Source organism: Bactrocera latifrons, unplaced genomic scaffold (genome assembly GCF_001853355.1).
Source record: "Bactrocera latifrons isolate USDA-ARS-PBARC rearing strain unplaced genomic scaffold, ASM185335v1 scaffold_114, whole genome shotgun sequence".
NCBI lineage: Eukaryota > Metazoa > Arthropoda > Insecta > Diptera > Tephritidae > Bactrocera > Bactrocera latifrons.
Genome location: NW_017534564.1, coordinates 815,631 through 873,720, shown reverse-complemented (window position 1 = coordinate 873,720; position 58,090 = coordinate 815,631). Strand labels below are relative to the sequence as shown.

General features: G+C 35.6%; 9 protein-coding genes across 14 annotated transcripts; 4 read left to right on the top strand and 5 right to left on the bottom strand.

The window, feature by feature from the left end:
• Positions 1-14,553: 14,553 nt before the first annotated feature.
• LOC108975871 (ATP synthase subunit alpha, mitochondrial) lies at positions 14,554-17,656 on the top strand. Its single transcript, XM_018944665.1, has 4 exons — positions 14,554-14,773; positions 15,667-16,247; positions 16,346-17,147; positions 17,232-17,656. The coding sequence occupies exons 1-4, from the start codon at positions 14,708-14,710 to the stop codon at positions 17,439-17,441; spliced, it is 1,659 nt and encodes a 552-aa protein (XP_018800210.1). The 5' UTR covers positions 14,554-14,707; the 3' UTR covers positions 17,442-17,656.
• A 1,704-nt stretch (positions 17,657-19,360) lies between these two features.
• Positions 19,361-22,857, bottom strand: LOC108975918 (G2/mitotic-specific cyclin-B). Its single transcript, XM_018944756.1, has 5 exons — positions 22,563-22,857; positions 21,863-22,002; positions 21,559-21,797; positions 20,623-21,491; positions 19,361-20,565 (listed from the first exon to the last, which is right to left on the bottom strand). The coding sequence occupies exons 1-5, from the start codon at positions 22,593-22,595 to the stop codon at positions 20,275-20,277; spliced, it is 1,572 nt and encodes a 523-aa protein (XP_018800301.1). The 5' UTR covers positions 22,596-22,857; the 3' UTR covers positions 19,361-20,274.
• Positions 22,858-23,215: 358 nt separating this feature from the next.
• Positions 23,216-25,061, top strand: LOC108975421. 2 transcript variants are annotated; one of them, XM_018943909.1, is made up of 3 exons: positions 23,216-23,343; positions 23,815-24,547; positions 24,648-25,061. In XM_018943909.1, the coding sequence occupies exons 1-3, from the start codon at positions 23,318-23,320 to the stop codon at positions 24,810-24,812; spliced, it is 924 nt and encodes a 307-aa protein (XP_018799454.1). In that variant the 5' UTR covers positions 23,216-23,317; the 3' UTR covers positions 24,813-25,061. The 2 variants fall into 2 exon arrangements, with proteins under 2 accessions (XP_018799454.1, XP_018799445.1); XM_018943900.1 differs by lacking the exon at positions 23,216-23,343 and having other exon boundaries at positions 23,652-24,547.
• A 2,314-nt stretch (positions 25,062-27,375) lies between these two features.
• On the bottom strand, positions 27,376-35,735 carry LOC108975359. Its single transcript, XM_018943785.1, has 3 exons — positions 34,983-35,735; positions 32,344-32,721; positions 27,376-28,167 (listed from the first exon to the last, which is right to left on the bottom strand). Exons 1-3 carry the CDS (start codon positions 35,640-35,642, stop codon positions 27,457-27,459), a joined length of 1,749 nt encoding a protein of 582 aa, XP_018799330.1. The 5' UTR covers positions 35,643-35,735; the 3' UTR covers positions 27,376-27,456.
• A 3,439-nt stretch (positions 35,736-39,174) lies between these two features.
• On the top strand, positions 39,175-47,041 carry LOC108975855. 4 transcript variants are annotated; one of them, XM_018944630.1, is made up of 4 exons: positions 39,175-39,207; positions 39,273-39,751; positions 45,739-46,002; positions 46,085-47,041. In XM_018944630.1, exons 3-4 carry the CDS (start codon positions 45,948-45,950, stop codon positions 46,231-46,233), a joined length of 204 nt encoding a protein of 67 aa, XP_018800175.1. In that variant the 5' UTR covers positions 39,175-39,207; positions 39,273-39,751; positions 45,739-45,947; the 3' UTR covers positions 46,234-47,041. The 4 variants fall into 4 exon arrangements, 3 of the variants coding, with proteins under 3 accessions (XP_018800175.1, XP_018800194.1, XP_018800185.1); XR_001993900.1 differs by lacking the exons at positions 39,175-39,207; positions 46,085-47,041 and having other exon boundaries at positions 39,264-39,664; positions 39,721-39,751; positions 45,739-45,936; XM_018944649.1 differs by lacking the exons at positions 39,175-39,207; positions 39,273-39,751 and adding an exon at positions 44,678-44,743.
• On the bottom strand, positions 42,116-45,413 carry LOC108975838 (cytosolic endo-beta-N-acetylglucosaminidase). Of its 2 annotated transcripts, none has more exons than XM_018944592.1 (5): positions 45,211-45,413; positions 44,009-44,240; positions 43,807-43,955; positions 43,523-43,697; positions 42,116-43,465 (listed from the first exon to the last, which is right to left on the bottom strand). In XM_018944592.1, exons 1-5 carry the CDS (start codon positions 45,242-45,244, stop codon positions 42,241-42,243), a joined length of 1,815 nt encoding a protein of 604 aa, XP_018800137.1. In that variant the 5' UTR covers positions 45,245-45,413; the 3' UTR covers positions 42,116-42,240. The 2 variants fall into 2 exon arrangements, with proteins under 2 accessions (XP_018800137.1, XP_018800146.1); XM_018944601.1 differs by lacking the exon at positions 45,211-45,413 and adding an exon at positions 44,708-44,798.
• A 2,749-nt stretch (positions 47,042-49,790) lies between the features above and the next one.
• LOC108975849 (glutathione S-transferase 1-like) lies at positions 49,791-50,765 on the bottom strand. The gene has a single exon (XM_018944617.1). It carries the CDS (start codon positions 50,718-50,720, stop codon positions 50,046-50,048), a length of 675 nt encoding a protein of 224 aa, XP_018800162.1. The 5' UTR covers positions 50,721-50,765; the 3' UTR covers positions 49,791-50,045.
• A 1,945-nt stretch (positions 50,766-52,710) lies between these two features.
• On the bottom strand, positions 52,711-53,548 carry LOC108975912 (glutathione S-transferase 1-like). The gene is made up of 2 exons (XM_018944743.1): positions 53,457-53,548; positions 52,711-53,360 (listed from the first exon to the last, which is right to left on the bottom strand). Exons 1-2 carry the CDS (start codon positions 53,461-53,463, stop codon positions 52,798-52,800), a joined length of 570 nt encoding a protein of 189 aa, XP_018800288.1. The 5' UTR covers positions 53,464-53,548; the 3' UTR covers positions 52,711-52,797.
• Positions 53,549-55,754: 2,206 nt separating this feature from the next.
• Positions 55,755-57,340, top strand: LOC108975908 (glutathione S-transferase 1). Its single transcript, XM_018944727.1, has one exon. The coding sequence runs from the start codon at positions 56,162-56,164 to the stop codon at positions 56,888-56,890; it is 729 nt and encodes a 242-aa protein (XP_018800272.1). The 5' UTR covers positions 55,755-56,161; the 3' UTR covers positions 56,891-57,340.
• Positions 57,341-58,090: the final 750 nt, after the last annotated feature.

The following is a 58,090-nucleotide window of genomic DNA, read 5'->3' as shown; positions in this document are numbered from 1 at the left end:
TAATTTTATCGAGTCAAAAGGAGACTTTGTTGAGAATTAGGTGCAATTTTTCCAAAATTTAAATTTTTCTTTTTGAAGCGAAGACTGCCCTTCGCAACTTGTTCTATTAGAGATCCTAAAAGTACTTGATACTTATCTAATGCTACTTCAATATTCTCAAAGTTCTTTTGGGTTCCGAAAAAAACTGTTACAATTAACAATATAAATCTTGGTTAAAAGTCGCTGAGCTTTCTGCTTCATATCTTTAAGTGTAGACAGAACTTTGTCTAAAAAATGCGCTTTCAAGCTAAAGCTGCTGACTCTCGATCTATTTTAAATAATTGTCYAGYGCAAGARAACATGAACCCCTCCATGAAATGCWCACTTTTAGTGGCGTATATTTAATGTACTAGTTTGAAATTAAGTAGCACCACTTCAAAATGAATAAGCTATTTGTTGCACGCGCCTAAAGCAGAAAGGAATCCTGAGCCTCAGCCATGGTGGTTCAACTATGGTTCCGTACAATTTAGTAACGAGTTAGAGGAGTGCGACTGCCTTTGTGCTACTGTGTTTGTTGTGCTTGCCACTTGCTCCTTGCTGCTGCTACTGTTACAGTTTGTGCGMTTGTTGTTTCTGTAAYTGTTCATTTCAGCTCATGAATATGAATATGAAAATGAAAGCCAAGCGCTAAGTAAGTAAATGGCAGCGCTGGCTCCTCGCATTCGCAAGACAAGCCTACTACGTGCTGTTGCCGACACTTGGCTGCACGTTGTTGTTGTACCTTTGCGAAAATTTGCATTYGAAATTAAGTGACGCAATGCGCCAATAGCAGACGCAGCCACAGCGGCAACATTGGCAGCTCCACGTTGCGTTTTCACGCGGCGTGTTGATGCTTTCAAAAATATTTTTTTTTTTGTTTTGCTGTTTTTTGTGCATATTCCTCTTGTTTATACGCAGGCACATAAATTAGACTCGTGGGAAATTGGCGTTGAAAGTTCATAAAAATAATTATATTTTTTTGCTTATCGCCTTTGTTGGTTTTTCTMTTGCGCATTTGTTCTCCAAAGTTTTCACTCATATTTGTTTTTTGGTTATTAGTGTTGTTGTTGGCACTAAAGTTTCTGATTATTAATGCAGCCGTAGCAAAATATCGAGAGTGCGATTAATTTGGAATTAAAAAGCGGCTAAGCCAAAGAAGAGCAAACAGCCGCTTGGCCCCCGAACACACGCCGCMGTAAGCCATCACTAATGCCGACCAACGCCTGCATGCACATTTGCAGCAAGAAGTTCGTTGAAAGTTGTTGAAAACGAAATGTGCCTAATGATTTATTTATGCAAACTGTGTATTCAGTATTCCGAGGCAATTAAAAAATTTGAATTAAACATGATAACAGCTGTTAATAATGAACTGACATTTGTACACGGCCAAGCAGAGCACTCAAATGCGAAATATTATAAAACACACACATACAGACAGTAATACAGGCTTATTTTAATTTTAATACAACAAAGCCACAGCAAATGCTATGGACAACGGTACACACATACAAACACAAACAACACAGACATCTCTTTGTTATTGAATGACCATTGAGAGATACGAATTTGAATTATTTATCATAAAATTTGAAAGTGAAATAAAAACGACTACCACATTCGAACAATGGCATTTCTATGGAAATGCTTTTAATTAAATTTCAAAGTAAATAGCAATGAAATTTTATATTTCAAATTACATTTTTTATTTGCTTTTTTAATAATTTGAAAATAGGCTGCTTATTATGTACTCTCGTGTATATACATATGTTGTATATATGTATAAAATAAATGTAGAGGAGTTAAAAGCCCCTGTCGAATGACCAGGATTACCCAATTCGCCGAAATCTTTTGAAAACCACATACACCACATATAGAACAACTAGCAGAACCGGTGAACGCTCTAGTGTGGTTGAGATTATCCRATTTGAGCATTGTTGCGATTTTTCATTTTGACTTTTAATTTTATTTCGATTCGAATATTTTCTATATCTTTGGATAACTTTCTGTATCACTCTTTAGAGCGTTATATCCAAATAATGAGTTTAAAAAAAAAAAAWTTTTTCTGAGTATGTATCTCATTTTTTTTTAGAAAGTCGCCATTTTGTGACATTACTAGTCCCGCGATCATAATCTGTATTTATCTATAGTAATAATAAATATTTTTTTAAAATTATAATAGAACAGAGTCATTGATTAAAATCGACGCTAAACTAATATCTAAATCGTAATTGTAGTTCTCTTTTGTTGTATTAGTCAACCTAACGAARGAGTTTTAAGCTTATAAAGCCTCCTCAGTTGTCCATTTATGTATATATATAGGGGCTAAAGTTCACTTTTATTCCGTTAGCATAAAATAGATAATTTCGTTAAAAATGCATTTAACTCCTAAATGTAGGCACCAGTGATTTCTTAGCGCTATATGTTTAAAGGATCAGTAATCTTTTTTGAAAAAAAAAATTTTTTTTTTGCATTTTCTGTTCACTTATACCCTTAGAATTAATGTAGAAACCCATTTTACCATTGGAAGGTTTCGAAAAAGGCCCAAAAATAATAATCCCGCTCGACGTTCGGAGTGCCAGCCAAACTCAAACTTTAAACGCGTTTTTCTCAAAAGACATTTTTTTAAACTGGCGCACATAATTCCGGTCGAACTACTCAACCGATTTGCTTAATTTTTTTAAACRTTCACAAAACGCCTGGCTATCGTTCCTAGTGGATTCATATTTTTTTATAATTTATTGACAATGTTATAACAAAATTTACGTAAAAAAACATGGGGAAATTTAAAAAAAAAAACGCCAACAAAAATTCCGAAGAAAATTGCTTATACACTCCACGTTATAACTCACAACACAAAAATAACATTTCAAAAAAACAGTCCAGATTACCCTACTGATCCCTTAATATGGCAACCAGTGCAAAGTTTAAATATTTAATACCAAATTAGTGTTTTAGGGCTGGACATCCTGCTGTATCTAACGTGATTACACACTACAGCCCCGTCATTATAATTGAGTTGGATAATTGCTGAAAATCTGCTATTTCAAAAAAGGTGCATATGTATTTGTATATGGAAATAAATTCATTGCATAATAAAAACATTTACTGCAAAATATAATTATGAGAGATTACTGAGCTGTTAATTGATGTCAACTTTGTTTATTTTTGAAGAGTATTTTTAAAACTTCGAAATATTCTTCAACATTTTTTAAAGAATTTGAAACCTATTTTCTATTTTTTCTTTTTTCTTCACTATGGTTTTTGGACTATTTTCCAAGATAAAAATATTTTTATGAAGCAAACAATCGAAAAAAACGCCCAGAACTGATCAACAGAAAAGGCTTCGTCTTTCATCAAGCCAAGGCTAGGTCACACACATTTTTGTTGACTCGGCAAAAACTGGAGAGCTCAACTGGGTTATTTTTTAAGGTGGTTTTATATTTGGACCGCCATATAGTCGTGACCTTGCACCATCGGGCTACCATTTGTTTTGGTCAATCCAGAACTCCTTTAATGGAGTAAATATTGCTTCAAGAGAAGACTGTGAAAATCACTTGCCGCAGTTTTTCGCCGAGAAACCAGAAAAGTTTTACAATAATGAAATAATGTCTCTAGCGGAAAAATAGCAAAAAGTGGTCGACCAAATGGTAAATATTTGGTTCATTAAAGTTCATTATAAATATAAAAAAAAAAATATGTTAAAATTTCATTAGAAATACGAAAAGACTTTTTCGATTACGCTATATGTTTAAATTTACTTTTATTTTTTTATTCCGTATTTGGGTTAAAATTTATTTTTATTAAAACTTTTGAGATAACAAAACAAGAAGCAAACATTTAAATTTAATTCWAAAATTGTTTAATGCATTTTTGCAATCGTATTTGTACGTATAGCTATCATARCTTCTTATCATACGCTTCTCTTCGAACAGCAATTCGTAATAAGTTTTTCATGATTTTATTTACCACTTACGTTCATTAATTTTTTTATTTTTTTTTTTTATTTGTTTTTTCTACTTTTTCGACTTGTTGAGATTTTGTTTCAGCGCTCGTTCGGAAAAGTTTGCGCTTCCCTTTAGTTTTCGCTTTGGAAAATTCTCAACCAGCTTGCAATCCGATTGGCAACTCTAGCATAAGACAACGCATTGGCTTGTTTGCTTATTTATTTGTATTGTAAACAAAATGAGCACGCACGCACTTTTCAAGCTAACTGGCATGGGTAGCAAAACAAAACCAATAACAAAATCAAAAACACATGCCAACGAAAGCACAAAGACCGAACGAACAAACAAACAGATGCTTCGCTGACTGTTCGAACGGACAAACGGGGCGAGCCAACAAACGAGCACACCGCAATGCAAAGAAATTTGATTCATAAAATCCTTCTGCGGTATGAACGTGACTGAACTTTTTAACGTTCAATTGGCCAAATATGCCCAACAGACGGGCTGGAGGTGATAGCAGCACAGCAACGGTAATAGAAACAACAACAATGCTCAGCGATTGTGAGGCATTAAAACCCACCATGGTCATGGTAACGCCAACTGCGACGGGGGATGGCGGTCGAGTGGAAACAAACAGCTGGCGCAACGGCCAACAAATTGCTCAAATTCGCTGTGAACGCCGAGCGAAAAATTAAATTTTACATAATATTTTACCTTTATTGTTTCTAAAACATGAGCACAAACACAGGTGGGTGCGCATAATTGTGCAGCGCGTTAGATGGACACACACACACAGCCGCAACTGGAATTTGAAATTATATTTTCTTTGTTTGTTCGACTTCAAGTCGTAAATGAAATAAAATTAAATTGCCAGCAAGCATTCGCACACACTTACAAAATACTTTATGTGTATGTATGACATTTGTATGGAACGGTGTATAGGTGTGTGAGTGTGGGTTTGGTTAATGCCAATAACACATCACATCATTTCTGGTGAATCTTTTATGACTTTTCGTAAATATACTGCTATACACTTGGTTGTATTCACAGAAGTATTCACATGTATATGTTTTGGTGCTGGAATCTGCGGTTGGTCTGGCTTGTGTGTGTTCAGCTCCCCTCTGGTTTGGTAAATAAATAAATAAACTTACTTTTCGTGACTATGCTTATAAAGGATTGCAGGTGAATTAATTTATATATACATATACATATATGTATATAGATRCAGGAGTACAATAAATACTGTTTGCTTTTGATACATAGCAGCTTCACACGTACACACTAACACATTTCCGCTGCCACAGCTGGCTCACAATGCAGATGTGAATTAAATGAAAACCGAGAAATGCATAATTCATTTGCGGTTTGGTGGCACATTTCTATGTGTTAAAAGCTTTTGTTTAAAAAATATATATGTAAAGTATATATACATATGTAAATATGTAACAAAAAAAATTAAAAATCACCTGAGAATTGAAAGTGGAAGCAATTAAAAAAACGATTTATTTGCCTGAAAGTATCAAATTTTAATGAACATATGTGTATAGCTGCATTTTTCACAAACTCGAGATTTCGAGATAGTTCGTAAGTTATTTGTTTATTTTTTATTTTCAAGTTTTAAATTATTTAAATGCACTTTAAACTATTTGTAAAAATAAAAGTTGTAAAAAATATAAAAAAACATGGAAAACGTTAACTGCAGCTAAAGCTATAATATTCTTCAAAAATCAAAAGAATTTGGCTTTGATCAAACAGTTTTTATGGCAGCGCAATTCATTAGGTGATTGTACCGTTACCTTTGAAAATATTGCATGATAAGTTTCATGTTGATATATTGTCAACTAAAACACTTTTTCATACAAGTACCTAATTATGATGGGTCACTTTGTATGACGGCTATATGATATAGTGGTCCGATATCGGCGGTTCCGACCAGTGAGCAGCTTTTTGGGGAGAAAAGAACGTATGCAACATTTAAGAACCACAACTCCAAAACTAAAAAAAAACATTCAAAAATGTTAACTTCAGCTGCACCACACCTTCACAAATAACACCTCAAAACTGATGAACATGCAGACGTGTCACRATGCACATGGCAAAATTTGAAGATTTACACCCACCTTCGGCGTATCCATAAAAAAAATGGTAAAATGGATTCCGCTTTCCGCGCCGTTCATGTGCCCAAAAAATAAGGTGACATTGTATTTGTTTTGAAAATTCTTTATTTATTCTTCCAAATCRATTTCAWCCCCTTCAAAGTAATCCCCTSMCGATGCAATGMACYTATRCCRACGGATTTTCCAATCTTCGAAACACTGGTTGTAGYCACTTTCCGGGATGGCCTTCAATTCCGTCTTCGCTGCGGCTTGAATCTCYTCTATCGTATAAAARCGGTRTCCCCGGAGCGGTCTTTTGAGCTTGGTGAACAGCCAGAAGTCGCACGGCTCCAGATCAKGTGAATACGGTGGWTGCGGAACGATATGGGTTGAGTTTTTGGCGAAATGATCACGAATTACGAGGGCAGTATGGGATGGTGCATTATCGGGGGGTAAAAACCAAGRRTTGTCTTTCCACAATTCCGGCCTTTTTAGGCGGATAGCGTTACGGAAAATAATATTCCTTGTTGACTGTTTGACCGGTTGGAAGGAATTCATAATGCACAACACCACGATAATCGAAGAAAACAGTCAACATGACCTTCATTTTTGAGCGACTTTGGCGCGATTTTTTTTAGTCTCGGCTCTCTTTTGGCACGATATTCGCTCGATTGATATGTTGTTTCGGAGCATAGATCCAAGTCTCATTGCCAGATATAATGCGTTTCATGACACCTTGGTAGTTGGGAAGCATCGTTTCACACACTTCAACGCGACGCCTTTTTTCCAAAAAAATTCAATGTTTTCCGTACCAGTCGAGATTTGACGCGCTTGACGCCCAAAACMTCCTTCAAAATGATATTGGCTGAGCCTTTCGATATGCCAACTTCATCAGCAAGGTCTCTAATTGTTAATCGACGATTTTTCAGCAGCAAATCTTTGATTTGTTGAACGTGATCTTCCTCGGTTGAGGTTGATGGTCGCCCTGGACGCTCTTCGTCTTCGACACGTTCACGATCGGCTTGGAGCTCACTATACCACTTTTAAACATTTTTTTTAGACATAGCCTCAACACCAAAGGCTTTCTGCACCATCCTCWACGTATCCGCAGCAGAATATTGATTCCGTAAACAAAATTTAGTTTTCTTTGCTCAACAAATTTCGACATCGAGAAAACGAAAAACTCACTTCTAGCGGCTTACAAAAGGACATAAATGTGACTGACAGGACTACCAACCTAAAAAAAATAATTCTCCAAATCCTTCGACGCGCGCAGTTTAAATTCAAATGTCACCTTATTTTTTGGGCACAGTCATAAAACACCCTATTCAGGGTATAACAAATTAAAGAAGTTAAACACACATGGCCTTTCTGTTCAATAAATGTTTTAAAGTTAATTTTTTTAAATAATCTGAGCTCAGCAGATATAAGTTGCATATTGCAAGTAGTTGCACATACCTATCATTCACTGCGCTATATTTCACACTCTCCCTAATAGAGTTGTGCGGTCGCGCTGAAGCATTGTTGCAACCGCAACTTCATTATAGACGTGTCAAGTGGCACTCTCTTGTTCAACGTTATTTATAATGGCTTTTGTTAATCTCTTAAATTGTAGACAGCATACTGGGCTTTAAATTCTTGCGCGGCATAAAATAACAAAAAAAGCCCAAATGTCGAAACAGCGTCAGTACGTCTCTGGCCCCAAACGGTAAAAAGTTGAAAAACTTGAAAAATTAAAAAAAAATTCTAAGTACATAGATAGATACATAAATACATACCGAGTCATTATAATACATAGTAACATGAACCAAAAGTAAAAAATATTAAAAGTATAAATTTAGAATACTTCTTTGAGCACCGATTTAGCTGAATAGTTGTAAAAAAACGTATAAAAATAAGATCTAATCAAATAAGGTCTAAGTTGCTAACAATTTGATATTAATCTCAATTTTACGTATTGAATATCATAAACTAGRGCTTGGTCGAGTTGTGTCCTAGCAGATGTATGAGTAAAAAACACTCCTACAGTGGGGGACTCAGAGGGGGGAAATGGGGGGTATTTCACCTTCACCCTCTTCCCATGGGACTAAATGGCTTATTAATAATTTTACTGCTCTGAAAAAATATAAAGTAACAAGAAAAGCAACGATAATCTATATTCGGGATTTTTATTTTATCTCTAATTCATTCACTCAGCGTGATACTTTAGAAAGAGTTGATCGATTTGGCAAAGGCATCAAATTGATAAATACGCTGCTTGTAACGTCCCAAAATCTAAGGCAAAATTCAGACAGAAAAAAATGGCGGCAGAACTGAAAGTTGACGAAGATAAGCCAAAAATCTGCGGCGAACAAACAAAAGACGAAAATTTCTGCGTGAGAACATGAGAAGAATACTACAGGGTCTCAGTGTAGATTATTCTCTTGGATACAATCACCAAAGATTTGAAGACGCTCTTTTCAGAGAAGTATTGGATGGATTTCAACTGAGTTTGCTACTTCTAGAAAAAGTAGGTGCTTTGAAACCCAAAGAAATGGAAAATCTTATTGAGTACTTGATAAGTAATTTCAAAGGTCTTTTGGATAATGACAATGTCATACCACGATTGAAGCTTCAAATTAAACTTGTTCACTGGCAGTGCCATAGGGAGCAGAGGCAAAAGTCAAAAAAACAAAAAGTTACCGACACCTGCATTTCAAGCGTTGAAGAACTGCGTTGTAGACCTATACCCCATAATTCGTAGTTTTATTCGCATATTCTGCATACTTTCTGTGACGAATTCAAGCTCTAAACGCTCTGAAGGAGCTGAAGGCCCTCCCAAAAAGTGCTTGGTATATTACATCTGGTGGGGATTACTTTGAAGGCGACGAAGTAAATATTAATGAATAATTAAATATTTGGCGTTGTATATAAAGTTTTCGGGTACTTTTTTGGCCATAATTTTTTTTTTTATATAAAATTATTTAGGAAATAAAGGCTATTGTGTTCACCCCTTAATTTGACGTATGTTCATATGTATTCTATCTACAAATGCCACTACTGCAGCGAAGGGCCTGTCAGGCGGCGCCACTTACAATTCCTAACGTTTAACAAATTACATTAYAAAAGTTAGCGCCACCAACTTTTCAGCARCAACAACACTAACAAAGCTACTACTCCCGCTGCATAAATGTTTAACGGTTGATGCGACAGCGTTGCCATAGCGCCAAAGTGTAGAACTCYAATAACCACAGCCACAGTCACTCAGCCTCAACTAGTTTACACATAATTAAATTTTGTAATCTGCTGTTATGCACCAAGTGTTATTGTTGTAATTGTATATATTTTTTTTTTTGTTGCTTTTGTTCTTTGCTCGGCTATTAAATAGTTGCCTTTATCTATGCTTGTACATAAATATATGCATCTAGTTGGCAGAACAGAAAGTTTAAATGCAGTTACAAAAAATAACGGGTATTATATAATATTATATATGCAACGCGTCAAAATGTGTTTAAGTGTCCAACAGAATTTAATAGCACATAATTAGGCAATTGAGCAATTAACAACGAATTAGTGCCGTAAATCGCGCATAACAGTGTTTGTGTGTATATATGTAGAGTTGTATGTATAGAGATGCATGTAGTGGCCTTTTATATCTCGTTTTGAATGTATGTGAGCATGTGGTGAAACTGTTAACTATTTTCAACCATTTACCGACACATCGCAACCATTAAATATAACCATTATTTGTTAAATTCATCTGTGTGAGCACTTACCTCAATTTAGCATCCACARTTTGCTTAAAACTGCATTATGGTGCGGCCGTTTGCCTATTAGTTGTTTGCTCGTTTRTGCACTTTAAATATTTCTAACTTATATGCAATTTTTTTTATCTTATTGGAATTTATAAACAAGCATTTAGCACAAATGTATTTACATATATTTTACAACATTTTAATTATAACACATGCACAATAAACATACAATTAGATGCACTTTTGATATTTTAGCACCTCAATGGAGGTTTCACGATTTCCAAATTTTCACTAAATTTATTTTAAATGTGGTTTGATTTTGTATTTTTTCCTTTTCTGTTAATATTTTTCTTTTTTGTTAATTCTTTTCTTGTTTGTATTTAAATAACGGCAATTTGTTGCAATTGCGCCGATTTGTATACCAAACATTTGGTTAACACCAGTGTTGTTGCATTAAGCATGCAGCAACCAATATGTATGTATGTCGGTATGTGTGCCGGTGTGTGTGTGTATGCAGTAAACACACACGAGTGTACGCACAAAGAAAGCGCGTTGCCTTCTTTTTCGCTTTCACTTTGCCTGCCTTGGAGTTGGTGTGAATTTCGATTTTCGTTGACCTTGAGTTGAGTTGTGTCAATTTGTATTCGGCGTTTTCGATTTCCACCCGTCAGCTATTGTCTTTTTCTACGCTTTTCAAACATACCAAAGTGTTTTCGTACCATGTATTGGATAGTATTTTTTAGTTCACACGATTTTGTTTCGCACTTTTCTCGACWTTGAACTCACAAATACAATAACAGCAAACAATGAGGACTTTTCAATGCACTACATGCGTTTGTGTGTGTGTGCGGCGTGGTTGGCGGCAAATATTACCAGCGTCATACGCTCTCTTGCAGTGTATTCGCAGATGCATACAAGTACAACAAGCACATATACATATATAAGTATATTTAAAAATACTTTTAGTCTATTTTCAGGCGCACAGCTTTGCTGTTGGACCACTTCTAGGCACAGTGTTCCGCTGTCAAAAGCAATGAACTGTCACTTGACACATGCTGTTGCTGTGCTCATGTATGTGTATGTATGCATGCGCGCTTTCACTGACACACCAAATACATAGAAATAATTCTATGTTGTATATGTGTGTATGTACATACGCAACACATGTCGGTAGTTTCGGAACTTCGTTAGTGTAACTCGTGTGGCCGGCTGCTGTGCACGCATCTAATCGTCACTTCGGTTGATTTGCGTTATGAATGCGAAAGCGTTCAAAGCTTCAACTTATCTACTTGTGTTAATATGTGTATATATAATTATGTATGTATGTAGTTCTAATAGAAAATACGAGCATGGCACACAAACACCGTCTGCACTGTCGCGTGTCAACCGAATCGATGCCACCTAATGCCTAACACCGCCCTCACTCACTTAACACCACCACTACATCACCAAAGGCTCGCGTGCGCTACTCGTGTCGACTTATGCCCATCGTTCGCCGCACCAACGGAAAATCTGCACGTTCTGTTACTTCCCTTGCGTGCCTGAAAATTCACATGCAGCGCTCGACGGCGACTGGCTGCTGCAAATGCTGTTGCTGCTACTTTCAGCTTTTTGTTTTACTCTTTAATTTCTTCCACTTGTTCTTCTAGATTCATATTTCATTGCTTTTCACTTTGGGTTCGTTTTTACTTTTTCTTCCTGCTTTCTCTGGGCTATTTCTCTTCTTTATATTTGAAATTTTGGAGATTGGATGTTGTGCGGCCGCTGCTCTTGCGCTTCTGATTGCTTATGGTTGCTACGTCGGTCGGTCGGTCGGTCGGTGTTTTGATTTGAACTTTCCCAGTAATGCTTTCGATTCTCTCTTTGTGTTCCTTCTGTTCGCTTAGGCTTCTCGTACTATTTTTTATTTTTTTTACTTTATATCTGTTTTTTTTTTTGTTTGCTCCTTAGAATTATCTTCTTGTTGCACGCTGTGTAAGCGTTTTTGCAAAGCTGGACTCTTTGTCAACTAGTGACTTCAAATTTGCCAATTAAAACCTTATATTTTCAGTYTGTGCATTTTAAAAAGTTAGTTTTGTGTTGTCTATCAGTATTTTCCGAATATTTTCACAGCACCGCAAGTTTACGCCTCACGCTTCGGTTGTCACCGATGCTCATTTAGCCAATATGTACAACGTTTTAAACACATTTGTGCTTGCTATCGGCTTGTGCTACAAGTTCACATGCTTAAAATAATGGTTTTACTTTCGTTTTCATTAATGGCGAACAATTTGTTCGAGCTCTGGTTTTCCGGTATGCAAAACTCTTAAGTCAATACACGCGCAACGCTTTAAACCCTTTTTCAGTTAGTAAGGTTATTTGACCACATATTTCACACTCTGAATTATAGTAATACTTTTGAATAATTTACAAGCGTTGCTCGAGATTTGGTTTAGCCAATAAAGAAAAATAATTATGCTTCATATTTTAAGACTTCTACAACACGCAAACATATTTATATTTCACCAACTACGAAAATTGATTATTTAACACTATGCGCCGTTGTTGTTGTAGCGGCCAGAAATATTCCCAAAGTATTTTTAAGAAATTTAACACTCCGAGAAGTCTTTTCGTACGCTTGTGGTAAAAACACTTTAGTGCGGCATCTGCTTGTAATTAGGTTATGTTTCCATTTGATACTTATTCCTTCATTTAAATCATTCAAACCGCGCTTATTACTGTGGTTAATTTCTTCGATTTCCATGTACACATTCTTCAGCACACGCTTTTATGGCCACAAACCTATCAATAAAGGTTTAATTGTAATTTTTCCACTGACATTATGACTTTACGCCTTTTCGAACGACAAATGAGCATACAAATGTCGCCTGCCTGACAAAGCACCTAAGAGTATACTACATATATGTATGTACATGTCGACGTATGTGAGGTAATTGTTTAATTGATAACTTTATATTTACACCACTCATATACATACACTGATAGACAACGATCACGCATAAGCTTGGACTTTTTCCATTAATTACCACTTTACCACATTTGCACAGCTTCGTTTATTTTTTCACACTATTGGCCAATGGAAACACATGACTGCGCTAATCTCAGCTGAATATGAAATTACTTCTCACACTTGTTAACCTGCAATTTTACACTCATCCGCATAACACATTATTTAATTTTTTAAGTAATTTCTTTTCGGTTAGTATTATTAATTCTTCTTTTATATATTATAAGTGATAAAAGGAGGAAACAGCGCTTCACTCGTTAATTTCACGTTTTTTAGTTGCGTTCACTAGACCACACAAACTCTGACTACTGCATATGCACACATCTTAGCCAGCAAAATTGTCGTCGTCATCGCGCTGTTCTCTTTTACTTGGCTGCTTGGAGACTCTAAATCAGGCAAGAATTTCGGAAATAAACGAAGGAATGTATGCACATATGTGTGTGTACAGCAATTTCCCCCTTATGAAATGTCGTCCAATCATCAATCCAGCTCTATTTGTCCATTCATCCAAGTGATGGCTGACAGAAATTTGCTACGAGCCTACAGCCATTCAAACAACATAGCCAGCGCTATCAGCAGCACACGCACACACACATATGCATATGCACTTGGCGCAAGCAACTCACATTCCGTACAACACATCCGGCGCAAAGCGAAGCTCAACGCGAAATCATCTGTGTCCGCACGCACAATACGCTCGTGCTTGCCACAACTGAGACTGTGGCACACGTTCTTCGCGTAGCTCAGCATCTCCAACCGTGTTTGTRACTTGGGGAGAGGCAGAGCGTAATATGCGCGGAAATTTCGCTTCCAATAGGACTTCCAAGCACTTTTACATTTTATCCTTGCGCACATGCAAGCAAATGTAGGATAAATCAGTAAAATGAGAAATTATGTGATGACACTTCGTTGCGGTGAAATCTGTGTGGACCAATAGGTATATATGTATATGAGACTGCGTGCCAAGCAATATGAAAAAACGTTTCCTTGTTGCGAAAGTTTTGACCTGACTTTCATACAAATTAAATATTGTTGCTAAAAGAATATTTCAGACATTATTTTTAGTAATAATTTTATCAAAAAAAAAACAAAGGCGTTTACTATCGTTCTTTTGGTTGTAATACAAATAGTCCAGGAAACGGAACCGTTTGAATACGCCTACCTCCTCATTGATGAGGAGAAACGGAAATGTTTCACATTTGAACAATATACCATTAATCGTTTATGCATCAGCATTTTTTCTCAGCGTTTGCAAAATTTGAAATCCAGGCCAATTAAAAACTCTCTAATTGAACTTTTAAATGAATTTAATAAAAATCCCAATAACAAGCAGTAGACTGAATATATTTTTTACGCCAATTAACTGCTGGCAATGACAACGAAATTAGTGTTACCAGCTCTAGAGTTTTTACAAGTGTTCATTTCAGTATTTAACGAAACTTTGAAACCCATGAAACTGTCCTACCAAAAAGCTTTTGAGAGTCTTATAAAAAATGATTGTAATAATAAAGATTTATTTGTTTTAATTTCAATTCACTCTTCTTGGTCTGAAATATTCTGTTGACAGCGAATATTTTCTACCATAAGTAATATAAGCAAATAATGTCGAATTATGTTAGAAATATATAAAAAAATAAGCGTAAATATTAATGGCAATCTCACTTTTTGTCAACGAATAATCGTCCAGTTTATCCAAAATTCATTCGCATTCAGCAAAAATTCATCGCGCAATTTAACGAAACTTCTAAACGTCGAACGTCGGCAATTCGTAATAATTTGCGAATAGGGTGAACGTGAACTCAGCAGCCATCAACCAACCATCTTTTGAAAAATAAGTCGAGAGAATTGTAGTTGGGTGCAAGAGATTTTCTTATTCCGGTGAAGAAATTACAGAAGAATTAAATTAAGATGTCCATGATTTCTGCACGTTTGGCCTCGTCTGTGGCCCGCACATTGCCTAAGGCTGCTACACAGGTATGCACCGGTTAAATTAAATAAAAAACTTATAAAAGAAAGAAAAACGCCTGAAAATGTGTATGCACACATTCAAATTGAAATCTTGAACTTATTGGAATAATACTGCTAGTTTTCCAAACTATWTTTGTCAATTATGTTGTGTAAATTAACTAGTCTTTACAAGAAGAGTTTTGATAGAGATCGATGAAGAAAGTTACGCAACATGCTGGTATAATTATTCACGCGTATTTTATAAAGTGTGCAGGTTGGAACATAGTGTTACATAATAGTGATTTGTTTTTGATGTAAAATAATCTAATTGTAATAGGTGTGTGATATTCCAAATTTTTTTTCAAACAAAAACTTATAATGCATTGAATATTTTTCAATTACATAATGCATAGTCCAGCAGTTACCCAAATCACCGAGTAGCGCTCGTGTGAACAGTGAACGAGACAACGATTGCTACGAGTGATATCGATTTTTAGGTTATGTTAACGATGGTGAAAATTTTAAAATGTTATACAGAGTGTATTAAAGCATGAAATGTTTTTACTTTTTTCGGAAGTCCTCCAAAAGTTGTTTACTTGGTTACACCCATAACCGGTCAATTAGCATGCATGTCTATAGAGCAATCCGTCACACTATTGCTTACATAAGAAACTAAAAAATGAGAACTTGTTCTTAATGAATTCAATATGAAATCAAAAGCAAGTGCACTCTGGGTCAGACCTTTTTAAAGTTGGTTTGAAACAATTTTAAAATTCTTGCCAGAAAATTCAAAGAGGCAATTTTATATTCACTGATGTGCCAGTCCTTTGACAACATCTGTTGTAAGCAATTGCCACAGTAAAAAAGTATCATAAAATCTCAAACATTCATTGAACGTTTTGTTTATTTCATTCGTTTAGGTCGCCTGCAAGGCTGCTTACCCTGCTGCTTCATTGGCTGCACGTAAACTTCATGTCTCGGCCACACAACGTAGCGCCGAGATTTCTTCCATTTTGGAAGAGCGCATCTTGGGTGTTGCCCCCAAGGCCGATTTGGAAGAGACCGGTCGTGTGTTGAGCATTGGTGATGGTATTGCTCGCGTCTATGGTTTGAATAACATCCAAGCCGATGAGATGGTGGAATTCTCCTCTGGTCTGAAAGGTATGGCTTTGAATTTGGAACCTGACAACGTCGGTGTTGTCGTCTTCGGTAATGACAAATTGATCAAGCAAGGTGATATTGTCAAGCGTACCGGTGCTATTGTCGACGTACCAGTCGGTGATCAATTGTTGGGACGCGTCGTCGATGCTTTGGGTAACGCCATTGACGGTAAGGGAGCTATCAACACCAAGGATCGTTTCCGTGTCGGTATCAAGGCCCCCGGTATCATTCCCCGTGTATCTGTGCGCGAACCTATGCAGACTGGYATCAAAGCCGTCGATTCGTTGGTGCCAATTGGTCGTGGTCAACGTGAGTTGATCATTGGTGACAGACAGACTGGGTAAGCAAACAAGACATATTCACATTTATTTATCTACAAAARCWTGAATATMAAAAAMATKTATGTCATCTAATTTTGTATGTATATAATTACTACAGTAAAACCGCTTTGGCTATTGATACCATCATCAACCAGAAGCGTTTCAACGATGGACAAGATGAAAGCAAGAAATTGTACTGCATCTACGTTGCCATTGGTCAGAAACGTTCGACTGTCGCCCAGATTGTGAAACGTTTAACCGATGCTGGTGCCATGAACTACTCTATCATTGTGTCGGCTACCGCCTCTGATGCTGCTCCTCTGCAGTACTTGGCTCCCTACTCTGGCTGCGCCATGGGTGAATACTTCCGTGACAAGGGAAAGCACGCTTTGATCATCTATGACGATTTGTCGAAACAAGCTGTTGCTTACCGTCAAATGTCCCTGTTGTTGCGTCGTCCACCAGGTCGTGAGGCCTACCCCGGTGATGTGTTCTATTTGCACTCCCGTTTGTTGGAGCGTGCCGCCAAAATGTCGCCCGCTATGGGTGGTGGCTCTTTGACCGCCTTGCCCGTCATTGAGACACAGGCTGGTGATGTGTCCGCCTACATTCCAACCAATGTCATCTCCATCACTGACGGTCAGATCTTTTTGGAAACTGAATTGTTCTACAAGGGTATTCGTCCAGCCATTAACGTCGGTCTGTCTGTATCCCGTGTCGGTTCAGCTGCCCAAACCAAAGCCATGAAGCAGGTCGCTGGTTCCATGAAATTGGAATTGGCTCAATACCGTGAAGTAGCTGCTTTCGCCCAATTCGGTTCCGATTTGGATGCTGCTACTCAACAACTGTTGAACCGTGGTGTGCGTTTGACTGAATTGTTGAAACAAGGCCAATACGTGCCAATGTCAATTGAAGATCAGGTAAGTGGCAAAAAAAATAGATTATGTTCTCTTAATTTGCGGTTTTACTGAACATATTTCATGGTTTTCGTTCCACACTTTTAGGTTGCTGTCATCTACTGCGGTGTACGCGGTCATTTGGACAAGATGGATCCCGCCAAGATCACAAAGTTCGAAAAGGAATTCTTGCAACACATTAAGACCAAYGAACAAGGTCTGCTCGATCAAATCGCGAAGGATGGTCAAATCTCTGAGGCCTCCGATGCCAAACTGAAGGATATTGTCTCAAAATTCTTGTCGACTTTCCAGGGTTAAGTGAAGATTTGGTGTGCAAAGCCAAGCTGAATTAGTAMAGTAGCAACAATAACAGTTACACTATTTCTTAAATTGCCGCGCGAAAAATACCAACAACAAATGCAGGTCGCGTCTACATATAATAAAACTATACACTATAAACGTAAAGATAAAGAACCAGATAAAGCGAAGAAAAAAAACGAAATTAAATAATTATAAAAAATAGAAAAACTCCATTCATGTTTCCTTTTTATTATTACTTAAATCTGTATGTATACGCATCGTAAGCTAATCATAACCAAGGGACTCAATTCGAATAAATGCTATACGGTTGCCGAATCTGCGGTATTCGCTCTAACACGTAGCTGCCAACTTCGACGAGGTCACGTGCTGAATAAGTGCGCATATAGTGCATTTAACGAGAGCGCTAAAAMATTAGTTTGTGTTCTATTTGTGGCACAAATTGGGCACTTGACTTCTTAAAACGTATTTTTCGAAAATATTGAAGTATTTATAACAATAAATTACACTGCATTCAACTAAAATTATTCTTAGGTGATACAGTCATATAACTAGTTATTGTCATGCGAAAAAAGTAATAAAGTGAGGTTAAAACAAAAATAAAATATTTATTTACTTAAAAGGTGTTTTGCCTTGTATTCTTTTTTTAAGTTGATGGGGCCCAAGTAATACTTTATCTATAATACCACTTGTATCATCACCTATTTGTTGGATGGCAGATGGCAGAAAGTACACACCTCAATGATAATGATAATATTGTAGCCACTGCTACACGTAAGCCGCAATTTAGATAACTTTTCTTATGTGACGAAAGTCCAGTTTGCTAGCATCTTCCACTTATGTATATAAATATATTCGTTAATTTGATGCATCATCTTAAAATATAAATTTCGTCGTGTGATATTATACTGGGAGTCTTTAGAGGAAATCCAAATACGTTTCGGTTAGATAAACCAGAATCTTGGAAATATGCCTCAGCATATTTTACCGTTCTTAGCTGTGTTACACCTACTGGCATTCCAATGATGTGACATTTGTCATCAAATGTTAATACCTTCATACACATCCRTTTGGGTAAATTTTATGCTTACTTTTGCGTACATAAATTTGCGGAAGGTCAGTTTGCCAGTGAAAGTATTACAGGTCTCTGTAGATTAACAGAATTTACCACAATTACAACTGTTATTGACGCTGTTGTGTTGTGTTTGTTATTATTATTGTTTACATTTTGACCAAAAAAGTGCTACTTTCTTATTTTTGCTGCGCTCCTATTCGAAATCCGAGTTTGACGGTTTTATGAGCGTCGTTATTTTTCGACACTTACGACGTAACACACACACACTAGTGAGCATTCGATTGCATGAGGGGGTCAAACTTACTTATACAGAAATATTTGATTTCCAACGGAGGAGAGCCGATAATCGAAGCGAGGCAAACAAACATTTCTTTCCCCTTATCAGCACATATACTACCGCTGAAGAAGACGCATAGCCACTACACTAAGCGACTGAAAAAATGGCCGCTGCAGTGGCAGGGGCTCAGTTTTGGGAAATGTCTACAACTTTCCAAATATACGCAATGATTGTTGTTCGGTATGCGCGATAGTAGTTAAACGGACGTGATGGAATTGACATACCTACCTCATGTGCCTCTTCCTATTCACATTCACACAAGTTTACATACATGGTAGATAGCAAATTTTTGAAATTTTCTTATGTTTCGGTATTTGGTGCGTTGCTTCGCTTCGCTGCTGAGCTACTATTACCGAAATATGCGCGGCATATCGACCTCTGTGCAGGTCGACTGGAGCAAAAACAAAAAACCATGTAAAAAAGAATAAATCCGCTTATATAAAGCAGACAGAGCATTACAAAGGATTTTAATATTTACTTGAAAAAATTCAAATTAAATGCATGGTATTATTTTTTGAGCAAAATACATTTTATTCACAATCAAAATTATTTCTGGCATAGCAGGAAAAAAACTCTCGAGGCAGCAGTAGACACCATGATGTCGCGTGCGTTCCGACTATGCTTGTGAACCTTAAATTACAAACAAATATAGCAGAAATTACATTCAGTTTGAGCCTACAAACATTGTTCAATTTAAAAATGTGTGTTTTTCTTTCTTTTTTGGGGTTTTGAACTACATTAATTCTAATTCTGCCAAAATTGGACATAATATGAATAAAAAAAAAAAACTTGCGCTGATGAGAACGCCGACTTCATGACAACCGAAGCAAGCACATTTGATAAAAGTATTTTTGAACTTATAGGTTTCGGTTGAGAAAAGAAGGCGCTTTCTCAGCAATATTTTTGATACAAAAATTGATATAAAGTACATTTAGACACTAATATACGTTGGTTAGTCGGTGGTGCTTTCCTCACATTTAGGAAATATTACATTTTCACAAACTCTAATACAGACACTACATTACATTAATTATAACAGGTATTCAGCAATTTATTTAAGACTAAATATCCGAATACTCGTACAAACAGAAGTTGAAGTTAGTATTGTCCTTGATTGCTGCTTTCGATGAAATAATTCCGCAATTGCAAACTTCCTTAATTGCTATAATGCAGAGCATTACATGGAAGTTTGTATCTATGACATTTACCGACGATCCGGGACAGTGTTTTTTAATCTAATTTAAATTGTCGCATAAAACTTAAAAGTAAAAATATATATTTTTTTTTGAAATATTTGATAATAAAAATATTGAATTGTTTATAAAATAAAGTAAAAAAAAAACTAACAATTAAACTAAACGACATAAACAAAAATTAAGCGCATTGCAGCCCCTGTCGCTATAGCTGCCCGTAACTATTTCTCATTCGGTATGGTTAATTATTGAATCAATTAGTTTATCATATAATTCTGAACGCATCGCGATTTTATATAATTTCGATGATTGGTATTTCGTGTAAACAGCCTTTAGTTTGGCAGATGGCGCATTTTGCACCACACTTGCAATTTTCGTGGCGATAGGTCTCAAATGCTCTGCGGTGTACCGCGAGTAATATTGCATTGTAGGAGACCAGAGTTTGTTGTTGAAGCCCGTTGGTGCTTTAGCGTTCTCTTTAAGCAAATGCAGGGCTAAGAAGAGAGATGCAGCGGCGATCTGACAGATAAATATTTATAAATTTTAATATATATAAAAAGTATATTCTAATATTACCTCGGACGGCTTGTATGAAGCTAAATCGTATTCGATTGATGTCAATTCGAGAAAATATTTAGCCAACGCGTGGTGTATATCTTCTACTTTAGCCGCCTTAGAGAAGCGACGCAAAAAATGTATTGGCAAAGGACGCGACAAATTGCATTCGAGTGTTTTAATGATTTTCAACTCCATTTGCACGATTTGTTTGGAATTGTATGTGTCGTCGGTTATATAGACAAAATCGGCAATCGATGGGGGAACTAACTCTTCATACTTGGCCGCAATGAATAGAGCCGTCACACCTACCAATTGCAAATGTGTGCGTTTTGTATCCTTTACTTCTTGCAAGTAGCGATCGATAATTGCCACTGTCATTTGGAATGTTTCTGGTGTTAAATGAAACTGAAAGTGTACTTCGTTAATCCAGTCGATGAGTACAGCGCGCATTTTAGGATAAACCTCCACTTGGTCATCCAAATGATTTTCCCGTATAACCTGTTCTTCCTCTAATTGAAAAAGGTAATTATATATATCATTCACGTATTCCGATACTAGTAGCAGTTGATCCGAATCGCCAGAATCAATATCTTCAATTTCAGCGAAATCTTCTACTTCAGGTGAGTATGTTTGTGCACTTGAGAATTGTGCTTCAACATTTTTGCTACTTTCGCTGTCTGAATCCGACGACTCAGAAACAGATTTGGTTTCTGGTTTTACGCTCTGTGCTATTAGTTTTCCAGCAGTAACCTTATTCGCTTCTCTTGTCAAAGCTGCCTTTAGTTTTGACAGCGACTTGAGCGATAAGTTGCTGTCTTCACGCTTTAATGTAAGTGCTTCGCCAGATTTCTTTGGTTTTTCATCCTGTGTAGCCTTTGCTTTAATAACTATGTTTACAAATAAAACAAATGGTAAACCAATTTTCAAACGCACTTCAATATACCATATACTTACGTTTTGCCTGTTGTAATTTTTGTTCCACTACTTTTGTAGTAAGCGTCTTGTGTTTGTTAAGGCCAGTCACAGCATTTCTTTGCAAAGCTGCTGTTTCAGCTCGTGTAGAATTTGATCGCGTAAGAATCTTTTTCGGCTGTTCAGCAGCAGACTTGACAGTGGCTCCTGACGCCTTTTTCCAATGTGTATCCACACGTGGTTTGGTATTTTGAATTACATTTTTCAGTTTGGAGTCAATACTGAAGAGAAAATGCATTAAATTTGTAATCAAAATACATTTTTGTTTAAAATAAATAGCACTTACTCCTTCTGTGCACCTTCTTTACCATTGGCATGCCTTAGAACTGCTCGATTCTGTAAGTCCCCTAAGGCTGCACGCTTAGTATTCTCAGTTGCATTTGCAGCACCAAATTTCTTTACCTTGGCAAAGGTGTTTGTTTCATTCTTTGAAAAAATTAAAACATTACAATTAGCACAAATTTTAAATGTAAATAATATTCGATAAGCAAATTATAATTTTTATAATATATTTTGGAAATGTATCACAATAAAAAAAAATTCGCAACCATGTGATAGAACTCGTTTATTTTCCGTGAAAAGTATAAGGGTTACTTGAATATTTGGAAATTGTTGGCATGTGCAAACAGAACACCGATTTTTTGCAAATATATAAGAATTCAATTGGGCGCCAAGTACCATACTCCATTTTGTTTCCACCCCTTCTACTTTAATACTACAGTTAAACGGGAATTCAGTTAAGAACCAATAACAAAGAACATAGATCCGATTTGGATAAGTTGTAATCATGTAGGTAGACATGTGTACACAACGACCAATTTATATGTATATATAGAAATTTATTTATGAACTAAGGGCCGAGGGCCTAATCAGCCAATTCCCTTAGTTTCCTAGTATGTATGTAATATTATTTACAGGTCATTAAATTTATTAATATTTATGAACTATAATATTATCTTTAAATTATGCTAGTTAGGTTGACTTACCTCATCAATACGGATTTTTGTAGCGCCAACCATTTTGTGGYAATTTCTTCTTAAACAATTCGACAAAAAATATAAGCTAGTTGGTAAAATTTTTTGTCTAGCGACTTTTCTTATTATTTTTTATTCTAATTCAATTGCACTTTTTGATAGAAAGAAAAAAGTTACTAAACTCCTTTCTAACTACAATTATGACAATCCACCTATTCTTTTCTGCGACAGTTCTTCTGAAATTTTAGAATAGTGGAAAATGTTGATGCACACGAACCGTTGCAATTACTGTTTGAAGCGCACTTTTAAAAAGTCCCGCACTCTACCCGAACATGGTCAAAACCCGAAGAATGCTTCGTTAAGTTCTTCGTTGAGTGCCTTTTTAACGAATTTTAGAAATCAATGATGCCATTTTGTATACTTAGCTAATTAAAAAACTGTAATAAAATATGTAGAATCTTAGGAACATTTTATTTTCATGAGAGTATAAAATAATAAATCGAAAATCAATTTGAAATCGAGTCAATAGTGTTCCAACTCTAAACAGCTAGTGTGTTATTTTATTTAATTTGGGAATTAAAAAATTTTGTTGTTGTTGTTGTTGGTACTGAATAAAACATTTTTATATATATTTCAGGAATACGAGTCCGTTCCAGTTATGTAAAACCGATTGTTGTGGAACCGTATACCAGAACTTATTGTTTATAAACCATTTGATTTCAGAGAGAACGAAAAATGCTTACTTTGGATACCTTCGGCCACTTTGTATGTTGAAAAACCAAGAAATAATTAAGTAAGTAAATGTAATTTCATACAAAAGTTGTGAAAAAAAAATTCTAGTTTTTATGCTTAGTTATATGAAAATTTCTATGAAATGCCAATTAGATCCAAACCACCAACTAATATTAGCGCAATTTATGTACAATTAATGATATACGCTTTCATTTATGGACATTAGTTTTATTCTTAGAAAGTTTTGGGTTCAATATAAATTTAAATATAAAAAGAAGTTGGCAGCTTCATTTAACGAATAGTCATACAGTTTACAGCGACATCAAACGTAAATTTATTTTTATTGACAATCATAAGACATATGTTGACAAAAATTGAAAATTGTTTTTTTTTCTTTTGTATATTCTTTGTTTTCTTTGGAATTTCCGGAGTCTTGATAAAAATCGAACTTAATCAATTGAAATTTTCGAATTAATTTTAACGAAAATAAAAAAATGCCTAAACTAAAAAAATTTCTGCCTGGCATTTTCAGTAATGGCAAAGATTCTCAAAAAACTAGCAATAAAAGTGAGACCGAAGACGTTAACCTTGGTAGTAAAAGTGTTCCAGGAAGGCTAGAAACCGATGCTCTGCCCGTTGATGAACCTGAAGAATTACAAGTTAGCAATAACAACACACCAACACCTTCAACAGAACTAACAGAATCAGTGGTTCGGGAACTCTCCGCACCAAACTATAATTCAGTTGATTCAGCAAATTATACAAATGCATTCGAAAGTGAAACTGGATTGAACTCCCAGACGGGAGCAGTTGCCTTGCAGTCAAACAGCAATGCTTTGACGCCAACATCAGCCGGTGCCATGGCACCAACTACTATGAACACCATGAATGTACATAATGCTCAACAACAAATGGTAATGCAATTCTCCAACATAAAACAGCTGCATTTTGGTTCAGTCTATAATTTTAACAGCAACATAAGTGGTATAGCTACCAACAACACACGCAAAAGTGGTAAAAGTGACGAACCCAATTCTCCTAGTTGTTCTAATGGTGTAGACAACACAAAAAGACAACTACCACGTAAAACTACTTCAATTGTGGCTATGATGCAGTCACGTGAAGAGCCAAATCACCGTATATTGGAAACTATATCTACACACCTGGGCGAAGGTTGGAAACATGTGATGCGAGAGCTGGGTCTCTCGGAAGGACAAATCGAGCAAGCCGTAATCGATCATCAAATGCATGGTGGAATCAAAGAGGTATATTCTTATGCTCATACAAAATTTAAAAGCTGTTCAAATTATTGAGAATTTAAATACTTGTAGTCAAGCAAGTCAATAAACGATAATAACTTTTCAGGTGATTTATCAGCTACTGCTGCAATGGATCCATGATGCTGATGATAATGTAGCAACGCTTGGACATATTACTTCTCTGCTGTGGGAGTTAAACCATCGCGACTGTGTGCAGCGCATGAAATTAGTTTACAAATCCGAAGTGGACAGAAGAAAACCTTCTTCATAATGTTAAACATTTCTACGTTGTTAAGGTTATATGCCGTGCCTTATAGGATTGACGGGCGAAGCCCAGGTTCTCGTTAAGTAGTGTATATATCTGTATATACACTATTATTTTCAAAATTTTCATTTGACTCTTTCAGTGTAAGGAGTAAAAAAACTATGTACTGTGCAATATTGTATTCTTGGTACAATCTCTGAATACTTAAGATTTGGATAAAGTAAAACTTTTTATAATAACTTTTTTTTAATAAAAGTATATTTTATATGGTTGTACAATAAAATGAAAATAGTGCACAAATGTTTGAAGATTAAAACCCCGTCTTATGACCATGAGCATGTTCAAAAATATCCATTGCCATGGCTAAATACATACATACATATATTATATGTTACATGCAAATGTCTGTACTGTAATTGTTCAATCCTATTGATTGTTATGCTTAAAGTTTGTTATTGAAATAGAATCTGTTCATACACGTATATAAGCAGTTGTTTGGCGAAATCAAATTAAAGTGATTCCAATATTGATAAGTTAAAATGCATATTTTGGTTTTAGATTTTAATAGGGTTTTAAGCACAATTTTAATCCATGTATGTATACAAATTTTTGTAAATGTTTAAATTTATAAAATTTTGAAATTTTATAGAAAATTTAAATATGAATTTAAGTGCATATACTAGAAATTCCTATGAAAAAGTTGATATCGAATATACACAAGTTTATGTAAAACTGCATTTGTAAATTTTTAATTTTATTTTGATTAATGTAAAAATTCGTGATGTGTTAATGAAAAATTTCCCACAAAGACGWTTTATAATGACAATAAAAGCTTTAATGTTAAAAAAAAAATGATAAGCAATTGGCAATTTTGTATGGATATAATTAAAAATATTTTTTTTTTTTTCAATAAAACATAGAACTATATTTGTTTAAAAACTAAAAAAACATGCGCTTATTTKTGTTTTTTGGTAGCAGCGAATAACTAAATGTAATAAACATAGGTAAATAAAAGTCCAAACAGACTATGTTATAGGCCAGTTTTGGTTTGTTTGAGACTAAAATTGTATGCTCTGCCTTTTCGATACAARTAATAGTTAGTGTCATAGCTACAATTTCGAAATACATACGTGTTCCAAAAAATAACTTAATAATAATAGTCGGATCTGTGGAATGGATATGGTTACATAAACAGCCAAGCACTGTCAGAGCGGCGATATTCCTGCATATCTGGAGAATATTTTCTGCCGCTCAAACAACTGTCTTTCGATGATTTTAGATATTATGTTACAAACTATTTTTTTACGATTTGTAACCACACGGATGCTAAGAAGAGAGAAAACCTTAACGTCGGCTGCACCGAAGCTATAATACCTAGGATGAATATACAAGTTTCCATTGAAGAACTTGATTTTGATAGGCCTGACCTAAAAGCACGCATTCGCGTACTGTAGAATTGCTGACAAATGGGCAGCTTCTTGTAGAGAAAAATACATGTGCACAATTTCAGAGCGATATCTCAAAAACTGAGCGAACAAATAGATGGGCCTGTTCCCAAGACAATCGGGTCTACGTAACTGAAACAGACCCAAATTTTTTAACTCGGCAGAATTCTGCCGATACAATAACAAGATGCATTTGACTAAATCGAGTCAGCTCGTCACGCAGATCATTTATACATTCATGTACATATGTATGTATGTATGTATATATATCATAGAGCTTCTCACTTTTCCTTTGTACAAACCTTCTGGCAAACTTAATATGCATTATTCAGTGTATAAAGATAAAATATGGATTATAAGCGATTACATATTAATATGCAGACATATAAAGAATAGTTTTTTTAATTACTAATAGACAAGGTCACTTGAAAATCACTTTTGTAGAGGCTTACGTTATCATCTTTCGAAGTGACAATCGACTGTGCTATACAGTACATAGTATATAAATCCGTATAAGTAATTAGTAAAATATATGTAGGTGTATGTATATGCATATGTATATTAGAGAGGGTTGATTTACAGGGATTCTTTTGAACAACTTTGCCTAAAAGAATATGGGTTCAAAACTGGTTTCGAGCCAACGGTTTTTAAATGAAATTTAATTTTACGGCATAGTATAAATTTCTTCGTTCAATTTTGAGGTATCTGAATGAAATTTAATACAAAGGTGCCATTATTCAGTTTGCGTTTTTTTTCGATGTCATCGGGTGTTTCGTCTGCTTTCTCCAACTTTAGATTAAGAAAATCAAGCGTCAAAGCGGCCCTTCCCTGGAACCTCGTTTAGTATACAGTTAATCGGCAGGAAGATTTCAAGTCAAGAAGTAACTTTCCGTAACGATTCTATGCTCTATTTTTCATGGGTTGTGAGGGTTCATTGTTTCTGTTACCAAAAAACAAAACAAAAAACCGCAGGAGCTGTATTCATTGTTTAAGTACATTTTATCACGCCATTATAAAAAAACATACACATGTACATACATACTTATATAAAACAAAYACATGCGATGCTTGATAATTATTCCCGAACGTCATTATCAGCATCTGTTTAAATCAAATCTCTAAAGTTTCATACGCTTAACATTTCATTTTATTTCACTTAAAATCACAATTATATCATTATCACATTCTCTTTTGTAACACAATCTTTATACAATCCTTTGGATTTTCTCCTTAAACATATCTACAAGCATTTGTGCGCCATAACCATTCGATTGATTATAGTTCGGTATTTGGCYCATGCGAGCGACCCAAGCTTTCAATTTCGGATACTTAGCCGCATCGATGGGCGCCAACCCAGCGAAACTGGTAACGGTCGAGATGTTACTAAAGTCGGCTAGAGTGATGGTCGGTCCGCACAGGTAGGGTTGGTCAGCGAGAAAGACCTCCAGAAAGTCGTATGCCTCATAAATTGCATCAATTTTAGCGCGTGGCACTTCGATAGCGTTGYCATAGAAGAGAGGCAATGCTATGTTGCGTAAACAGCCTTGGAACAAAACTCCCGTTTCAAAATGTAGACGCTGATCGACAATGGCGCGTTGGATGAAGTCCTTCGGATAAAGTGYATCGTCTTTAGCGTAGCGACGTACCAGATATGCCATAATTGCATGCGAGTCCCAGAGGTATTGACCATCATCCTCCAGCAAAGGTACAGTATGCTGYGGATTCTTCCGCATAAATTCTGCCGTTTTGTGCTCWCCATCAAGTAGTTTGACTAATTTGTATTCGTATTGTAGACCCAGCGCTGCCAGGGTCATTTTCACAGCGCGCACTGGTGGGCTTGGCTCCACGCCATACAACACTAGTTTTCCCATTTTCTTCTGGTTACAGGTTTTCGTAAATGTTTCGTGTGGATTTATCTATCTGCTTGAATGGAGGATTTCATCCGTTGCGACTGTTTCTGCTGGCGACCGTGTTGAGCGCTTGTACTTAACTGAGCCGCTGGAAGCGCGATTGCTTCGGTTTTATTCGATTGGACTTTGTTTATTTTGAAACTTACAATGTGTGGTATATTGAAAACACAAGTACATATTTAACGCGTACGTAATCATACGCTAGTAAAAATGTGCGACATACACGCTTATAAATACATATGTATAAATTTACAAAGAACACCTGGTTATCACGAGCTCTCCGCCTAAAATTCAGTACCAGTAGCTACCATACTCGTTTCATTTCACAGAATTGTAAGTAGTTCAGTTTGATATAATAATTATATATTTATATTGGCATATAAATTATATATGTTATAGTGGTCCGATAACAGCTGTGCCGACAAATGAACAGCTACTTGGAGAAACTTCAGATTGATATCTCAAARACTGAGGGACTAGTTCGTATATATATAGCAGACAGACGGATTTGGCCAAATTTACTCGGCTAGTCATGCTCGTCATTTATGTACATATCGGTAGTCGAAAAAGTCTTTTCGTATTTCTAATCATACTTCAACTTACTTTTTTTTTTTAATAATTCTGCCATTTTTTCGCTAGAGACATCATTCAATCTAGTTTTTCGGCGAAAAACTGCGACAAGAAATTTTCACAGACTTCTTTTGAAGCCAACTTTATTCCATTAAGGGAGTTCTGCATTGACTCAAACAAATGGTAGTCCGATGATGCAATATCAGGAATATATGGCGGATGCATCAAAACTTCCCAGAGAAAGCTCTCCCAGTTTTTGGCGAGTCATCAAAGATGTGTGTGGTCCAGCGTTGTCCTGATTGAAGACTAAGCCTTTTCTATTGATCAGTTCTGGCGGTTTTTTTYCGATTGCTTGCTTCAATCTCATTAATTGTTGACAGAAAAATGTAGAACCAATCGTTCGAACAGGCTGGAGCAGCTCATAGTGGATAGTTCCGTTTCAATCCCACCAAACACTCAGCATAATCTTTCGAGGCGTCAATCCTGGCTTTGCGACCATTTATTGAGCTTCACACGCTTGGACCATGATCTTTTTCTCACATTATTGCCGTATTTGATCCACTTTTYGTCTTATGCTACCATTCCTTTCAGAAATGGYTCGATTTCATTTCGTTTCASCAAAGAATCGCAGATGTTAATTCGGACCATTCAATTTTTCACAGACAATTCATGTGTACCCAAACAGCAAACCTTCTATTAAATGGTTCAAAAGCGTTTGATGATGAATGTTAAGTTCCTTAGCGATGTCATGGCTGCCTGGTCAATCTTTTCCATAATTTCATCGAATTTTTCAACGATAGGTCGAAATTAATTGTTTTTGACTAAATRAAGCTTAAAATCTCACCTTTCCAACACTATATGGTATGATACAATGTGATTTGTAGCATTGAAGATATACAACTGGAACAACATCTATTGGCAAAATACGAAAAGACTTTTTCGACTACCCAATATTTTATAGTCTTCGAAATTTCTTTTGGGTTTTACGAACTTCGTGGAAAACTTAATATATCCAGTTTAAATAACAAAAAACGGTGAAAAGTGTTCGTTTTCAGATTGTCTCACATTCAGCCTTAATTTTTATTTAAAATTAAAAAATAAAAAAAAATCGAAAACGATCGATTTTATTTTTCAACAAACTTAATTATTATTGCTATTGGCCTTGGATGGCTTATATCTCTYCATTATCGCTAAATTTCTATGAGAACAGGAAAATATCGCAAAGGCCCAGGTCCAGAATATGTTATGAAGTGACAGCAATTTCTKTGAGTAGTAGCATGATGCTACCTCAATAAAACATCTCTCTCCTCTCTTCTTCTAATATTTATCTGAACCTCTTATTGATTTTCGTTAATATGTTTAACTAAAACTTATTGATTATATAGTATGTAAATATTATTATGAAACACTAAACTATCTCTCTCTCTGAGTCGGCTAAAACTTTTTGTTGCGCTTTGTTATTCATTTCAATATATGTATGTATGTATACATATACATATATTAATAAATATGGACTTAATATTCAAAGTTATTTATTTATTACTTCAAATTGTCCAATAAATAATTCAACTAATTAATTTGTTTCGTAAGGCAGCCACTCTACCTGACTATCTATTGCAGAACTGCAGTAATACTTTTTGTGCTATAAATAAAAGTAAAGAGCCACCAATAATACAAGTACCCAAAAAATTGGGTTTGCGAGGGTTTGGGTTTTGCCAACAAATAGGCGCATGAATAACACTAAAAAAAAACATTAACATCGGCTGCACYGAAGCTATAATACCCTTCAAAGGTACATTTTTTGTAGAATAAAAGGGTATCATAAGATATTTTTCTTGATTTTAAACGGTCCGATCTGATCTGATGTGCCCGAACTGTATAATTTGGTCAGAGAATGCTGAAACACACACTCTTACAGTAATAAGTCGGCGAACTCACCGACGACATTCTATGACGAATACGCTTTTCAWACTCGAATTTTTAAATGCAATTTGACAATGATAGCTTTTATCTTTAACAACAACTAAAGGCCGAGTAGGAATGGGTACTTGTACGTCAAAGACGGATAAGTATGCGAAAGAAGAGGTGTACGTAACGTATAGGTATGTCACAAAGAATGCGTTGCGTAGGTAAACGAAAATCAKCTGTTCTTCATCAAATGGCAATTGGCCATTGAGAGCTCGGAGGCTTTTCGGGTAGAGTGCGCATTGTCAATCGGTCACTTTCCATATACATAAMTGCACAAAATTAACTCAGCTGTCATATGCATACTTTTTCGCAACGGAATAAACGTACTCGTATTTTGCACTAATTCTAAAACGTGATCGTAGTTTTATTCATATATTTTTGGCTTAAACACTTATKTTAATTTTGAGAAATTCTGAAAAGTGTTAGATATAATCAATATTTGATTGAAATTCCCAGAACTGCTCATTGCGATGATTACTCTACTTGCTAGCAATGAGTACTTCTCGATAACAAAACGAGTGTTGAGCCGTTTGCCATGACAAATGAGCAGTTGAGTAAGGCGCTGTTCTGACAAGGCAGTCTCTGTTACGGCAATCAGCTGTGTCCAAATTCGAAATAATATTTGAATATATTATCTTACATATGTATGTATGTAGCAGTAATTGATAGAAAATAGAGTAAAAAGATAATGCAAACATTTTTGAGTGCTACAAAAAGTCAAACTCATTGCTTAGGTTTGCCTAAAATATTACTAAGATGAYACTAATTATTAAAGCTTCTTCAATAATATATTCCGAATGTGAGTATTAAATATAAAATGCTTRTARCCAKGTTGTAATWTCGAAATATACTAATAACGATTCAWAGAATTGACAAATTGGAGTCTATATTGTMCTATCGGCTGTCCGAACAGCAATCGGCTATCTGATTTCTTACGAATGATAGACATTATATCGCAGTTAAACCTTTTTTTGTTTTTCGATAAGCCTGTAATTAACATAAAAATACATATAAAAACGTTAAAAAAGATGTCGGTTTTTAATAGCAACACTCCTAATTATGTCACCACCACTGTATCTCAAATAATACAGTAGATCTCACGGTGGAGAAGAGAATACGCTCCCACARAACCGGCAGATAGACATACTATAAATACACAACATACGATAACGACTGATTATTTATTGATTAAATAATTATAATGATAGTGTTTTTGTTTGTCTACGTATATTATCTTTGTGTCTCTTTAATAACAATTATATGGTCATTTAGAAAAACTTTGCTTTGATATTTTCCAGTTTTCTATTAAATATTTATCTGAAATATGCAATACATATGTACATATTTATGTAACAGGATATGTACATATGTATGTATATCTCAGATTAAGGTACGATGGTAGTATTCTACGACTTAATCAACTAGATTAAATGATTTCCATAGTAAGGTAAGTTAGGTTAGGTTCCAACAGGAGTAGTCATCGTTTAGGATGTCTGCGCTAGACGTGAGTTTTAACAGACTCAGCAGCCTCACTGTCGATACCTCCTCCGGTGCATCATACTAGGTAACTTGTCCAATCGTTTAATCCATGCAAATTGTGATACTCTCGCTCTCTTGCATGCATCGCTCTATATACGCATGCACTGAGGAGATCGATGTTATCAGTGAAAAATCCRCAATGGTCAAGTTTTCGCCGGCATCATAAGGATGATACTGTAAGAATTTGTTCACTATACCATAAACCTCAACCATATTGTCGATTTTTTGCTGTGGCACATTAGTTTCATTATCGAAGATTATAGGTTTTGTKGTTCCGCGTAGGTCACGCTCAAAGGCCATACTGGCCTCAAAGTATAAGCCGTGATCGACAACTGAACGTTTCACCAGATCTTTAGGATAGTGCGAATCATCTTTATCATATTTGGTTGTTRAGTATGCGATAATAGCAGGTGAATCCAAAATCGCCTGATATTCCTCCGATTTATTACCTCGAGCAAGTATGTAAATCGAGATGTCTAAATTCTTATGGTAAATCCAACGCCTCCAATGTCAATACTATACTACGGAGTTGTGGGCTGACTTCTATACTATACAACACATTTTTCCTATTTTTATTAATTAATTTTTTCTTAACAATGAGATAAACAGATGAAATGTTTGTCCGGTAACGAGTTACAAACATTGGATAACCCTAGAYTTGCAATATTTATTGCCGTTATACATAGCTGTTTATACTGTGTGCAAAATAAGAATGATAAAGATACAGACGCTAAATTTTCACCGTTACTTTTTTCGGTTTGGGTTGTGACAGATATAATGTTAAACTAGGTGAAAACAACAATTTTATCATTTTTATGTTTATATTTGCACTTATCTACATTTATTTCTTATATTCTTCTTATGATCAAAAATTGTGAGTGATTATTAATCCGCTGATTTCACAATTTTATTAACCTGACTCAGCACTTTCTAAATGATAAAAAGCTTACTACAAAAAATAAACCGTTAAATGATCTATGCCATCAGAAATATCAATACAATTATGTACGTGAATTTTAAAAGTAAACCAATTTTTGTATTTAATACAAGAAGAATTTTTTGAAACAAGTGTAAAAGTGTGTGATATTATAATTTTACAATGCGTTATGACAAGTAGTGAGTAACCTAATTACGTTCTTGTTTTTTCAATTTGGTCACTCTGATTGAGGTATCTCCAAAACATGCCTTACGTATCGAAAAACGTTGGCGATTATTTTTTACGAACGGGAAAAGAAGTCGTTTGGTTCACAACTATACATCCATACAGTCAACTGCTGTTTACTTCGGGTTCATGCGCCTAAATCCTCGATTCATCATCTGTCAGGATGGCATAGTCATGTTTCAAAGCAACGCGAACATATATATTTTCACTCAATTGTGAATGAATGTATGCCAGTTATGCCTATAGTTGTCTTAATTTCATCATATGTTCCATGATGATCTTGGAATATCAGTTTCCAGAACAACAACTGATTTTGAACGACCTTCCCGAAATAAGTCTTGAATGTACGGCCTCGATTATATTAATCATACTATCGAAACATTGGTCCTTGATGGAGCTTCATCGTCAAAAATTGAGTTAAGTTCATCTATGCACTCTTGATAAGTTAGTCCTCGACGAAAGTTGTAAAAAAATGGTCGAAAAGAATATTTTAAGTCACTGTAACCAGCACAAATAGCGGTTGTATGTCAAAACGTTCTGAGAACGCATACCATCAAAAATGTCAAACTTTACAATAAAATTGTGAATTTCCACTCTACGCAACCTACGTAAGTAAGATCATTATTATACATTCTGTATATACTATATGTATGTACATATTTTGTTTTTTTTCCAAAGATTACAACCTGTTATCAAAATTTATTTATTATCAAAATGATCCGAGCGCATCCCCCAAAGCCAAACTCATGGTCTCCTTCGTTTTCGATTTCTTTGTTACTTTTATATACATACTTACATATGTATTTTCCTAACACATTAATCGCTAATATCGTAAGTATAAACCTGAATAACGAACAACATTATATTTAGTCATAGGAAGACAGAGGTGAGAGTCTGAACCGATTTCACCGGTGGCGTCGACACCGCTTACGCAATTATAGCSGAGTTAACAACCGCGCGCCAGTCGTTTCTTCTTTTCGCTMCGTGGTATATATGACTAAATACTAACTTAAAATAGCATTTTTTGAAAAACAAAAAATTTATTTGTCAATATAAATTTTTTTCGGTTTATTCCGTACGTTSCCAAGAAACGATTTTCTCTTAAATCAATCAATCAGTCAATAAATCGATAATCGAATAATAAGATAATACGTATGTATAATGACCCCCGTTTAGAAAATTATGTCATTTTTTAATTGAGAAATAAAACAACGTTTCAAAATAAATAGAAGTGTTCCTATAAATATGACCACCAGTGTATATACATACATATATTTGATCTCACGGTGTGGAAAAAAATACACTCCCACAGAACCTRTTTCAGTATTTTCTCTCTTCTAGTCGCTATAATTACAAATAATTATATTATCATTGATCAAAGCTCTGCAGTTATATTTTTTGCTTTCTATTAAACATTTATTTGAAAGGTTTATATTTTCAGTCGTATTGTTTACACTACATATATGTACATATATAACAAATATTATACATACAGATAGATAACTGTAGTATCGAAAACAATTTTACAACACAAAACTGATTAAAGAACACACATTTATGCGTATATTTCAGATTAAGGTACGATGGTTATATTTTTCGACTTAATCAATTCGATAAACTGCTTAACTCCGTTGCCGTTCGCTTTCTCATAGTAAGGTAACTTCTCCAAGCGCTTAATCCATGCAACCAAATTGGGATACTTAGTGGCATCGCTATCTATATAAGCATGCATTGAGGAGATCGATGCTATCAGTGATAAGTCTGCAATGGTCAAGTTGTCGCCGGCAACATAAGGATGATCCTGTAGGAATTTGTTCACTATACCATACACTTCAGTTATATTGTCGATTTTTTGCTGTGGCACATTAGTTTCATTATCGAAGATAATAGGTTTTGTTGTTCCACGTAGTGCGCGCTCAAAGGCCATACTAGCCTCAAAGTATAAACGGTGATCGACAACTGAACGTTTCACCAGATCTTTGGGATAGAGAGAATCATCTTTGCCATATTTGCTTGCTAAGTATGCGATAATAGCATGTGAATCCAAAATCGCCTGACCATCATCCAATAAAGCCGGTACTGTACCGCCTGGGTTAATTTTCAGAAATTCCTCCGATTTATTGGCTTTAGCAAACAAATCGACATTTATAAATTCATATGGTAAATCCAATGCTTTCAGTGTCAATAATACACTACGGACTGGTGGACTGGCTTCTATCCCATACAATACAATTTTGCCCATTTTTATTTTAATTATTATTTATTTTTTTTCAACCAGGAACAAACAGCCGAAATGTTTACGCGGCAACGAGTTTCAACTGACTTGCAAATTTGATTGTATATTAGCTATTTATACCCAGCGCTGTGGAGTTAATTTGTGTGAAAAAGAGAGACTGACCACATACGAATGCTTTCATGTTCCATATTTGCAATAAAAATATCAACATACATATGTATAGGTACGTGCAAAATGGCGAGACATGCATCATAAACCTACTCCACATGGTCTAGAGAGTACTCTAGTAACAAATAAAATTCATAAAAAATGTATTGATCACTTAACAAAGTCCTAGACCAGATATTCCAACTCTTCAGAGCATCAGAGTTCTTCCTGAAAGACGTGCAGACGTGACTACTCGTTCTTTTCATACTTTCGAGACTACGTTTCTTGTTAGATACTTGAAGGTACTAGAACAATGTTACATATCGTCACCTAAAATGCAAAATAACGTAACAACATTTTCGAAAATTTACAGTGGTGTGAATGAAACACGAAATTAAATGGAACAACAGTGAAAAAAAAAACTTAATATGGTGGACGTATGTAATATTATGTATGGAATTTGAGGTAGTGAATCGTGATCCAAATTTTTGATGATACGTTATTTTGCATTTTAGGTGACGATATATACGATGTACATATATACATATATAAATATTTGTAACGTGAACGAGAATTGAAAGTGTTAAAATTTGTCAGGTATGTTTTCGTATTCCCGATGATATTTGTACTTTCATATTGAATATACAAGTAAATTATCGTTTCAGAAAAAACAAATAATTACACTTTCTAGCACTTCTCATATAGAGCCGTCAACTGGTCCACTGCTGTTTAATAGATGACTAGTAGCAGAGGACTTTACAACACATTTGTTCTGTTATTTTTGCAGTGATGTAGACAGATATGTACATATAATATGTACATGCAGGCCTGTCAATAGGCGTTAATAAAAATTTTGTAATTCCCCGTAGGAAAAACTTTGCTTGTATAATTTCACAACTGCCGATGAGATTTTCTCAAGTTAATATGATATAGTATGAGTGTACTTAATATATAATTGAAAAATATTTATGTTAAGATTTTGACAAATACCTCAAGAAAACAAAAGGCTTGAACTTTGTTCTTACTATTATCAAAGTTGTGAAATGAGTAATTATATTAACATATTTCTATATATGTACATGTGTATGTATACTTAAAGTTGATTTCTTTTACTAAAGTTTTGTACTCTTGAAATATGTTGCTACAGATTATGCCTGTGGGTACAAAATTAAAAACAAAAAGTAGGCGTGTCTTAACTCTCTAATAAGTTTATTGTACATATCTCATAAACCCATAAAGATACAGCAATAAAATTCGCAGTGCGCAAATATTATAAGAACTTCTACCGACAGAGTAAAAATTGATGATTTCGGATGTTAACCCCGCCCTATCCTTATATCACGGTACAAAAAAACGTACTAAAAGCGCAATAAATCAATTACGAAATACGCCAGAGATATTATATTTATTTTTATGGTATGAGAGTTCCTTAAAGGAGCCGTGTCCAATGAACGTGTGAAAATGGCCGTGACTACAGCCACGCCTACGTCAAATCAAAAATCAATTAATATATCAAAATACAAATTTTCACATGTAGTGCTTTTGAGGTGTGAAACCTTACCACTTAAAATGGTCCAAATTGAAGCAAAACTGTTCAAGCCTCAATAGAGAGGCAATTTTTTCCTGATGGTAGTATGTCTGGGTGTTACAAATTTCTCGAATTGGGCCATTAATTTCCTTAACCCTCATATACCTAATATAGAAATTTTCGAACTTCCGGGTGACTTCATACCGCATGTGTCAGCCAATATGTGAATTATTTTAATAAAAACGCGTTTTTCTTATAACGGTGCATATTTGTGCCTAGAATGAATAAAATCGGGTAAAGGCCCTAGATCGCATATAATTTACAGGCCTCATGTACATGAAGGTACTTCTTGGCTTTAATCCTTGCAAGTTGCAAGATTATAAAAACCCTAATTGTTTTCTGCCTGTTAGAAGTATTAAGAATATTATGAACTTCAATTTGGCACTCATTTGAATTCTGATACTTACATACATACATAAGTGCATATACATAGATAACAAACCGATAATTATTTTATTTATAGAAATATCATTATCAAAATATTATATTTTTGTTTATTTCCTTTCGAAGTTTGGCCGCCCACTATAGAATAAGTGAGCATATATTAATTTAATAAATGCACAACTGAGGTATTTTTGTCTTCATCGAATTTTTTCCGTTAGACTTTTCCTCCAAGAGCACTTGGCAATAATTCGTTTGTGAGAGCAAAAAATTGCAAATCATGCCTTATCATAATGTGCGGGTCTAAATATCTACATACGTACGTATATATGTATATGCATGTAGCATGTACATACATATGTACATTGACACAGTGGCGGACAAAAGTACACATACACCCGAAGTTTTCATAGTTCTGTAAGTACAAAAGGTGTTTAGAAAAATTTGTTGATACATATTTATATATATGTATGTATGTACATAATTATAATATACTAAAAAATCATTTTTAACATAAAACAACAGAGTTATGGACGAAAACCGCCAACGTTGACAGTTGTCGAAAAGCGTTAACGCTTGTTCTTCTTCGCTAGAGCTTTTATTAAATTGTAATTACAGTCAAAATTATCTAGAAGCGGCAGCCATGGCAAAAAGCTCCCACGGCCCACGGCTCTCATTTGAACTGGAGCATACGCATTTGGAGCGTATTTCGTCGCTGACGCAAGAAACATGGGATAAAGTTGTGGTTGCGTGAATGGCAAAACAAGCAACAACAATAAACTTAGCACTCCTGTAAAAATAAAATAAAAATGTTACGCTCACGCATTTATGTACTATTCCCTTTCGGCTTACACTTGACTGGGTGTGTAAGGGCATATCAGTAAGAGAAGCAATGAAAGGTGAGTGTGATGACGCCGGTAGTGTTAGATTGCTTTAAATGTTTAAAACCGTTGACATCACGAGCCATACCGTAAAGGACCCCTTAATTTCACTTGTTTCTTTACAGATATTACGTTGTGTGGTTTTTAGAAGGTCTGAGAATGAACTTTTATTTAAGATATGTTTTCTGTTCCTAAATCTTGATATGATCTTCTCAACATTATATGAACAACATTACATGGCGGAGTGCCTATATACATATGTATGTATATATAATCATATGAATATGTATGTATGTATTTATAAATGATCAGCTTGCTTATCTGATCGATTTAGTTATGTCCTTCTGTATATATGCGAACTAGTCGCTGAATTGTTGAGATTTCGGTCTGAAATTTTGCACACGTTCTTTTCTCCCCACGAAGCTGCTCATTTGTTGGAGCCGTCGATTTCGAACCACTATAGCATATAGCTGCCGTATAAACTGAACGATCAAAAACCTTTTTATTTGACAAGATAGGTTGACGAAATTTGGCACGGATTATTTTTTAAAGCAACACTACGAATTCCGAACATGTATGTACATACACATTTTAAAAGTATTATTTTTCAAGTTGGAAAATATTTTCTTGTAAGCGAAGGTAGGGATTTTGCAGGCCAAACAAAACGCTTTAGCCAAATAAATGCCGAACAACCCCGACAATGTTAACACCAGCAGCAGCAGCATCAACGACAACAGAGAATTTGTATGGAAAAGTTTGTGCCACCAGCATGCCGCAATACAGCATCAGTTGAGTTTATTATCTCCATGGGAGTGGATAATGTGCTTTCGTTGTACTCTCTCACGCGAAGCAAGGCATTCAGTGCTTTTTGGGGCTTGGCTGCCTAAAAGCGGGACAAATTCGTCTCAAATGCTGTACATATAAAGCGAATGATTTATGTACGTTGTTTGGCTAGCGCATAAAATAGTTCGTACTTAGTTGTTAATACAATCCAATGTTAAATTCTCACTAAAAAGCAAATATAATTACGGGTAAAATATACATATTCAATATAGTAAAATAATCTTAAAATAATCTACTTTCAAAGCGTAACAAACGCAGCGGATATTTATTAAAAAGTGAGTGCAATTAGTGTATGTTATTTCATAAATAAATGCATCTATCTCACATGTGCACATACATACATACATACATACAGATTTTAAGGTGGAACTCGAATTTGTGTTTGAAAACCGATGCAGTTGAACTAATAACTGTATATTTTATAAAAGAAGTTTGTAAATGTTTTAGACTTTTTCGTATTGAGTTTATCTCATGAAACTATTAAATGGATAGAGTTTATTTAAAGTGTTTCTGTATCTCTACATATTTATAATATGCCTATATGTAAATATAAATGTGGATATGTGCTCATGATCTAATAAAATGTGCCAGAGCACAATAAGTTGGTGGCCTATTTCCACAAATTTCCAAGCATACTATATACATGTATGTATGTACTTGCATGTACTCATAACTACTAGCACACACACACGTATGTACTTAAATAGTCATTCGTGCAAGTATCACTGCCAAGTGATTTGCTGCATCGCCAATTCGCAAAGTGTATTTGACCTAACTTTAGTGTTAACAAACAAACTCTTTTGTTTGTTTGGTACTTGACATCCACCGCTGCTAATATATGTGTGTATGTATGTATGTGAATTGTTCTTAGAGCCGTTGGAGCCGTGGATGCGCGTGCTATCGATTCGGTTCGTTAAGAAGTCATATAAATATTTACATACCTACATACATACATATGTGCATAGAGTATGAGCAGCTCATAAAATTAGTATCAACATTGCCATACCTCTACCCTAACATTTTGAAGCGTGGCTGTGGTATGTGCTCAGTTAGTATGTCGCTACGTTGAGCTTCTGACACAGTGATTTAACTCCTCCGTGAAAAGCGTGATTCAATTTTTTAGAAAAGGACATGAATAATAGCAAAAGCAAGAAAAAACGTAATCTTCAATTGCACTCAAGGTACAATCACAAATACGAAAGATTCCATAACATAACTTGGTTTTGATTGGGCGCTTTGTATGTTAGCTATATGATATGGTAGTTCGATCTGAACATTTGAACAGGTTTTCCATAGGAGGGCTGGATTTTAATCGACCCCTATCCGTTCGTTGCGGTGATTATATATGTATGTATTGTACATATATAAGTGTGGATTTCTTTGTAATGAAACTTTATATACATACATGTATGTATAGATGTTTTGTGTAGCAATATACTAGATACCCATAAGCCCATTTTATATCCAAAGAGCATGTTGTCACATAAAATCAGAAAAGTGTGCGCGGCTATGCATTAAGGAAAACAAAGGCGTATTCTCAACAAGTCAACTTAAGAACTTGTGTTTTTGAGAGGTAATACACACATACACATACACCCAGAGGTAATACAAGCTGACATACACAGACTAACCTCTTTCCTATGTTCGTAAGAGACTATGTCGATAAATCCTTTTTTACAAATTCTTACTGATGTACGGGTGTGGCAACAACCGGCAAATGAGTAATTGAAAAGGAAAGAGGACAAAGTGTTAAATTGAAACGTTTTTGGCCTTTCCATATTGAAGGGGGTGGTGGCATGAGAAAAAGTCGCACGAGCTCACACTCTTATAGTGACTAATTTCGATGTTTCTTTATAAGAACAGGATATATTAAGTTACCCGAAGCTTGTAACAGCCAGAAGAAAACTTCGGAAGCTCAATAAAACATATACATATGTACATGATCAATGTGAGCAGTTCACCGATATTGGCCCACTAAAACAAAATTCCATACAAACTGACCCATCAAAATCAAGTGATTTTAAGAACTTTTCTATTTGAAAACTTATCTGCACAAAAATTGGCCAAATTATTGCCCAAATCGGACCGATCAAGGCAGCTTTGTTCTGGATACTGTAGCAGGTTAAACTTCTACTTATCCAGAGTAGACCCTGACATATCTAATATATGTCCAGCTTCCGCATGACACTGGTCACCTCTTTGCATGCCCTGCTAACCCTACTCATACTTCTCTTGTGATCCGACCCCGTCGAAACAGCATGTTTTCTGGGCCTACCGTAGGATGACGATGACGGCAACTTATCTAATCCTTATCATTATAACGGGAATTAGGTACCCTTTACAACAACAACAATCAATCAAATTCAAGTTAAAGATATTTTTATACATTTCAATGCTATAGGAATTGTACTTGTAAACATATACATATGTACATTTGGTCTAGGTCTTTTTAACTCAAAAATCAATTATTGGAAAGAGAATCACAAAATTACCACTTTAATATTAATTACAACAAATGTTAAAGGTAAAATGCGGATGCAAGATTTTGCTATAAGCATCATTTTTTTGCCCCAAAGAAGTTATAGTGGAGCCAAAATTCATTTTCGTTTAAGCTTTAATAGTTAAAATTGTAAAAAAAAACTGTATAAAATTTGTTTACATAATCATATAAATGTGTATATATATTTGGAAAGAATACTAATCAAAAGCCAAAAGAGTAACATTTTACTGACTTTTGACTAACGTTGGACCTTATCTTCAAAAGTTAATTAAGCAAATCCTCTCCATAAATTTGTATTAATGCAATATTGCTATCTTGTGGGAAGTCAAGCGTATTCACATCACACTCATTCAGGTAGACGGCACCCAAGTAGGCAGTGTCTGTTGCTTCTGCACTTCGACGATACAGTACGCCAATATCCTTGACTTGAATGGCGCCATCAAAAGCCACCACATAATAACGTACGCGCCACCCATTTGCCATATTTTCAGGCAGCGAAATTTCCTTGGGTATTTTTGGTGTATCTAACTTATTACTATGCAATAGATTATAATATTTCGGCTTTAATGGAGAAACGTAGCAGCGTCCTTTTTGCAAATTCGTTGTATCGTAATAATCACCCATAAAAAGATAACAATCACGTGCATTATTTCTAGTACAAAAACGCAAAATGCAGTCAAATTCGCCATCACTTGGTTGTAGCTTATAAGCGTATGCAAAAACAAGTCCACCACTTTGCAGCTTAAAGTCGGTGACAAACACACGGAAGCTATTATTATACTGTAATATACGGAGGCACGAGCCGCCATTAAAAGCGTCGGAATAGAAGCGCTCAGCGAGCTGATATAGCGGAACTGATGGCTGTAGCGAACAGCGTGATAAATTAAAAAATTGTTCGCCATCACCACCACCACTGCCGCTCACACTACTCCTTGGGCGACCATTTACGTATGTGCTTTTTCCAGAACCCAAACAAAAATCGGAATAAAATGGTAATGTATGGTAGGGATGTGTAGCCAGATGTTCCCATAAAGAGCACCAAAATTTCTCATTGCGGCGCAAGAAAGCATCATTTACGCTGTCATCTCCCAACGGTTGTTTTATATTGTACCCGAACATTTGTAGTGTTTCATATGTCCACGCTGGTGCAAAGAAGCCCGTTGAAAATCGTTGATTCACAATGCGAGCCAAGGTTTGTTTACACTGAAACTTGGCAACTTGACCACGTCCAAAGACATCGATGCCAAAAAAGGCACGCTGACATTGAGCTTGTGAGCGCTCACAAATTTCCGTTGTCATCTCTAGACTTCTATCATTCCATGTATAATTGATTAGCATGCCATGCGCAGCACGAAAAAAACGCACATTTTTTGCATTAATTTCATTTTGCCATCTCAGGTCACCGGTATCAATGATGCTGTCATACCAGAACACCACACCGCATTCCACTTCACTTTCCACAGTTGAGCGTAAGCGTTCTACGAGGTAGCTGAAATTAATCTGGTTTTGATATCCCATTGGAAATGTTATTGGTTTTCATACTCACTAAAGGTTTTCCATATCTTCTAATTTAACTTTGCATTCGACATTAACCAACCAGCCTTCGAAGCAATAATGCTTACACAACTTCACCATAGCTTCGACAATCTTATCTACCATGTCCTTTGACTGCAACACTTCATTTAACAATTTGGAGTGCCCACTTTCGGTAATAAATGTGCCTGCAATAGCAAAAAAAAATTTTTTTTAAGTTTAACTGCTCTTTTAATTAACATAAATATTTTGAATGTAAAGTTTAATATTTCACGCATTATATGTTCCAATACTTACCCAAAACTCGTACACCATGTTTGTGCGCGGCATTTAACCAACCACAAGGCGGTATTGTGATATAATTATGACTAAAGTAACAGAAGTAGTCGATTCCGGACCAGTGGTAAAAACGGTAGTCATCATACTTCTTAGATGAGTGGTAATGCCTGCAGAATAGAAACTATAAATAAATTTTTATTTCAAAGTATATGCTATATACCGATCTTCCATATAGTTTCCCATCATATCGTGACAGACTAGAACTTCGCGTCTATTATGGTTTCCAATAGGTTCTCTGTAATTACTCATCAATTGATATTGTCTTTGTAGATATATTGGCGAAATGCGAGCCGCCAACGGAGTTACATAGCTCGCCCATTGTATGTCTTTACTTCGCAATTCGAAGGATAGTAGCTGTTCGTTGGAGTGTATCGCTTCCGCTTCCAGTTTGTCTTCAATGGTAAAATATTGCATAATGGTTTGAAAATATTGAAATGATAGCGCACACCTAATAAACCTCTTAATAGTTCCAATGCTTTTTAAGCAATGCAAATATTGCAATACGGCGAAAACTTATGGTTTAATATTCATAATTCATTGTTTATCGGAAGCTTTGGATACATTTTTTTCTTTGCTTAGGAAGTGCAACTATAATTTAAGATTTCATTGTTTGATTGATATAATGCATTAACATGTATAAAATTATATATTATATGTGAAACTTTGCATATATACGTATGTCCAATAGAAAGCTTAACCTTATCACTAAATTAGGAATTGCATTATAAGCATGCAGCCATCACTAACAATAAGTAAATATGTATGTATGTATATTAAAAAAGTTAACTTTGAATTATTGTATTGAATCGAACGTGCTCTTCGGTGAATTAAGATGTCGAAAGCTAATAAGGATATTTACCTAACTTTAAATTGATTTTTGGTTATTAAAAAGGAGGTATTTGTCTCCAGTTAAAAAAAGTTGTTTTATTTTATAGTAGGCTGTAATGTTCAGTCCTCGGATTATATCAGCAAATAAAAAAATAATATGTGAACAAAACTAATTCATATTTATAACATATATCAGCGAATAAGTGATATTTACGAATACGCGGGAAAATATTTAATGATTTATGGTTTGTGCAATCTTTTATCACTTCCCGCTTGTTCACGAACGAAACAATTGTCATTCGCGAGTTGGGTTCTCTTCGTATGTACAAATATGTCTGCTTTCATGCAAATAAGCCGCTAAAACGCAAACAAATAAAATTATAATAAGCATTAAACATCAACCAATCAATGGTTATTTCAATACATATTCAAATATATAAACAAAAACTTTCACACTTCACTAATTTGAACTCCGATATAAATATAATTTAGTTAACCAGCAAATAAAAGCAGGTAAACGTTCGCATTACTCACTGCAGCATTCCTCCGATCCATCGCACATTTTCATTTGCACTTAAGGAATTAATCTATTTGCTAACTTTCATTTATACACTAAAAATAAATGCAATTTTTACACAATTTTTATATAAAATAAAAGAAACCAATAAAAATAAAACTAATATTTATCACTAAAAATACGACAAATGGTGTGATAGCAGTCACCAATGGGAAGGAAAATAAAATCAGCTGTGAATTAGATAGCGATGGAAGGCATTGCGTTATCAATGTCATAGTTGTAATCGACGTTAATCGTTTTTTAGCGAGCGTTTTAGTTGTAGTAATTGAATTTAAAAGTAAATAATCTCATGCATGAAAGTTCAAAATCAAATTTAAATAATCCTAGTCTGAAAATATGCAAATTGAATTAGATTTCTAATATGTAAGAATGATTGAATGAATGATTATTACTACAATATCTACTCTGTATTATGTATTATTTTATCATAAAAAATGAATTATTCTGTGTGCAGTTATCAATGACAAAATTTCCTTTCTTTTTAGCATAAACGCCATGGCAATTACATTGTATGATCCTTAAATTGGTGATTCTCCATTCTACGCCTGGAAATTTATATATTGCAGTAACTTATCTCCATTGAAAAAGCATTTATAGTACCTAAAAAATACCTTACACAAGTTTACTCAAGTCCTTTGGACAATAGAATTTAATTGTATTTAAAAAAGTTTTGCTCTTATATATTACCATCAAAATGCCAGCAGGCAGGGTTGCCGGGAAAGCTGGCTATTCCAATCATTATTACAACGGTAAGTGATATATTCTTATTATATGTCAATTCCATAAATATTTTCTTACTAAAAATTGCATTTAATTTGAATTTATTTCAAGGGCGCTCGTACGTGGGCATCAACGAGGAGATAATGTGGGTTAGCATAGGAATGGGGGTAACAATTGCAATTCTCATAACCATTGCGTTGTGTTATATTGCACGTGAAAAATGTCAAAAACGCCAACGTGAATATTATGTGACCGCGTAGTTCCTTTCGCAATCATCCATTTCATATACACCGCTATACCGTTTACCTTTCTTGATTTAAATATGGTCAATTGTGAGTCCGCCAACCATCTGAATTGAGAGGTTAGCTTACGGCATAGTTCTCAAAGATTCACCTAATCATACTCACTCATAAAAAAGATCAACGATTCCCGCGGAAGCGCGTATGTCATGGGTCGGGGGTGCAGTATAGCAAAAAGAAAATATTGCGATGAGTGAAAAAGAAGCAACGCACAAGAATACAACCAACTTCCGTAAAATAAAAAGGTATATTAAAGCATATTAGATTGTTCACGCACTTACATACATATTCATGTTGGTAATATATTGTACATATGTGTGTGTGTGTCGTACATATACGCGTATATATTCATATGTACTAGTTAAAGCCATATGTACACGTGTACATGTATTTGTCTCAAATGTATTGTCATGTTGTGTATTAGAATTGAAAACAAATATATTATTGAAGTAAATTAGGACCTTTATTATACACAATTAAATACCCAGAATCCTCTAATAAGCCTTTTTATTGATATAACCTTATGTATGGAAAACGAGGTACATACACCTTTGCTCAATATAAATTATTAATTATATTGAAATAAATAGTTTACCAAGAAATAAAAGCGAACAGCAAAAAGTAATCATGCACTTTTATTGTTGTTGAATTTCGCAAACGAAAACGACTATATAGTAAATTATCGAAATATTTATATTTCAATTGTTAAACATAAACCAATTTATATTTGTACTTCAAAAACTGCTATAGCATTGCTGACCGTGTTATGTGATGCCAAAATTTATGTATGTAAGTAAGTTGTATTCATGTATGTATGTATTTATTGAAAATTGTTTACTTTTAAATATATATACATATAATAAATGAATGAATATAAAAGTATGCACTTTATCTACATATATATTAGTTTCACAATTACAGTAAGTACATTTAAATATATGTACGTTCATAAGCAGTTACATAAGGTATGGTGAAATAATTAAACCTTAAAGATTTATGGTCCTTTGCGCGTTGGCCACGACGAATATCGCATTCGATGGAATGACGAGCTGTATGAGATATACGACCACATTGACTGAGTTCAGTCAATTAAGCGACAACGGCTGTGTTGGCTAGGTCATGTCGTATATATGGACGAAAACACTCCAGCTCTGAAAGTATTCGCCGCAATACCCCCCGGGGGAAGCAGAGGAAGGAATTAAGGAAGAAGACCTCCACTCCGTTGAAAAAATCAGGTGGAGAAGGACCTGGCTTCGCTTGGAATTTCCAATTGGCGTCACGTAGCGACTGGCGCGCTGTTGTTAGCCGAGTTAACAACGAGTTACGTAAGCAGGGTCTACGCCAGAAAAGAAGAAGAAGTTTGTATAACAGCTATATAATATACCTATCAAAAAATTTCTTAGTAGACTTGAATTGGATAAAATAACAGTTTACCATACAAGGGACTTGATTTTGATCGAGTAGTTTGTATGGCAGCTATGCATGTATGTGCTACAGTAGTTATTGACGGTTCCGAGTGAGTAATATCTTGAAAGAAAAATGACGTTTGCTAATTTTAAGTTGCTATCTCAACATTTTCAAATTTTTTTTGATATTTATTAAGGACAATCTCTTAAACGGACAGAAAGACTGCTTCCACCAGTGTACGCTTATTGGAGATTTCACTATATTATCATCATTTCATATGCCTTGAGTTTTGCCGATGCCAGTTTAAATGTTTCCTCGAGTGCTTTCAAACCTTTGGCTTTTGCTTTCTCATAATATGGCATCTGCTTCATGTTCTGCAACCACGCTGTCAACTTTGGCCACTTGTCCGCCACCACTGGCGCAACTAAATTCATAAGAGTAAACGTTGATGCGAGACTTAGGTCAGCTATGGTTAAATGATTAAGATAATTATATTTATATTGATTAAGATAAGTCTCCAGCACAGTGTATACATCGCAAATGATAAAGCACATACGGAGAAGCCGGTGCAAAACGTCAACTAGAAGATCAAAATCCAATCACCAATTAAAGTCCAATCCAATTAAAGTCATTATACAAGTAAGGAAGGGTTAAGTTCGGGTGCAATAGTTCATTTTGTACTCTTGCAACTCGCAAAATATTGGCTAGTCGAAATAGTCTTTTGTTTTGTTTAGATGACGGTGCAATCGTATATCTCCAGTGCTACCATTCACATTGCGACATAGCATATAGTGTTGGACAGGTGAGATTCTAAGCTTCATTTTCTGTTCAAAAATTAGTGAAAATGAAATTTTTGTATAAAAAAGGGAAGAATGCCAAGCAAGCCATTACTGGAATTTGTGAAGTTTAAGGAGATAAGCACCTCGCACGGACAGGCAGACAGTCACCTGGATTTCAACTCGTTTAGTTAACCTGATCATTTATAATCTTATCTATCTCACTTAGTTTTAGGTGATACGTACAAGCGTTAGGCGAACAAAACTATTACAACCTGTAGCATCATGTTGCAAGAGAATAATGGGGAAACTCTTTAATTTCAGTTGCATCGAAGCTACAGGGTTGTCCGGAAAGTAATAGGACTGATTTTCTTTCTCCGTTCTTAGGTAACGAACGAGCGACTGGTCAGTTTTCTCCGAGCACCAGGTGATTCAGGACAAACATCTTCGCACGACGTGTTTCTGTGAGTGGTGAAAGCCGAAAACTCAGCGTTCGTTAGAGCAAAGATATGAGATTAAATTCTATATGAAGCACGGTGAATCTGCGACAGAGACGTTTGATATGATCAGGCAGATGTTGCTTTAGCAAAAAGTGATGTGTTTCGGCCTGTCTGGGAAGAGGTCGCTGATGAATGAGCAAATTCAAAGTGAAAACGATTCTCATTCGGGGTTTTCTACTCCGTAGCAGCAAAATTTATATAACCATTGCTATGCTAACACTACCGCTCTCACTTTGTCGGAAGCCACAGCAGAGCCATAGTAAACATGTAAAAGTATGTGGTTTGCTCTACTCCGAGTTTCATTTTAGATTTATAAAATCACTTGACTACAACCTAGATGTGCTCCCCGGACATTTTTTTGCTTCCTTGCTGAAAAGTCCGATGAAAGGCAAGCATTTTGAGATGACAGAGGAGATCTAAACAGCATGCACCTCGGCTGTCAAGGCTATTTCGGAGAATCCCTTCCATGACGCCTTCAATGCTTGGAAGTAGCACTGCATCAACGCAGAAGGAGCCCATTATGAAAGTTTTTAAAGAATTGTAACGATTTGTTCAATACATTTTTTTAAATCGACTCAGCCCTATTATTTTCTTCTACATGCTGGCCATTTCTTTATACATACATATGTATATTCTCGGACGTTTTCTTTGGATGCTCTGTATAAAACTCGTGTCAGACTCAACATACCATATACAGGGTATAAAAATTCAAAGGATTCAAGCAAAAGTCAGGTCGGAGAATATAATGTTTTCTTTTGAAACACAAATTATTTTCATTTCTGTTGTTCCGGAAAAAAACAAGTTGATTAAAGTCAAATTTAAAAGTCATAAAACGGACTCACAAAATGTTTTTATTTGTCATATAAAAGAAGATTTCCTTAACAATATACATTTGTTCATTTATAAGTAAGGTTAAATCTATAATCTATAAGGTTCTATTAAGAGCATATCTCCATTAACCGTGCACCTTGGGCAGTCCCAACATTTCCAGTATTTCTTGATATTTATTAAGGATAATCCCTCTACCGGATAGAAAGGTTGGTCCCGCCAATGTCCGATTATGGGAGATTTCACTATATTATACTGTTTCTTATATCTTATACTTTGCCACTGCCGATTTAATTACTTCCTCGCTTGCCTTCAACGCTTTGCCGTTTGCTTTCTCATAATATGGCAACTGCTTCATATTCTCCAACCACGCTGTCAACTTTGGCCACTTGTCCGCCACGACTGGCACAATTAAATCCATAACAGCAACCGTTGTTAGGAGACTTAGGTCGGCTATTGTTAAATGATCAGCAGCCATATATTTATTTTGATTGAGATAAGCCTCCAGCACAGTGTATACATCGCAAATGGCTTTAAATGCTTCATCAACCGCCGCTTGTGGCAGTTCGCTTGTAAGTAATGGACGCAAACGTTGTTTCAATGTTTCGTTAAAGATAACACCATTCTCATAGTGCAAACGTTGATCGACAATGGCGCGTTGATACAGATCCTTTGGATAGAGCGAATCGTCTTTGCCATATTTGCTAGCCAAAAAGGCAATAATGGCGTGAGAATCGGCTATATATTTGCCATCAACTTCGAGTACTGGAATTGTATGCGCTGGATTCTTTTTCAACTGCTCCTCAGAATATTGTTCACCTTTAAATGTATCCACCTCTTTTAGTTCGAATTCCAAATTCAAAGCATTTAGTGTGAGTAAAACGGCGCGTACCGGCGGACTTCTTTCGAGGCCGTAGAGAACGAGTTTTTCACTCATTTCGGAACTTTATTTACTTCTACGAGTAGTCACTACAAGCCCTAAATTTCGACTAAAATCTTTTTTATATATTTGCGCTATTTGTAGAGAAATTTATGCGTACATATGTACATATGTGTTTAATGTGCGTGTAATGATGATAAAGCACATTTGCCAATTTGATGATACACTTAACATTACACATACATATATGTATGTATCTTATCTTTGTGCATTAAATACAAGCAACCGGAATGATAAAGTGTTTACAAGCAAACAAATCGGTTCAAACTAAAGTAATTGTTTAAGTTTTACATAAAGTGAGTTTATTGTGAAAGCAAATAGTCCATGGAACTATATGCATACATACATAGAAGTATATTACATTCTTAATAAATCTAAAAACGATTTAACATACAGAGAAGCCGGTGCAAAGCGTCAACTAGAAGATCAAAATCCAATCACTGATGACTAATTCGGCATAAGGTTTGTTAGAAAAATTCATTAAAAGTCATTATTTAAGTAAGGAAGGGTTAAGTTTGTGTGCAATCGATTATTTTATACCCTTGCAACTTGCAATTGTGAAAGCTGGAGAAATATCTTCGGGTATAAAACGTCAACGAGAGGATCGGAATCCAATTTAAACATATACTATACATATATGTGACCTGGTCTACGAAAAGGGAGCTAACGTGCGAAAACTAGTTTTCTATCACGTGAAAAAGCATCTCATCTTCCATCCGAATCAAACTAAAAAGTGAAAATTGATTTTTTGACACCTAACCCCTTTCCGTAGACCAGGTCACATATAACTTATACAACCATATATTCGAAAGAAGGTTTGTTAGAAACACTTAAAATCATTATAGATATGTATGTAGTTGGGGATAGTACCCGATTTTATCTATTTTTGTCAATACTACATGCTATTAATATGACACATACTAATAAAATGCTCCCCGATATTCACTAAGGTACCTCACCGGATGTTATATGAGAGCTAGATTAAGTTTTCGCCCAATTTTATCCATTTTAGACACAAAGATACACTGTTATCAGTAAAGTACGTTCCCTCATTTTCGTTGAGATGCGGTATAAAGTCACCTGAAAGTTCGAAAATCGTTGGGTTAGGTAGGCTCCTTTTGCGTCGATGCAGCACTGCCAGCGCGATTTTCAAGCATTGAAAGCTTCACAGAAAACATTCTCCCAAATAGCCTTGAGAGCTGAGGTGCATGCTGCTTGGATCCCTTCTGTTGCCTAAAAATGCTGGCCTTTCATCGGCCTTTTCAGGCAAGGAAAAAAAAGTTCGGTGGAGCCACATTTGGAATGTAGGGCGGCAGCGGAAGCGTGGGGATGCCGGCCTTGGTTAGGTAGCCGTTGACGTGGTGCAATTTCCAATCGGCTGCAATGTCTTGTCTTCGTTTGAGTTTCTTAAATACTCCCATGTTGAACTTGGCGTTGACGGTTTGTCCAGGAGGAACAAATTCATGGTGAATGATGGCTTTGATGTCAAAAATGACAATGAGCATCGTTTTCACTTTGATTTTGCTCATTCCTCCGGCCTTCATCAGCGACCTCTTCCTGGCCCTCCAAAAAGGCTGGCACCAGGCCGAAACACACCACTTCTTGCTAAAGCATTGCTACACCTGGGTAAGCCTGCTTGATCATATCAAACGTCTCTGCCGCAGATTTATCGAGGTTCAAAATTCAATCGCGTACCTCTGCTCTAACGAATGCTGCATTTTCAGCTTGCACTACTCACAGAAACACGACACGCGAAAATGTTTCTCCTGACTATCCAGGTGCGCAGAAGAAGACTTAAGAAATAGTTCGCACATGTAGACAAATGGACATAGCCAAATTGAGTCAACTCGTTACGCTGTTCATTTCTATATACAACATACATTATGGGATCTCCTAAGTTTCCTACTTCGTGGCAAACTTATTAAAAGCTATACAGGGTATAAAAAGTACAATGCCAATAATTTAAATAAAATAAGCCTTTTCTGTCTGCTTAACACAAAAATTAGGAACTTTTCACACTAATATGCGCCATTTATTTCAATATTACAGCTAAGTAAATAAAATGGTTATTTATTCAGGAGACAATTGCAGTGAGACGTGTCTTAAGTATGTCTATATACCTCTTGCATCCCCAACCGTTTGCTTCCTCGTAGTATGGCAATTTCTTCAAGCGCTCTATCCAAGCGCTCACTTTGGGATATTTTGTAGCATCCAATTCGATCACACCTCCCAGCGACGTTGCCGTGGCAACACAACAAAAATCCGCTATGGTCAGACAATCGCTAACTAAATAAGGAGCGCTTGTCAGGAACTTCTCAAGCAATGTATAACCCTCGATAATTCCCTGTGTCTTTTCACGTGGCACGATGGATACGTTGTTCTTGAACATCGGTCGCGTGATACAGCGCAATGACATGTAGAGTATGCTGGCATCGAAGTAGAGTCGCTGATGGACGCGGGCGCGCAAGATCAAATCTCGCGGATATAGTGAATCATCTTTAGCATACTTGTCGACAAGATAAGCACAGATCGCGTGCGAGTCCCACAGCCAGACGCCGTTATCATTCAATGTGGGCACAGTGTGTTGTGGATTGTTTTTGATGAAGTCATCGGTCAATTGTTCACCCGCCAAAATATCTACATGTTTGTATTCAAATTTCAGTTTTAGTGCTTTCAGCGTTAGCAAACATGCCCGGACAGGCGGACTGATGTCGTTGCCATATAGAATAATACCTGACATTTTTCACCTGTTTTCTCAATTGAATCAATTAAATTTCGTTTGTTTTTGATTACTTTCTATTAAATGTCAGTTAACTAACGGATATTTTGCCATGGAATAGAGGAATGACATAAATAGAAATACAGACATCCACTCACATGATTTCCACAATTGATTATGGAATTATGATAAATGTACAGTGTTTACCAATAGTCGTCAAACATTCCAAAGATTATGTTAATAGTTATTATTTTCCGAAAGTTTTGACCTTAGCTTGCTTAATATTGGATGCGTATATTATAGAACTTGTCGATTCTTTTTGTAAAATATGCGGGAGATTTTTTACGGATCATTCTAAAAAACTTTGGCCGAGAGACTTTGGGTTTCCAGCCAGTGATTTTTAAGGTGGAGTATAGGAGATATGTGGTTTAGTTGTCCGATCTGGCCGATTCTGATAAATGATCAATAGAATGTCGATATGCACCTATGCATTAAATTTCATTCAGATATCTCAAAAGCTGACGATACAATTTTTATAATCCTTAAAATACTTCGCCTTCTAATGGCAGTTTTTGGACGGATATAAACAGATATATTTCCCGGTCTAATAAATGAAAATTTGTTGTTAGTGATATAAGAATGTTAACTTCTTTCAAAGTGCAATTCGATTTATCTGATCTAACAGTTCTAAGCATACCACTCTTTTGAATCAGTTGCGCTAGTTGTATTCAAATGGATAAATTATAAATTTCCTCAGGTATACATACGAGAATGGACATAGAACCTATTCCATCTTTTTAGTGCTTTTCAGACAGCAAAACACCGCGCATTGACACCTCTTGAGCCATTAGCACTGTCTAGGCAATACTTTAAATGGGCATTTTTGAAGATGATTGAGCTTTTTATATCCTCTGTGCTTCTCAGCTGAAATGTATGAATGTTATATCAGGAGTAAATCTCTTCTTATCTATAATTATAGCCAAGTTAAAGTCTTTAGGTTATTTTGAGTGTAAGATTTGTTTGAGCTTCAAAATTTATAAAGTCCCAATGTCCCCAGCAACGATATCGTTCATGGTAAAGTTCAATCGTCGCTAGCTTGTTGGCATAGACCATAGACTTGACGTAGCCCCACAGGAAATAGTCTAAGGGCGTAAAATCGCGCGACCGACGCGACCATTTGACTGGGCCATTTTGTGATATAACACGGTTCACCAAACTTGGTTTTCAATAAATCGATTGTGACATACCATCCAATTCGGGCCAAAAATATTTGGTTATTATTGAGCGATAGCGATTCCCATCCAAAGTAAAGTTCTGGCCTTGATCATCGCGGAAGAAGTTTGACCCAATAACGCCGCCCGCCCATAAATCGCACTAAACCGTAATTTTTTCGGGGCGTAATGGTGACTCATGGAGTACGTGTGGATTTCCGCCTGACCTATAACGTATATTTTGCTTATTGACGAAACCATTCAGCCAGAAATGAGCCTCATCGCTGAAGATGATTCTTCGCCAATTTTGAAGTTTATATTCAGCCCAATTTACGAACATACGACGATTCTGGTGGTTAAATGGCTTCAGTTCTTGCGTCAATTTGATCTTGTAAGAATGTAGGTCAAGATCTTTTCGCCAAATTCACCAAAACGACGTCACAGAGATGCCCAACGCTTGATAACGACATGTGAGAGACTGATTTGGGTCTTCTTTGCTCCCCCAATCGGTCTACTTTTGTAGCGTCCCTAATGAAGTACCCGTTATATTCCGATGAGTAGCTTCAAGTTCAAAGTAAAATACGTATTCAAGGTTCTTTTTTGTCTAATGCCAAGGATGGATTACTGTAAAGGAAAACTAGAATAACAGTGCTTTATACTGTTTATTTGAATTCTACTGTCACATTTCCGCGATTTATACGCTAATTTAATGAAGAGTCTGAGTTCAGTCACAAATACTTGGGAAGTGAATAATCTGTTTGAAGTCTTACGATTGCAGACAAAGTGAACTGTACAATTTTATGACGCACACTTAGTAAAACAGCCTACTTTCCATATTAGAAAAACCATACGCACACTAATGTTTCGAAACCAAGCTTTTGAAATCAGTTGTTGTTGTATTTTGCCCTCCATGCAACTAAACAAATTCTGTGCAATAAAGAGTATTTTTACATTTCCAAGACACATAACTGGACATACCAAATACATATGTATGTTTATACAGATAAATAAAGGTTAACTGTTAATGCGTCCGCAAAATGACGTCAAAATTAGAGCTTTTCTCTAATTAAAATTAATTAAGCATTAAGTGACGCGCGCAAAGGTGACGATCAGTCGTTGTGGCCACTGTAGTCGCCTCAATTTAAAAATAACATAATTTGAATGTAATCAGAACTGCTGCCTTTTGTTTATTTTTTTTTTTACCCTCTTAAAATAAATTAACGAACAATGTATGTTTGAATGTGTGGTCAATAAAGCAAGTTTCTTACGTCATTAATATCTTATCTGCAGTATATGCCCAAAGCTTTTATCGCAACGGAGAATCAATTGCTCTGGAAGAGTGATTGGAAACAATGTACATATATAAATGAGTGTACGTGATTATTCAGTCAGTTAATGCTGGAATAACGCTTAGGAGCAGTGGGTGTACTCAAGCAGCCAGCAGAGGAAACAGACTTACGCGTATTTTGTCTTCGTTAGGACTTTACAGTGGTATTAAATATAAACGAATGAAAGCAATGGCATCGAAATTGATCTTATATGGCACCAAAAAGAGCGCACCGACACGTACCGTCTTGCTCACGCTTAAAGCACTCGATTTAGACTTTGAATTTCGTGAGGTGAACATCTGGGCCAAAGAACAAATGCAGCCGGAATTTGTAGAAAAGAATCCCCAGCACACAGTACCCACGCTTGAGGATGGTGCACACATACTTGTGGACTCACATGCCATTGCCGGTTATCTGGTACGTAAGTACGGGAAGGATGACACACTTTATCCAGCAGATTTCTATGCGCGCGCCGTGGTGGATCATCGTTTATACTACGAAGCAGCCACATTGTTTGCCACTTGTATGAAGCAAATCACCGGTCCACTCTTCCAACAGAATATCACCGATATACCAAGAGAGAAGTTCGAGCAAATACGAAATGCCTACACTTTGCTGGAAACATTTCTCACCAAAAGCACCTATATGGCTGGTGAACATTTGACCATCGCCGATTTCAGCATCGTTTCGACGGTCAGCGTCTTAAGTGTCACATTTGTCGCCATCGATAGTAACAAGTGGCCGAAGTTGGCGGAGTGGTTGAAGCGTTTGGAGGCGCTTCCTTACTATGCGGAAATCTCGGACGCTGCTTTGAAGGAATACGCAGAACTGGTGCACAGCAAACTGCCGAAGCAATATGAAAAGTTGTGGAAAAAGGCGTATGAAGAAATCAAAAGTAATAGACAGTGAGTGAGCGCGAATGATTTCAATTTGAGCGTATGTAGTTCTGGCGATACGTCGGCAGTACAAATTTGTTGTTTTGTATTCATTTGTTGTTTATTGACTGTTGCAGAATGTAAATTTTTATTTATAAGCGAATGTTTATACTGTTTGGATAAAAATAAATTGTGCAGTTTGTCATAAGAAATATTTAAGTTATATTGATATTGGATATCACTCCGCTACTAAAATATAATTTAATAATGAAATAAGTATATGTTTTCGATAAAGATTGAGTTAAAGTTTGCAGTAAGCTCGCTTCAAGTAGCTGACGGATATTTATGAAAACCTTTCTCTCGTCAAAAATACATCTGGCGACAAGCACAATACTCTCTACGCGCTTATTTCTTCGCTAGTATCAGCACACCACTTAATGAAAACATGTTCAAGGAATAATAAAACAATAGATTCGTTGCGGCAGCTGTTATTTCGCTTTATTTCGACTTTTTTCTTCTTAAAGTTCAAATTGGATAATATATTGTTTGTTTTGCATTAATCCTCTTCAGTAACAGTTGGACATTCGTGTTTTCTGCAAATGTTTCGATTTACACTGGCCATTTTTCTGCGATATTTATCACAAAGTTTAACGCTAATTTGGCAAAAATTTCACAAAAATGTCCCGAGCCGATATGCGGACACATTTCAAGTATTTAGAAATAGATCACAAAGGGAAGTGTAGTGGCAGCAGTTTATGATTTATTTTCATTTATTTATTACATTTTATTGCTAGTTTTTTTTTTTTTTTGTGTCTATTTGCCTTATGCCAACCACTGCTTTCCAATTTTCATACTCAAAAGTATTTAATTATTAACGATTATAACTATTTACTAAAATGTGTTTTTTATTAAATATTTTGTTTTTGTTTGTTTATTCATTTTAAATTAAGAAATAAAGACAATATTCAGAGTTTATATTGAAATAAATTTGCTAAAAAATTACTGAGCGTTGAAGATCGAGTTTAAGAAAATTAGTTTGAATGGTAATTATTTAAAATTTGTTTCTTTGTTTTCTTTCCCACAATGTAAGGTTGCAGTATCGAGAGAATAAATATAGAACTGGAGTACAGTACAAGTGTATTATGTTTACATTCAAAATTATCATTCATTTCGTCGCAATTGTCCCCAGTTTATGAAGTCTGATCTTTTGTCGCTTTTATGTTTGCGTAATTTG

Excerpts from the sequence above, each read along its gene's own strand:
- LOC108975918 (XM_018944756.1), bottom strand. The coding sequence starts at position 22,595 with ATGGTTGGCGCTACAAAAATCCGTATTGATGAG. Across the intron at positions 22,003-22,562 it reads CAAAAATCCGTATTGATGAG|AATGAAACAAACACCTTTGC; the intron begins GTAAGTCAACCT and ends ATTTTTTCAAAG. Across the intron at positions 20,566-20,622 it reads CTTCATACAAGCCGTCCGAG|ATCGCCGCTGCATCTCTCTT; the intron begins GTAATATTAGAA and ends TTTATCTGTCAG.
- LOC108975421 (XM_018943900.1), top strand. The coding sequence starts at position 23,777 with ATGCCTAAACTAAAAAAATTTCTGCCTGGCATTTTCAGTAATGGCAAA. Across the intron at positions 24,548-24,647 it reads TGCATGGTGGAATCAAAGAG|GTGATTTATCAGCTACTGCT; the intron begins GTATATTCTTAT and ends ATAACTTTTCAG.
- LOC108975838 (XM_018944592.1), bottom strand. The coding sequence starts at position 45,244 with ATGAAAATGTGCGATGGATCGGAGGAATGCTGCA. Across the intron at positions 43,956-44,008 it reads GGAAACTATATGGAAGATCG|GCATTACCACTCATCTAAGA; the intron begins GTATATAGCATA and ends TCTATTCTGCAG. Across the intron at positions 43,466-43,522 it reads GAAGATATGGAAAACCTTTA|CTACCTCGTAGAACGCTTAC; the intron begins GTGAGTATGAAA and ends GATTAATTTCAG.
- LOC108975855 (XM_018944630.1), top strand. The coding sequence starts at position 45,948 with ATGCCAGCAGGCAGGGTTGCCGGGAAAGCTGGCTATTCCAATCATTAT. Across the intron at positions 46,003-46,084 it reads TTCCAATCATTATTACAACG|GGCGCTCGTACGTGGGCATC; the intron begins GTAAGTGATATA and ends ATTTATTTCAAG.
- LOC108975849 (XM_018944617.1), bottom strand. The coding sequence starts at position 50,720 with ATGAGTGAAAAACTCGTTCTCTACGGCCTCGAAAGAAGTCCGCCGGTA.
- LOC108975908 (XM_018944727.1), top strand. The coding sequence starts at position 56,162 with ATGAAAGCAATGGCATCGAAATTGATCTTATATGGCACCAAAAAGAGC.